At 47.6% G+C, this 69,112-nt stretch overlaps 4 protein-coding genes and 1 pseudogene across 7 annotated transcripts; 4 read left to right on the top strand and 1 right to left on the bottom strand.

Moving 5' to 3' along the window:
- Positions 1-9,000: 9,000 nt before the first annotated feature.
- On the top strand, positions 9,001-9,936 carry LOC120394527 (olfactory receptor 51G2-like). Its single transcript, XM_039518743.1, has one exon. The coding sequence runs from the start codon at positions 9,001-9,003 to the stop codon at positions 9,934-9,936; it is 936 nt and encodes a 311-aa protein (XP_039374677.1).
- Positions 9,937-15,234: 5,298 nt separating this feature from the next.
- LOC120394525 (olfactory receptor 51G2-like) lies at positions 15,235-24,004 on the top strand. 4 transcript variants are annotated; one of them, XR_005592322.1, is made up of 4 exons: positions 15,235-15,753; positions 19,256-19,397; positions 19,575-19,669; positions 21,377-21,461. XR_005592322.1 is itself a non-coding variant. In XM_039518741.1 (3 exons), the coding sequence occupies exon 3, from the start codon at positions 23,069-23,071 to the stop codon at positions 24,002-24,004; it is 936 nt and encodes a 311-aa protein (XP_039374675.1). In that variant the 5' UTR covers positions 15,720-15,753; positions 19,624-19,669; positions 23,029-23,068. The 4 variants fall into 4 exon arrangements, 1 of the variants encoding a protein (XP_039374675.1); XR_005592323.1 differs by lacking the exon at positions 21,377-21,461 and adding an exon at positions 21,250-21,374 and having other exon boundaries at positions 19,624-19,669; XR_005592324.1 differs by lacking the exon at positions 21,377-21,461 and adding an exon at positions 21,250-21,374.
- Positions 24,005-32,817: 8,813 nt separating this feature from the next.
- LOC120394526 lies at positions 32,818-33,755 on the bottom strand (annotated as a pseudogene).
- Positions 33,756-44,136: 10,381 nt separating this feature from the next.
- LOC120394523 (olfactory receptor 51G2-like) lies at positions 44,137-53,254 on the top strand. The gene is made up of 3 exons (XM_039518739.1): positions 44,137-44,256; positions 44,431-44,525; positions 52,243-53,254. The coding sequence occupies exons 2-3, from the start codon at positions 44,461-44,463 to the stop codon at positions 53,252-53,254; spliced, it is 1,077 nt and encodes a 358-aa protein (XP_039374673.1). The 5' UTR covers positions 44,137-44,256; positions 44,431-44,460.
- An 11,237-nt stretch (positions 53,255-64,491) lies between these two features.
- LOC120394539 (olfactory receptor 51G2-like) lies at positions 64,492-65,427 on the top strand. Its single transcript, XM_039518755.1, has one exon. The coding sequence runs from the start codon at positions 64,492-64,494 to the stop codon at positions 65,425-65,427; it is 936 nt and encodes a 311-aa protein (XP_039374689.1).
- Positions 65,428-69,112: the final 3,685 nt, after the last annotated feature.

Here is a 69,112-nt window from a genome sequence, read left to right as displayed (position 1 = left end):
CAGCCAGCCCAAGGTTGTAGCTCACAGCTGGTATTTGGCTGTGAGCTAAGAAAGACGGGGGCTTGAAAGTTGCCTGAGCAGCCATGAGAAAAAATCCCACTGCACAGACGTGCACCTGCAAGACAGCAAGGCCAGCAAAGAAGAAAACAAAGCCCAGGGCTGCAGAATCTGAAAACACAGATGGGACGACAAGAGAGGGAGCGGTGCCAAGCCGGGGTGTTTGGGAAAAGGGAAAGAGACCACAGAAAGCGGCTTGGACTGGCACAAAGAGCACCAGGAACAGAGGTCGTGAAATGGAACACCCCCAAAGAAGCCCAGGACTTAAAACCCTCCTGAGAGCTAGAGCAATTCGGAGAGCACAGTGGATCCTTGGACGGCCTGGGCCCAGGACAGCCCCCTCGTCCACCCTTCCTCCCCCTTCTTCTGATATTGCACCCAAACTTGGCCAGTCTGGGCCGTGTGTGTGCGAGTATGAAAGTGGGTTAGGGCTTGGGGCACTAACACTTTCCTTCTACCCCTGAGTGATGTGGGAGTGTTCCCAGCACTCTGTGTCGTGATTTTATTATTTTATTAATAAAGCATTAAAATTTAGACACTTGGTGTGTTATGTCATCTCCTCCCCAAACGATCCTGAGGCATCAGCCTGATCAACTGATGCCACTGGCAGACTGGTAACAGAAATCTGTCACAGGATCACTCGATAACTGCCCTGTTCTGTTAATTCCCTCTGAAATACCTGCACTGGCCACTGTCAGAAGACAGGACACTGGACTGGATGGAAAATTGATCTGATCCAATATGTCCGTTCTTCGGCTTTTAAATTATTCCACTCATGTATGGTCTGCTAAAGACAAGCCTTTTCCAGGGGCTTCCTGTGTTATAGAAATGGCATAGCCACCCTAACAGAGGTCAGGGTTGCTCTCTTTGGGAGCCTGATGGGGGGGCTACTGCTGCCACCTAGGGGTGTAGTCCTGCAATACGAGAGATAGAGGCTCATTGTTTGAGCCAGAGCTGGGCTGAAAAACAGAGAGTTTCCCCCCACCATGACAAATTATGACCTAAACTAAAATGTTTTATTTTTATTCATTATTTTTTTTGGATGACTTTTCATAGAAAATGGATCACTTTTCTCTGAAAGCTCAGCTGCCATGATGCTGCCCAGCTGCAGCTGCCTGGATCCCCAAGAGAAATTGGAGGCTTTTGATCTGCCTCTCCCTCATAGCATAAATAATGGTTGCACTGACGGAGTCTATGGCTGCACTCTCGGCATGAAACCTCGTGACCAGTCTATGGCTGAGGTATTGTGCCCGTCAGCTACTCTAACCAGCCCTCTAACCTAACCATCTCTGTGCAGCCCCCTCCACCCTGTTCAATGCCCCTTCAGCAGATCATGCAGGCAGTGGTGTGATGTTATTGACAGAAACTGTGACCGTATAGGTCATTGTTGCTACCACTGTTATACATTTGCAGCAAATATTGTACAAAGGTTGCCATGTGAAGTGTCTATGAAAAGGTTGTGATTTGCTGGTTATGATTATGCTCTCTGCATGCACGTATCATTTTGCATTTAAAGTTATAAGTATTAGCTCTGTACTGTCTGTATTTCAAACTTGTGCTGTGCTTCTGGGTGATACCCCAGACAATCTGGCATCAGCACTGCCTAGCCTGCTGGATGGCCCATTAAGGACCATCAGCTGTACAACTGACCCATTGAGACAAGGCAGATAGACCCTGTGACTCAGCAAGACATGCAGGGACAAGCCTATGGACAGAACTCTAAGGTTTTTCCATTCCATGTGCTGGGTAGCTTGTCTTTGGAACAAAGAAAGCAGAGGCCACATGGCAAGAGACTATAAAATGCTGCTGCATCTCCGCCATCTTGTCTTCAATCCTGCTTCTTACTTCTGGAGGAAACTTGTTGCAAACTGAAGCTCTGAACAAAGGACTGAATGATCCATCCCAGCTGGGGATGTTCCAGAGACTTGATTTGAACCTGCAGTTTATTCCATCACTGATACAACCCTGAACCAAGAACTTTGCCATTACTGAATGTAATTAATTCCATTTGACCCATTTTAACTCTCATTTATATTTCTTTCTTTCTATAAATAAACCTGTAGATTTTAGATTCTAAAGGATTGGCAACAGCATGATTTGTGGGTAAGATCTGACTTGTATATTGGCTTGGTTTGGTTCTTTGGGATTGGGAGAAGCTTTTTTTTTTTTTTTTTTTACTGGGGTATTGGTTTTCATAACCATTCATCCCCACAAGGAGTGGTGCTGGTGGTGATACAGGGAAGCTGGAGTGTCTGAAGGAATTGCTTTTATGACTTCTGGTTAGCCAGTGGGATGAGTCCGAAGCCCTCTCTGTTTGGCTGGTTTGGTGCCTTAGTAATAAAGGACTCCCAGCCTTGGGCTGTGACTGCCCTGCTCTAAGCAATTTGTCCTGAATTGACACTCTCAGTCGTGTCCCATAAAAGGCATCATCATTACAAATTGCTATTGTGACAGGCCCTGGGAGCACATCTCTGATGAACTTGTGCTAGCAGGGAGCTGGAGAGGTTCCTAGACCAGTTGTGAAGGCCCAGAGATTGTGGGTGGGGGGGGTCTAGCTACCAGTGGATCACTGAGATCTGTGCCTAACTAAGGGGATCCCTGGATCCTCAGTCCCCCTTTTCATTGTTCAAGGAAAAGGGAAGGGACCACCCCTCCTGGAATAATCAAAGGAAATTTCCATCTATGGAGTCTTGTGGAATCGCCCTTCTCTGGCCTGCACCCTGGGTTTGTAATACAGGAAAGAAGGCTGCCGGGGGGAGAAATGTGGTTCTATATTCTTATTCTTCTTATTAATTTATTTCAGCAAGATCTAAATTAGCTGTTACCACTCAATAAAGAGATCTTGGAGTCATTGTGGATAGTTCTCTGAAAACATCCACTCACTGTGCAGCAGCAGTCAAAAAAGCAAACAGAATGCTGGGAATAATTAAGAAAGGGATAGATAATAGGACAGAAAATATCATGTTGCCTCTATATAAATCAATGGTCCCCCCACATCTTGAATATTGTGTGCAAATGTGGTCTCCCCATCTCAAAAAAGATATATTGGAATTGGAAAAGGTTCAGAAAAGGGCAACAAGAATGATTAGGATATGGAACAGCCTCCGTATGAGGAGAGTTTAGTAAGAGGAGGCCCTGAAACATAAACCCTTATCAGAGGCCCGGTATGAGGCCTGAGGCCTGAACTAAAGTAATGGTCAGGACTTTGCTAACATAACGCAAAGTGAAGCTGTGAGCCAGAGGCAGGCCCTGCTCACAGAAGCTGGCAAGGAAAGGGCTGATGCTGCAAAAAGAGACATACCTAAAAGGTGCTGGACACCAGATATCAGAACATTCGCATACTTGTACACTCCACACACATAACAAGGAACAGGCTGACCCATCCCAATGACAGGGCCAAAAGGGTAATATGATGGAGAGAGTTGTTTTGTTCAAACCAACATGTACAAGGTGAGAGGCGGCACCTTACTACGTAGAGGGCTTGTACCTTGCTGCGTAGAGGGGTTGCACCTCAATACGTCAGGAGTGATGTGTAACTTGTTTGTATCTGTGTATAATAATGCATCCCTGAGTGGACGTCTTTGTCCAGACTAGGGGGCAGTGGAGAGTCCTGCCACTGACTGAGCTGAGTCCATTGCCAGGGGGCACATATTTGTAGCATGTCCTGTAGAGTAGAGTCTACGGGAAACTATTACTGTGCTTCGTTTGACAATAAACCTGGCCCGGGTGACTTCGTACCTTACTAGAGTCTGTGGTCATTGGGGTTTCTCTCGAGGTCTGCTGTGCCAGAGATCTGCAGAGCCAGGGCAGCACACAGAGGGAACACACACATGCAGCCGATTGATATCAACATTGAACAGAGCAGAGCACCACACCGGGAGCATTGACGACAGAGAGATTAATAAGCCTGGGACTTTTCAGCTTGGAAAAGAGTCGGCTAAGGGGAGAAATGATTGAGGTCTATAAAATCATGACTGGTGTAAAGAAAGTAGATAAGGAAGTATTGTTTACTATTTCTCGTAACACAAGAACTAGGGGTCACCAAATGAAATTAATAGGCAGCAGGTTTAAAACAAATAAAAGAAGTATTTCTTCACACAATGCACAGTCAGCCTGTGGAAATCCTTGCCAGAGGATGTTGTGAAGGCCAAGACTATAACAGGGTTCAAAAAAGAACTAGATAAACTCATGGAGGATAGGTCCATCTATGGCTATTAGCCAGGATGGGCAGGGACAGTGTCCCTAGCCTCTGTTTTCCAGAAGCTGGGAATGAGCGACAGGGGATGAATCACATGATGATTACGTGTTCTGTTCATTCCCTCTGGGGCACCTGGCACTGGCCACTGTTGTAAGACAGGTTACTGGGCTAGGTGGACCTTTGGTCTGACCCAGTAGGGCCATTCTTATTTTCTTATGTTCTCAGGATCACAGCTGTGGCAGTAGCATCATTACCACATGGCTGTCCTCAAGGTAGCCATGTTGCTAATCAGAAGCATATGAACAATGATGACAAGCATGAGTTTCAGGAGCAGAGCTTGCAGCTGGGCTTGCGCTGCAGTCCAGGTGGGTAAGATCACCAGGCATCCCCTGTGATTCGACTTCCTTCAGTTTGCCATTAGCCGTGACGGGGGTTACAGCTGGTGCACACTAAGCGAAGCAGCTGAGGTTCCCTCATGGCCAAGTCCCCCCAAGGGAATGTGCAGACATGCTCCATAAAGACAGTTTCCTCCCTGTCTGAACAGATACTGCCTGCTACCCATGCAGCCTCTCCGATGACTCCTTGTCCTTTAAGGTGAAGACCTCTGGTGACAGTGGCTCCCCTTCTAGCAGGAATTGGGTAAGTTGGCAGGTTTCACTATCTTTAAAATGCAAAGTGAAGGATAAAGGCTGCAAGCTGTTTCCATTTGCAGATGTTCTGTGCAGCGACAGAGGAGTCATCTGTTGGGATGACTCAGTGACGGGCTGGATGGCAGGCAGAAATAGGTAGCTTGGGAACTCCTCCCCTACATCTGCCCATGGTCCACGGTGGGTTGTGAAAGCTCCACAGTAATATGACATTCAAAGTGAGCTCAGAGTTTTTAAACCCTGATCCCCGAGTAAGTATTTCTCCAGGGGTCCCATTTCTAGAGGTGCTGTGTGCTCTGGGACTGATCCTGTCAGGGGTTGAGGGAGAGAAGACCCCACAAAAAGTCAGTGACTAGTTCCCAAATCCCCTCGGGCTTATTTGCTCCTGGAAATCACATCGGCAAATGCATTCTCAAAAAGGTTTTATTTTCTGGCTTGATTGTGAATGCAGGAATTCAGAGCTGCGTTGCTCTGTGGTAAAAGGTCTGATAGGGCGTATTACTATATCCTGACTGGCTGAGGGTTTCAGCATTTCTGCCCCATAGATAACTCTCAGAATTACAGGGCTACCTGCATCTCTAGCCTTCAAGTGCCAGATGATAGGACTCGTACCCTTTCATGTCATGGGTGGAATCCTGTGATCCTCCCTGGGCTACAGCACATTGTGGGTTGACTGTGCTTGCTAAGCAAGTCTGATTGGGTTCGACACCTATGGTTCTTCCCTCTGGGAGTCTGTGACTAGTGGTGAGATGAGAGACCAGCCAGCCTTCTTGAACCAAAGTACAGTTTAATCTGAACAATAGGAATAAAGTGTAACATGGGAGAATAAGAGGGTTTTCAAACAAAGAACAATCTGTACACATCTGACCCCAAGCCCTCCCTCTCTGATGGGCACCTAGGGAAGCCTAGGGCCTTCAGACTTCCCCAGTGGTGACTGTGCCTGTCAGTCTGAAAATTTTCTCAGCAACAGCTGACCCACCTCTGCACAGACTCCCAGCGCTGGCAAAACACTAACCTGGCTGGAGCCTTGATATAGGCTTTTCTCAGCTTGTAGTTCCGGTGTTGTCTCTCAACCTCCCTGAAGTCCTTACTGAGAGATGGCTTATCTTCAGCTATTTCTTCCCTTCCTCTTGTTTTCCAGCAGCCTGCTGTTAAAATAAGAAGATCCATACTGATTTAATACAATACAGCCAAAACATAAATGTCCCAATAGTTAACCCAATATAGTTACACAGCAAACATTCCAAGAACTGGGTTTAATATACACATTCATTTAGGCAGCTCAGCTCCATGTCTGTCCCAATGCTGGTCCCAGGTGCTACGGATTTTATGAATACAGGACATAGACAGTCAGAGCGAGAGAGAGCAATAAACTACTTTCATGTGGGAAATGAAGTTCCACATGCATTTGACCTTGAAATCCACTTTCTGCAAACCCTCATTGTGTCTGAATAACAGGTGCTGGGGTCACTATGTACTAGAGAGTGAGAGCTCAGAGAAGGATTATTTTCTATACTGATCCCAATGGCTGTTACCACTCCGGATACAGGCTGCAGACTGACTGACCAGAACCTGAGCTGAATGAGGGCTGAGACACTGGGATCTTTTCAGGTTCTGAGGAAATCCTGATGACAGACGCTACATTTTAACAGGTTTCAGAGTAGCAGCCGTGTTAGTCTGTATCCACAAAAAGAACAGGAGTACTTGTGCCACCTTAGAGACTAACAAATTTATTTCAGCATGAGCTTTCGTGGGCTACAGCTCACTTCTTCGGATGAACAGAATGGAACACACAGACAGGAGATATTTACACATATAGAGAACATGAAAAGGTGGAAGTACGCATACCAATAGGAGGAGTCTAATTGAGATGACTCATAGAAGGTGTGAGGAGAACTTAACATAGGGAAATAGATTCAATTAGTGTAATGACCCAACCATTCCCAGTCTCTGTTTAAACCTAAGTTAATTGTATCTAATTTGCATATTAATTTGAGTTCAGCAGTCTCTCTTTGGAGTCTGTTTTTGAAGCAACCGCACACCATACAACATAAACACTAACCCAGGAACCTATCCTTGCAACAAAGCCCGATGCCAGCTCTGTCCACATATCTATTCAAATGACACCATCATAGGGCCTAATCACATCAGCCACGCCATCAGGGGCTCGTTCACTTGCACATCTACCAATGTGATATATGCCATCATGTGCCAGCAATGCCCCTCTGCCATGTGCATTGGCCAAACCAGACAGTCTCTATGCAAAAGAATAAATGGACACAAATCTGACATCAGGAAGCATAACATTCAAAAACCAGTGGGAGAACACTTCAACCTCTCTAACTACTTAGTGACAGACTTGAAGGTGGCAATTTTGCAACAAAAAAACTTCAAAAACAGGCTCGAATTAAGTATGCATATTTCCACCTTTTCATGTTCTCTGTATGTATAAATATCTCCTGTCTGTGTGTTCCATTCTATGCATCCGAAGAAGTGAGCTGTAGCCCACGAAAGCTTATGCTGAAATAAATTTGTTAGTCTCTAAGGTGCCACAAGTACTCCTGTTCTTTTTACTACATTTTAAGTCCCATTCTAACCTGAGAAATCAGCTCTGAAAGCAGATCAAAGGGGAAAGAATGTACAGATATGTAAAAGTTATGCCAAAACTTTTCCTTGTAATACAAATATTACAAATCAAACTTTCATGATGTTCATGTATACAGAAAACCAGCAGCAGAGTTGGTGGAATCTCTGCAGGACAGCGTGGTGGTAATGTTACTGCTTAATGGCTTTTGCTTTAGTAATTATTTCAGAAGTGCTCCACTTTCTCTTAGCAATGGATTTGTGCTATTAACTCTTAATTCAGTGAACAGTTGTATGATACTGTCTCCTGGTAACTGACCAGAAGCTGTGTCTAAAACTGACATTCAGGACCATGAACAGAATCCCTCTGAAATACCTGTGCAATACCTTCATAAAAGTCATGCGAGAACCGAACCACTGGTTTCTCTTGCAGCAGAGTAGAGCTGAGGTGCGGGGAAGGGTAGTGTAATAGAGGTTGTACATAATTTACACCTATTTAAACCCATTCACCCATTTGTGATGCCAAACCCTCACTCAACCCGCTGAATTAACTGTCTGTGTTAGCTTGTAACTTGCCATGTAGCTACAGACCCTTACCTGGGGATAAGATGTGGGTCCTGTGCGGATGAAGAGAAGCCTGTAGGATGATCGAAATCTCTGGATTCAGTCAACATTGGCCAGGCACTTCATCTCCTCTTGGTGGGATTCTTGGGGATCAGAATGTATCAGGGTCAGCATTTGTTAAGGGAAAGTTAATATATCCAGGTTCTGATCGAATATACCATGTAAATCTGGAGTGATGCAGTTGAAGTCAATGTTATTGAATTAAGAACCTATCCCTAAGAATTTATTCCATGCGCTGGAAAGAGGTAGTGGCAGAACAGATAAATACAATGACCATTTTCTCCAAGCACTTTCCATGTACTTATACATGTCATAATACAATGTGCAACACTCAGAAGTAGAGAGCCAGAAAAGGTGTCTTTGGTGAAGTCACAGCTGTAAAATCGCACAGTGTTCAAATGTGCTGCGGCACTGCCAACCAGAAGATATCAATGGGGCCAAGAGCTTAGGACTGGATATTAGTTTGGGTAACCATAAAATTCAATTACAGTTGTCAGGGTAGTTTTCAAATCTCTTGGAAGGTCTCTAAACCTTCCTGATTTCCATCACAAAATTTGTCTGATTAATAGGTGTAAGGGGGAAGCATTCCCTGGGAGCAGATATCTCATACCTGCCTATTGCAGGGCTTCTTCCACCTTCTTCTGAAGCTTCTGGAAGTGGCCACTGGATACTGAGCTATGGACTACAGGTCCAATCCAGAGTGGCAGTACCTATCTTACAATTTGTGGTGTAAATCCAAGACTATGTTTTTGCTGATATTCCTTGATATCCTGGGAGTCTCTAGACTTGCACTGAGAACAGCAAGGTGTCTTGTTAAATATCATTGAGTCTCCTGTTCTTTTATGTTTCAGAAAATAAAGTTTAAAACTCCTCAGACCTATCCAGTACATTATGTCAGCTGTCAATGATACCAAATACAACTCTGCAGTGTTCCTTCTCACCGGGATACCTGGGCGGGAAGACGTCCATCCCTGGATCTCTGTCCCCTTCTGCTTAATGTATTTTATTTCTATAGTAGGAAATTCAGTCATTCTATTCATTATAAAAACAGATCCAAGCCTCCATGAGCCCATGTACATTTTCCTTTCCATGTTGGCCACCACAGACCTTGGCATATCGATAGTCACAATACCTACAACACTGGGCATATTCTGGTTTAATTCTAGGGAGATCAGCCTTGATGCCTGTTTAGCCCAGCTGTTCTTCATCCACTCACTTCAATGCATTGAATCCTCCATGCTCTTGTTGATGGCCTTTGACCGTTTTGTTGCAATCCGTGACCCGCTGAGATATGTCTCTATCTTAACCCTGCCAAGAATAGCCAAGATGGGACTGGTGTTTGTGCTAAGAGGGGTGGCCATAATTATCCCACTCCCTCTTCTCCTGAAACGGTTCAGATACTGTCGAGCCAATGTCCTGTCCCATTCCTACTGTGTGCACCAGGACGTCATGAAGATGGCTTGTTCGGATATCTCAATCAACAGCATCTATGGCTTGTTTACTACACTCTTAACAGTGGGGTTGGACTCACTGGTTATAGTCTTCTCTTATGTGATGATCCTCAAAACAGTGCTGAGCGTCGCATCCACTGCAGAGTGCCTCAGGGCCCTGAACACCTGCGTCTCCCACCTCTGTGCTGTCCTGCTCTTCTACACACCAATGATTGGCCTGTCTGTGATACACAGATTCGGGAAGGGCTCTTCTCCCTTGCTTCAGATTCTCTTGGGCTACATCTACCTGCTGGTTCCACCCCTGATGAACCCAATTGTGTACAGCGTGAAAAGCAAACACCTTCGTGCGAGGATAATCAGATTGTTTGTCAAGTGAAGAGTCAGTTCATCACCCAGCTTCAATACTGGTGACATGGTAGCCGAAAAACACGGGCCATCTATTCCATCCTGGACCTGACATCCAAGACGACATGAGCTACTCATCTGCACTGTGTAGAGAGAGGTTCAGTTGGGGTCTAAGGCCTGGAGGACTGGGAGAGGGGCTGGTAAGAGAGGACAGTGCATTGCGGGAAGTAGACCAAAGCAGGTAGCAGCATTTACAGAGTGACTGTGTTCGTGGAGAGCTGGGATACCGGTGGAATGTTGGCCCGTAAATTGCCACACTGGTAGAAGCGCCAACCTCAGGATTCCTTTTGATACACTCAATAAAGTAAACGGTTTTAGAGTGGTAGCTGCATTAGTCTGTATCAGGAAAAACAACTTTTGACACTAATAAATTTATCTGGGCATAAGCTTTAGTGGGCTAAACCCCACTTCATCAGATGCATACATAAAATGAAGGGGGTTGGATGATGTTTCCCATTACACCTGGCCTGTCACTGTCCCGTTTCTGGCTAAACATCCACAGGCCATGAAGAAAGCTGTTCTGCAGTCACACCCCTGGCCTTTTCTGAGCACTCTGGGTGCTGTATGATATATGAGAACTGCACCAGCTGCGGACAGGGGTATTCAATCGGCACGGACACCCACCCTTCCCCCATGCCCTCAGCCACATACTTGTGACAGAGTCGTGTCAGAGACATGATTAACATAGGATCCCTTGGAGAAGCCATTCAGGGAGCCCCATCAATGGCTGTGCACACCACATACCTGCTGAGCCCACTGCCCACCAAAGCATAGGAATGCTGAGTGTCTGAGTGAGGGTCTGACACACCAGAGAACTGGCAAGAGATTCTCTCCTCCTCTCCTCCATTTGTGCTGCCCCAGATGCTTGAAAAAAGAGTGGAGACGGTCTTCAACTCCCCCACAGAGGCACAGCGAGCTCCTTTTCCAGCCCAGCCCATTCAGTGTAGGGTGACCGCTTTTCAAAAAGCAAAAGTGTGACATGTGTAGGATCCCTGTCCTCTCTGTGACCCCACCCCTGCTCCTCTTCTTCCCCCTTGAGGGTCCACACTCTGCTCCTCCTCTTCCTCTGAGTCTGCACCCTCTGCCCCATCTCTTCCCCCAATACCACACCCCTACGCCTCCTCGTTACCCAAAGCTCCACCCTCTCTCCAGGCCAGAAGCTAGAGCCGCAAGGTGGTAAGAGCTGCCCAGGGAGCAAGAGACACTGTGAGGAGCCCCAGACCTCCACCTGTCCTAGACAGGGGGATGCAGAGTGCAAGAGAAGCCCCCAGCCTGTGTCCCTACCCCAGGATGCATGCCCCAGGGGAAGGTGGAGAGTCTGAGGCTCCCTGCAGCAGCCTGGTATCCCGGGGTAGCTCTTACCACAGCCCAGTTTCAGCCTGTCTGGCGGGCGGAGCCTTGGGGAGAGTGGAGGAGCAGGGGGAAGGGATTAGTGGAAGGAGATGGGTCAGGGGGTGGGGCCTCCGGGGAAAAGGAGGAGAATGTGGTGTGACAAGCCTGTACCAGCAGTGACCCCAGCAAGGAGGTCGGTGGGGGGCTACTGAGTAAAGAAGGAGGATGGGGCCGGAGGATAGGAGAGCCTATGTTTCGGAGGAAACTGAATTAATGTGACCCCATAAAGGGGGATCTTGTTTTTAGTATTCCAGGCTGAGAGTAAGTCATTGCAAGGACCCTAGAAGAAAGCTCAGGGTGCCTACTGGGCTTCCTCAGACCCCCAGGGAACAGTCTGGGTCGGGACCTGTCATCAGGGACTTGGCCAGAGTGTCTGTTACACGGGGTTCTTGCAACCCAAAGCTCTCGGTGACTTTTACTCTGTGTGAGGAGGTGCCAGGAAATAAATCAGGGGAGACACGGCCGTCCGACCGATAGATGGCTGACGCAAACAGGACAACACAAGAGTGCTTTCACTTAAAGCAAAACTTACTTAGTCTCAAGCACTTACACACGTCCACAACAGGTTAGTAACACATCCCCAACCCTCGATAATTACTCAAAGCTGAGTATGGCTCTCAAGTGGCACAGTGGCAGCCCGTCTGCCAGTGGGGAACACAAGATGCATCCAGAGGGAGAGTCCAGTCCCAAAGAGTCCCACTATCTCAAGCTTTCCCCCCTTATTTATACATTAGTAATAGAATGACATGTCCCTTACAGAAAACTTGTTAAGCAGGCAGTTCCAATGGTCAAGCAAGAGGCTCCTTCTGATTATTGATTAACCAGGTGTGGGTTTTTCCAGAGTTTGCAGCCTGGAGACCCCAATAGGCATTTCAGGGGCACATCCTGCTCTTCTAAAGTGTATCAGCAACTTCAACACAATTCTTATCAGGAAGGCTGCGGGGTCAAGCTGCCCTTTCTGTGGCAGCCAAAACTCCCTCCCCTCCTGCCTTGGTCAAGCTGAGTTTGCTACATGGCCACTTTTAGCAATAAGCCATAGTGGTTTCAGGCACTTTACTGGTTTGCCAAAATCTCCCCGTACATGTGATGTGCTCTTGGAAGCCGTTACCAATGGGCGGAGGTCAGCCCATCCCCTAGGCAGCTCTAAACTCCACTGAGGCACTTGGAGAACAGGCCAGCAAATCAAACCACTATAACAGGCTCCTTGCCATCCACACTCTCTGCAGCGCAGAAGGGAGCTCTGCTGGCACAGCTGAGAATCCAGCCAGGCCTGTCGCCGCTCAGATGGCTGGAAGGCTGGTCCTGTGGTCTGGGCACTGTTCTGCGACTCAAGACAGCTCGGTTTGATTCCCTTGTGGTGCATGACCATGGACAAGCCATTGGCTGTCTCTGAGCTTCTGCACAGGTGGATAAAAGCCCTGCCCTGCCTCACAGTGGTGCCGGGAGGATAAATACATTCCAGGTGCTCAGATACCCTGAGACCCTAAGATCCGGGCTGTGTCAGGGTTCCACAGAGCAACACCTCTGACATTGGTCTATAAAAGGCCTCTGACCACAGCCTCTTATGACAGCTGGCTTGTGGGAAGCCCCATGAGTCCAGCCCCTTGGTCTCTGTGGCAGATGTGGGGGCACTCAGAGGTGACAGTGAAGGGTAGGTAGTGGATTTTTGAGAAGAGTGTTGGAGTCTCATTGGGACGCCGAGCGTTTCAGCACAGTCACGTGACCAGTGTTTTCAGCCATTGAGGCTGAATGGGTCTAACTGAGATGCAATGGAGCAATGGCCATGGAGGTCTCATCTTAGACAGCAACAAAGAATCCTGTGGCACCTTATAGACTAACAGACGACAGACTTGCATCCGAAGAAGTGGGTATTCACCCCGAAAGCTCATGCTGCAAAACGTCTGTTAGTCTATAAGGTGCCACAGGATTCTTTGTTGCTTTTACAGATCCAGACTAACACGGCTACCCCTCTGATACTCATCTTAGACAGTCTCCCTCATCTGGGAGAAAGTAGTCTGAGGGCACTGTGACCACGTAACATGAACACAGCTGTGCACTATGGTAACTAGGCCCAGGCTCACACAGGGTTCAGTTCCCAGAGGCTGCTTCCAGAAGAAAGGGGCTGTGACGGGCTGGGCCACAGAAACCCCCCTGGGAGCTGCCACCTGATGTGCCCAGACTACTTCTATCCCTGTTTTCCCTGCCAGCCCAGGACAAAGACCCAGGGTCTGAATTCACTCACACCCCCTGTAGTTACTGTTCTTTGTTCCAGTTTCCTTCAAGTATCCTGGGGGGTGGAGAGGCACCTTCCTTAGCCAGCTGAAGACAAAATGGAGGGGTCTCCCATGGGTTTAAATAGACTTTCTCTTGTGGGTGGAGACCCCCTTCCTCACTCCTATGCAAAGTTCAGCTCCAAGATGGAGTTCTGGAGTCACCTGGACAAGTCACATGTCCATGCATGACTCACAGTCTTTACAGGCAGAAGCCATTGTCCACATGGTATCTTGTATGTCTCCAGGAAGACTTCTTATCTGGATTGGAGCATTCCAAGATGCATTGTTCCCCAAGCTAAAGGACTGTGTTGGCACAAGAATAAATTAGGACAAACTGGCCAGAAATAAACTGAGTCTGGAAAGGAGAAGGAGATTTCTGACCATCAGAGGAGGGAAGTTCTGGAACAGCCTCCCAACAGGACCAGTGCGGGGCAACGAACCCAGCTTTTTTTTAAGATGGAGTTTGGCAAGTTTATGGACCAGATGATATGCCGGGGTCTCCTGCCATAGCAGGGGCATGGACTCATTGACCCAGGAGGTCCCTTCCATTCTTATGTCTCTATGGGTCACATTCGCCCATTTTGCATCACACTGGGAGTTCATGTGGAGTTGCTTGTCCACTATGACCCTGCTCCGTGCCCTGGCCAATGGATTTGTCCCTCAATAGATTCAGGAGAAAGCATGACTCAGTGTTATCATCTGGAAAAGGAATTGTGCTTTGGTTCCAATTCAGTGAAATCACAGGAGTTTAATTTCCTTAGTTTCTGGTAATCTCACCATGCTGAGTTGCCAGCTGCTCCCTCCCCAGCCACTAGCCCCAGAGAGGCTGGGGAGGGAGCAGCTGGCAACTCAGCTTGTTCAGTGGTTAAAGTGCTGGCCTGGAACGAAGAAGAACTGGCTTCCGTTTCAGGCTCTTCCACAGACTTCTGCTGTGACCTTGGACAACTCACTTAATCCCATTGTGCCTCAGCAATATGTGTTTTAATATGGCTCATTGGAAATGTTTACATTTAGGAACAAGGGACACAGGCCATCCTTACCAGATGGGGGACTCTGTCCTGGGAAGCAGCAACTCTGAAATTGACTTGGTGGCATTGTGGATAATCAGCTGAACATGAGCTCCCAATGCAAGGCAACGGCCAAGAAAGTTAGCACAATCCGTGATGTACAACCAGGGGAATCTCGAGTAGGAGAAAAAAGCTTATTTTATCTCTGTATTTGGCACTGGTGTGACCTCTGCAGGGGTCCTGTGTCCTCTTCAGGTGTTGAAATTGATAAAAAGGAGAGGGGTCAGTGAAGAGCCATGAGAATGACTAAAGGATTAGAAACCTGCCTTATAGTGATAGACACTACAGTGTTTGATAACACTTAGAAATTATATGGACGAAGCCTAAAGAGAATATTAGGCACACCTCCTCCACATCAGTCAGTGACTAACCCTCCAGCAGAAAACTAAGGGGGGAGGTGTGATACTTCACCTCATATTCTTCATAGTGGTATGATTATGAGCTGATTATGACATAATTCTGATGCGTATGGTACAAGATATGTCTTGTGAGGTGCCATTGGGAAAATTATGATTTGTTCAATATGGTTATCTTATTTCTATGCATGTATCATTTTTGTACCTGGAGTTATGAATATTGACTATGTAGCTGTATTTCATATGTGTTTATTCTGGGTAACACCCACAACTAGCATTTCAGGTACAGCAATGAAGAAGCTAGACAATGCTCCTCACTCATCAGCAAACACAATGGATCATGGAAGAACTTCACCTTCCCGTGAACCTTTCAGCCAGCCTATAAGTAATGACTGCTATGACTCAGCAGTGTATGCAAGAGTATGGGACCAGACCACATGACACTGGACTCCATTTTACTACCTATATTTTTCCACAAACTGGACTGAGGAGTTGGCTTGAAACAAAGGGTCCCCGCCCTATGGAAAAACTATATAAGGCGGGGAGTGACATCATACCTTGGCTTCACTCCCCACACAAGAGACCTCCTTGAAACACCTGAGGAACAAAGACTGAACTGGGGGAAGTGCTGGATCCCAGCCTAAAGGGATTTCTAGCCTGTGTATGGAAACTTGGTGGACTGCTTGTATCATCAGTCAGGGTGAGAAACTGGCAATTCATATCCAGTCTATCTAGAACATTAGGCTTAATTTGCATTTTAGTTTATTTTCTAGGTGATCTGTTTGCTATCACTTATAACAGAGGTTCTCAAACTGTGGTCTGTGGACCCCCAGTGGTCCAAGAGCTCCATTCAGGTAGTCTGCGGATAGTTCCCTCTAAGGTGCGCACCTGGGTAGCCACAAACAAGAAAATGAAGGGCCACCCACCTAATTAGTGGAGCTGTGCAGATGTGGCTCCACTAATTAGGTGCCTGGACTCTGGAGAAGACACACATGTAAGGTGAGGTGGTGGCTTTGTGGGGAGTAGGGGGTAGGTGAGAGGGGGCAGTGGGGTGAGAAGAAGGGGTGGGGGAATTTGGGATGTTCAGGGCTATGTTGGCCAGAGAAAGAGGCGACTTTCCCCAGCTCCAGAGCTGCAGCTGTTGGGGAGAAATGGCCCTCCTTCCCAGCCCCAGCTCGGGGGCTGCTGCAGTGCAGGAGCGAGGGCACATCCACTGCATTAGAAAGGTAACACTACTGATATTAAAATATGAGTTGTGTGCTTTTATTTGTAGAACAAAAACCCGTTAATTATTTTTTTATGTAGCACATTTATTCAAAGTGCTTTACAATACTTAGCGAACGGTACAAACAACATTTGGAAAGATAATTAAGTGGTCCACGGAGACCTGACTTATTCGCTTAAAATCCATCTTTTTGTAGTTAATAAACTTGTTTTATGCTTTATCTTTACCATCACGTTTTGAGTAAGGTGTCTGGGGAAAATCTCAGCTCTGTGTACAAAGGCTGTTGAATATCTTTCCCACATCAAGGATAAAGTGACCTATATTAATGAGCTTATGCTGTACAGACGGTATAATTCTGGGTTTATACTCCAACAAGCTTGCAAGGTTGGGGAGCTCGGAAATTGGCTGTTGTCTCCTGCCTGTCTTTGAGTGGCTTAGGTAAAGCACTCAGGTAGCTCCAATGGGTGTGTGGCACCACCTGCTGTCATATTGGGTGATAACACAGTTTTCAGGGGCTCACTGAGTCACCAAAAAAGCAGTGTTTGATTGGCCAGACCAGCTGGAGGGTTTAGGGGCACAACAGTCCCCACAGCTCCCAGACTGCACTCTGGGGGTGACAACCTGGCACAGTGGTATGTGCTATTTAGCTTCCTGGGTTCATCAGTAATCAACATGGAGCCCAGGGAGATCACTGATGAACACACGAAGCTCAGTACCTAACATTGCCTCCTCAGCCACCCTAGAACCTGCAGGCGCATAATAATAACCAAAAATTCCCTGTGCAAACCCCTCAACTGGTGTCTGGCGTCTGCAGCTGCATCGGGGTGCTCAGCCTGTCCTGGCCTATTACATCTGCCACCCCTGGTTCCCAACATTCGGTTCACTTGTTTGACTGCCGCTGCACATTGAGAGGATGTTTTCTGAGAACTAGCCACAATGACTCCAAGATCTCTTTCTTTAGTGGTAACAGCTAATTTGGAACCCTCATTTTATATAGTGGGTATTATCTTTTCCAGTGTGTATTACTTTGCATTTATCAACACTAAATATCATCTGCCTCTTTGTTGCACAGTCACTGATTTTTGTGAGATCCCTATGTAACTCCTGACAGTCTGCTCTGGTCTTAAGTATACTGAATAATTTTATACCCTCTGCAAATTTTGCCACCTCACTGCTCACCCATTTTCCAGATCATTTATGAATATGTGGAACAGCACTGGTCCCAGTATAGACCCCTGTCGGACACAACTAGTTAACTGTCACCATTCTGAAAACTGACCATTTATTCCTACCCTTTGTTTCCTATCTTGTAACCAGTTACTGCTCCAGGAGAGAAGCTTCCTTCTTCTCCCATGACTGCTTACTTTTCTTAAGAGCCTTTAGTGAGGGATCTTGTCAAAGGCTTTCTGGAAGTTCAAGTACATTATTGTTAGAATATACATATTCAAGCCTGTCTGGCCTATACTTTATGAATTTAGGTGTATTCTTATCACTTAGCTAGTTATAGAGGTATAAAAGAAAGAATCAAAAATCTCTGTCTGTGTAATGGCCTTCTCTTACTGTGACAGTCTGAGGCCCTGTTTAGTCATATTGAAATCAGGCAATCTGGGGCTGTTAGGAAGGGGATCCGATCTATCACCTCCAGAGAAAGGGTAGAGCCTAGAAGATGTAAAAGGAAACTTAGTTTGATAGCATCCTGTCTGGTAAGAACTCACTTATCAATAAACACAGCTGGAAAACCCTTATGTCTGTATAGATGTAGTTGTGAAATCCTCACTTCTGTATTGTTTTGTAAGTTTATTTGCATGGTCTCTGTCTGGTTCTGTGATTGTTTCTGTCTACTGTATAATTAATTTTGTTGGGTGTAAACCAATTAAGGTGGTGGGATATAATTGGTTAGATAATCTTGTTACAATATGTGAAGATTGGTTAGTTGAATTTCAGTAAAACGATTGGTTAAGGTATAGCTAAGCAGAATTCAAGTTTTACTATATAGTCTGCAGTCAATCAAGAAGTGAGGGGGCAGGGTTGGGAACAGGGACTGGGGATGGGGGTGGGGGAATTGGTATCATGTTTTGCTAAAGGGGGAAATGGGAACAGGAACAGGGACACAGGCAAGGCTCTGTGGTGTCAGAGCTAGGAAGGGGGACACTAAGGAAGGAAACTGGAATTGTGCTGGCTGGAAGTTCACCCCAATAAACATTGAATTTTTTGCGCCTTTGGACTTCGGGTATGGTTGCTCTCTGTTCATGCGAGAAGGACCAGGGAAGTGAGAGGGTGAAGAAATAAGCCCCTTAACAACTATATCTTCTGGATCAACCTTGCCCACATTTGTGTTGACCCATTCAAATAATTCTTATAGATTAGTAAGGTATGATTTCCCTTTACAAAAGCAATGCTGACTCTTCCCCAACAAGTCATGTTCCTGTATGTGTCTGTTCTTTATTTTACTTTCAAACAATTTGCGAGGTACTGACATTAGGATTAGTGGCCTGTAATTTCTGGGATCACCTCTGAAGCCTTTTTTAAAAAAAATCAGTATCACATTAGCTATTTGCGTCATCCAGCAGAGAGGCCAATTTAAATTACAGGTTTCATACCACATTTAGTAGTTCTGCAATTTGATATATGAGTTCCTTCTGGTCCTGGTGACTTTTCCTGTTTAATTTATCAGTTTGTACTAAAATCTCTGTGGCCAGTTATGACCGGGGTGCAGCCTGGGAGCCGGTGACACTGCTAAGCTCCCAACAATTCAGGAGGGCTGGCCTCTCTCACGGTGCTCTGGGGTGGGGGTGGGGGGGGATGGACACAGCCAGGCTCTCCAGGCACTGTTATCACCCAGCACGACAGCAGGTGGCACCACCCACCTACCTGCACCCTGGGTTTGTAATGCAGAAAAGAGGTTGCTGAGAGAAATATGGTCCTATATTATTATTATTACTATTATTTATTATTCTATTATTCTATTTTATTTTAGCAAGATGACAGCTTTGACATCATGACTGTTAGCACTTGGCCACCTCAAGGTAGCCATGTGACTAATCAGAACCACACAAACATTGATGACATGCCTGGATTCCAGGAATAGATCCTGCAGTAAGGCTTGCACAGCAGTCCAGGTGGGTAGGATCACCATCCATCCCCTGTTAATTGGCCTCCTAAAGTTTGCATTGGCCATGATGGGGTTAAAGCTGCTGCACAGGAAGCCAAGCAGCTGAAGTTCCCTGATGGCCAAGTGGCCCCCAAGGGATGTGCAGACAGGCTTCTTAAAGACACTTCCCTCCGTGTCTGAACAGATGCTGCCTGCTGCTCATGCAGCCTCTCTGATGACTCCTTGTCCTTTAGGGTGAAGACTTGTGGTATCAGCAGCTCCCCTCCTAGCAGGAATTGGGTAAGTTGGCAGGTTTCACTCTCTTTACAATGAATAGAGGAAAAGCTCCAAGCTGTTCACATTTGCGGATGTTCTGTGCAGCAACAGAGGACTCAGCTGGGCTCCCTGAGTGAGTCAGTGATGGGGTTGGAGGGCAGGCAGCACTAGGTAGCTTGCGAACCCCTCCCCTACATCTTCCTAGGGTCAATGGTCGGTTATTCAAGCTACACAGAAATCTGAGATTCAAAGCAAAGTCAGAGTGCAAAAACCCCGATGCTCCAAGTCAGGATTTCTCAAGGGCTGCCATTTCTAGAAATGCTGTAAGTTCTCGGTCCGACCCTGCCAGAGGCTGAGCGATAGGAGACCCCACGGAATATCAGTGACTAGTTCCCAAATTGCCTCAGGTTTATTTGCTTCTGGAAATTTAATCAGCAGATAATTTTCAAAAGTTTTATTCTCTGGTTTGACTGTGAATGCAGGATTTCAGAGCTGCATTGCTCTGTGGTAACAAGTCCGACAGGGCATATTTCTGTTTCCTGACTGGCTGAGGGCTCTATAATTTCTTCCCTGTGGAGATCCCTCAGAGTTACAGGGCAACCAGCATCTCAGCCCCATCTCTGGTCTCTGAATTTCAGATGTCAGGTCTTGTACCCTGCCCTCTCCTGGCATGGAATCCCATGATACTCCCACCCTCCCACCCTGTGCTACAGCCCCCTATGTGTCCGAGAGGCTTTGGTGCCTGTGGTCCTTCTCTCTGGGAGTCTGTGAGCAGTGGTGAGATGAGTGACCAGCCTTCTTGAACCAAAATACGTTTTAATCTGAACAGCAGGAATAAAGTGTAACATGGGAGAATAAGAGGGTTTTCAAACAACAATCTGTACACATCTCTGACTCCAAGCCCTCCCAATCTGACGGGGACCCAGACAGGCTGAGGGCCTTCAGACTTCCCTAGCGGTGTCTGTGTCTGTCCATCTGAAGAGCTTCTCAGCAAGAGCTGCCGCATCTCTGGACAGGCTCCCAGCCCTGGCAAAACAAGCTCTGTAATGTGGCTGTAGCCTGGAAATAGGCTCTTCCCAGCTTGTAGCTCCACTATTGTCTCTCAAAATCCCTGAAGTGCTGACTGAGTGGTGGCTTTTCTTGAGCGGTTGCTTCCCTTCCTGCTTGTTTTCCAGCAGCCTGAGATTAAACTAAGAAGCACCAGACTGGGTTAAACCAATACAGCCATAACATAAACATCCCAATAGTCAACCCAGTATAGCTAGACAGGAAACATCCCAAGAACTGGGTTTAACAGACACATTCATTATGGCAGCTCAGCTCCATGTCTGCCCCAATGCCTTTCCCGGGTGCTATGTATTTTATACATACAGGACATAGGCAGAGAGAGAGAGAGAGAGCAATAGACTAATTTCCTGTGTGAAATGAAGTTCCATTTCCATGAATACTAATGCATTTGACTTTGAAATCCACTTACTTCATTCAAACACTCATAATACCTGAATACCAGGTGTTGGGGTTGCTATGTATTAGAGAGTGAGAGCTCAAGGAATGAATATTGTATATACTTACCCCGCCAATGCTTGTTACCACTCTGTATATAGACTACAGTCCTACAGAACAGAACCTGAGGAGAACTGGACAGCTTTAAACCCAGGGAGAGAGGAGCTACTAGACTTTTGTTTGCTGACAAATGATTGACTGAGGGCTGAGATGCTATGATCTTTTCAGGTTCTGAAGAAATCCAGATGACAGACGCCACATTTTAAGACCCACTGTAACCTGAGAAATCATCTCTGAAAGAAGATCAGAGGAGAAAGAATGCAATGATGTGTATTCTAGAGAACAGATGTATAAAAGCTATGCCCAAACTCTTCATTGTAATTTAAATATTACAGACCAAACTTTCATGATGTGCATGTATATCAAAAGCTAGTAGCAGAGTTGTTGGAATATCTACAGGAAGGAGCAGTGGTAACTTTGCATCTTAATGACATTTGCTTTAGAAAGTATTTCAGAAGTGCTCTACAAACTGTTTGCAATAGTTTCATGATATTTTCTAACATTTACACTTAGGGTCATGCACACAATAACTCTGCAATATTTGTGCAAGACTTTCCAAAAAGTCCTGAGAGACCAGAACTGCTGGTCAATGTTTCAGCAAAGAGTAGAGCTGAGGTGCAGGAAAGGGGAGTGTTATTTATGCCCATCACCTCTTACATGAAAATGGCTGAAGTAATTTGCACACTTAGCTGTATATTAGTGCAACACCAATGTTTGCAGTATTCACCAATTTGAATACCCATTTGTGATGGCAACACCTCCCCTGCCCAGCTGAAGTAACTCTGTTTTAGCTTGTGATTTGCGAGATATCGACAGACCTCTAAATGGGGAGAAGACGCTGGTCCTGTGAGGATGAAGAAAAGCCTGTAGGATGACTGAATTCTCTGGATTCAGTCAACATTGGCCATTCAAAGCAATTCAGCTTCTCTTGGAAGTGTTTTTGTGGGTCAGAGTGTACAACTGGGAGCATTTGGTAAGGGAAAATTAATAGAGTTCGGTTCTGATTGAATTTACACATGTAAATCTGGAGTTATACTTTTGAAGTCAATGTTACTGAATTAAAAACCTGGCCCTAAAATTTTATCCATTGTACTGCAAAGAGGCAGTGGCATAATTTGAACTCTCAGGAGTAGAGAAAATTTTATATATATATATATATATAAAATGAGGTATTGAAATATGTTTATAAATAGCTTCAGTGCAGGACAGATAAATACAATGACAGCATTCACTATGCTCTCACCATGTGTTCACACACATGTCAAGATAAAATAGGCCACACTCAGAAGTGGAAGGCCAGAAGGAGAGTCAGTGTGAAGGTCACAACTGTAAAATCACACAGCGCTCAAGTAGGCTGTGAAATTCAAAGCCACAAGATATCATTGGGGACAAGAATTTAGCAGGATTCAGAGAGGGACTGTAGGCGCATATGGGTTACCAGAATATTTAATTACAGCAGTGAAGATTTTTTTTTTAAAGTCTTGGAAGGGCTCGAAGCCTCCCTGATTTAGAACACAAAATATGTCTAACTATTGTGTCTCGAGGGGGAGGGGAATTTTTCCCTGGAAGCAGGTTATCACATAGCTGCCTATTGCAGGGCGTCTTCCACCTTCCCCTGCAGCATCTGGTACTGGTCACTTGATACTGGGCTACAGGTCTAATCCAGTCTGGCAGTGCCTATCTTTCTCTCGGTGTTGTAAATCCAAGACTATATTCTTGCTGATCTGCCTTGAGCTCTTTGGTGTCTCTAGACTTGCACTGAGAGCAGAAAGATGTCTCATTAAATATCATCTAGTCTCCTCTTCTTTTTTTCTTTTCAGGAAGGAAAGTAAAAAATTCATTGGACCTGCCCAGTATATTATGTCAGCTGTCAATGACACCAAATTCAACTCTGCAGTGTTCCTTCTCACCGGGATACCTGGGCAGGAAGACGTCCATCTCTGGATCTCTATCCCCTTCTGCTTAATGTATGTTATTTCAATAGTAGGAAATTCAGTCATTCTGTTCATTATAAAAACAGATTCAAGGCTCCATGAGCCCATGTACATTTTCCTTTCCATGTTGGCCGTCACAGACCTTGGCTTATCGGTATCCACCATGCCGACGATACTGGGCATATACTTGTTTAACTCTCGGGAGATCAGCTTCGAAGCCTGTTTTGCCCAGCTGTTCTTCATCCACTCACTTCAATTCATTGAATCCTCCGTGCTCTTGTTGATGGCCTTTGACCGCTTCATCGCAATCCGTGACCCACTGAGATATGCTTCCATCTTAACCCTGCCAAGAATAGCCAATATGGGACTGGTGTTTGCGCTAAGAGGTGTAGCTGTAATATTCCCACTCCCCTTTCTACTGAAAAGGTTCCAATACTGTCGAGCCAATGTCCTCTCCCACTCCTACTGCCTGCACCAGGAGGTCATGAAGATGGCTTGTTCAGATATCACAGTCAACAGCATCTATGGCTTGTTTGTTACACTCTTAACGGTGGGATTGGACTCGCTGTTCATATTTCTCTCTTATGTGATGATCTTCAAAACAGTGCTGAGCATCGCGTCCAATGCAGAGTGCCTCAGGGCCCTGAACACCTGCGTCTCCCACCTCTGCGCCGTCCTGCTGTTCTATTCACCAGAGATTGGCTTATCTGTGTTACACAGATTTGGAAAGGGATCATCTCCCTTGCTTCAAATTTTCCTGGGATACATCTCCCTGCTGGTCCCACCCCTGATTAATCCAATCGTGTACAGCGTGAAAAACAGACACCTGCGTGCAGGGATAATCAGGGCATTCGTCAAATGACGGTTCAGTTCATGAACCAGCTGCAGCCCTGCTGACACAGGAGAAGATAACATGGACCACCTATTCCATCCTGGAGCTTTACATCCAAGACTACATGGGCTACTGATCTCTACTCTGTAGAGCAAGGTTCAGATGGGGTCTAATACCTGGAGCAATGGAAGGGGGGCTGGTGAGGGAGGACAGGGCACTGGGGGAAGGAGACCAAGGCAGGCAGCAGCATTTTCAAAGTGACTGTGTTCGTTGGGAGCCAGGGGACCGGTGGGATGTTGGCCCATTAATTGCCACGTTGGTGGCTGCTCCAACCTCAGAATTCCTCTCTATACTCTCAATAAAGAGAAGGGATGTGGATGTTGTTTCCCATAACACCTGGTCTGTCCATAGGCAGCAGGTTTGTATAATTTTTGGTGGTGCCCAAAATGGTGGTCCCCACCCCCCGCTCTCGCCCTGTAAGCCGATATAAAATGAAGCTACAATGTGTCAGCACCACAAGATTACAAGGGTCAATTAAAAGTGGAAAGACAGAAACAGCACTTGCCTGCTTCAATATACGGTACTAAATTTTGTTGTACCGGTTGTGACACATTGGGAATGTTCTTAATGTTTTCTCTGAATACTGTGTGGGTGCCTCAGTTTCCCCTGCAAGGTGCCAACTGAAGGTGTTGGGGACAAAGAGATCAGGTGGCCTCCTTGTCCAGAAGAGACACAGAGGCTAGAGGAGGGAGTGTCAGTTTGGAGCTGGCTGGGGAAATGGGGAGAGGCCCAGAACTTGGATCTAGGCTGCCCACCCTCCAAGATAGACCTGACAGAGGGGTCCTGTTTTCTGTACCTACAAGCTCTGTTTTAGACTGTGATCCTGTCATCTAATAAACCTTCTGTTTTACCGGCTGGCTGAGAGTCACGACTGACTGCAGAGTTGGGGTGCAGGGACCTCTGGTTGCCCCAGGACCTGCCTGGGCACACACGCTGCGGAAAGCGCACAGTGTGGAAGGGCATGCTGAATGCTCTGAGGTCAGACCCTGGAAGGTGTAAGCTTCTTGCCCTGGAGACAGTCTGCTCAGAGAGAGGAGGCTCCCCCGGAGTCCTGACTGGCTTTGTATGGAGTAGTTCCAAAGCATCCCAGCATCCCCTTCCACACCATGCGCTTCCTGGAAGTCTGCACAGGCACTGACACTCCCTCCTCTGGCCTTTGTCTCTTTTCCAGGTATTAGGAGGCCACATGATCTCTTTGTTCTCCAACACCTTTAGTTGGCAGCTTGCAGGAGAGCGGCCCAGGCCATCAGTTGCACAGAAACAAGGTTTCAGCCATTCTCTGTGCAGACGGCATCACACTGGCCCTCTAGGGCTCTACAACAATCACACCCCTGTATCCCACCATCTAGATCCTTGAGAAATGCATAGGGGAAACAGAGGCACCCACACAGTATTCAGAGAAAACATTAAGAACATTCCCACCTTGTAACACCTGTATACGACTAATTATATACTTTAAAGGGGTGTAAAATAATCAAGTATTGCGCTAAACACAATGATACTCCAAACTGACCACCAAATTTAAGTTGCATGTTTTTCCCCTCAGGTGAGGGCTCTGGGGTGGGGCTGGGTATGAGGGGTTCACAGTGCAGGAGGGTGCTCAGGGTTGGGGTGCTGGGAGCGCAGGCTCTGGGGTGGGGCAGGGCTGGGGATAAAGAACTTGGGATGCAGACAGGCTGCCCCAGGGCTAGGGCCAGAGAGGACTCTCCCCCCACCCCGTTACCGGCAGCAGCAAGCTCCAGGGGAGGGATCCCTTCTCTTCCCCCTTCCCCCCGCCCCCCGCACAGCACACTCACTCTGCACCACAGTCACTGCACATGCTCCTAGGGACTCTCTCAGGTCCAGAAAGCCCACTCACCTCCCCTATGGTGGGTTCCGGGTGTCACGGAGTCCCCGGGTGATGCTCTGGAACTGCTCCTCACAAAGCCAGTCAGGACTTTGGGGAGCCTCCTCTCCCTTGGAGCAGACTTTTTCAGGGCAAGAAGCTCATACGGCTTCACCTCCTGGGTCTCTCCTTGGAGCATTCAGCATCCTCTGCCCCTCTGTGCACTTGCCACAGCAAGCCCGCCCCAGCGGGGTCCTGGGGAAGCCAGAGGGTCCTGCACCCCCACTTCACAGTCAGACATGACTCTCAGCCAGCCAGTAAAACAGAGGTTTATTTGATGACAGGAACATGATCTAAAACAGAGCTTGTAGGTACCGCGAACCGGACCCCTCGGCCGGGTCCATTCTGGGGGCAGTGAGCCAGACTCCCCCGTCTGCCCTCACTCCTCGTCCCCAGCCAGCTCCAGAATCCCAAACCCCCTCCAGCCCCTCCTCTCTGCTCAGCCCCTTTCCTGGGCCAGGAGGTCACCTGACCTCTTTGTCTCCAACACCTTCAGTTGGCACCTTTGCAGAGGAAGAGCCCAGGCCATCATTTGCTAGGAATCAGAGTGTCTGGTATTTAGGTGCACTGGCCCTTTGCTCTGCAGCAATCACACCCCCTTATCCCACCACCTAGATACTTAAGAACTGCAGAGGGGACACTGAGGCACCAACACAGTATTCAGAGAAAACACTAAGAACATTCCCAGTTCGTCACACCGGGGCGGGGGGTTGCCATCATGTGTGGCCTCCCCACCCCTGCTGCTGCCCCTGGGTGCCGAGGGGGGAGGCGGGGGAGAGAGCTCCCAAGCACCTGTGTGCCTCCTTCCTCCTCCTCTCTCCCTCTTCCCCTCCCCCGGTGCTCCAAGAGGCTGCTGGCCGCTGATCTCTATAGCCTTAGGCAGAAGCAGCACAAACAAAGGAGAGAGGCACTGGCTGTTTTCTTTCAGGCAGGGAAGCTCCGAGGCGGGGGCAGGGGAGAAACCCAGCTCCAAATATTGGTGGAGCAGAGCCCTCAGCCTTGAATATTCCTGGTGCTTAAGCACCTCGAGCCCATATAAGCTGCCGCCCCTGGGTCTGTCACTGTCCCGTCTCTGGTTAAACATCCAGGGGCCATGAAAAAAGCTGCAGAGCTGTTCTGCAGTCACAGTTCTGGCCCTTCCTGAGTGCTCTGGGTGCTGTGTGATCCTTGGAGGCTGCTCCAGCTCTGGACAGGGGATTTTCATGGGGCACAGTCATGCATCCTTCCCCTACATCCTCAGGAAAGGGCTTGTGACTGAGTCATGCCAGAGACATGATTAACACAGGAACCCCAGGAGAAGCCATTCAGGCAGCCCAGCCCCTCCACGCCCGTTGATGGCTCTGCATTCAGCACACCTACGGAGGGCACCCCCATCTAGCCGCAGTGCCCCAGATGTGGAGCAGAGCTGTGTCTGTGAGTGAGGGTCTGACACACAGGAGTCCTGGCAAGAGATTCTGGCCCATTATCTGGGCCGTCTTTCCCCTCCATCGGTGCTGCCCCAGCAATGCAAAGGGGTGGAAACAGGCCTCAGCACCCTGACAGAGGCACTGCTAGCTCCTCTCCCAGCCCAGCCCGCTCAGTGCAGGATGGCCCCCCTTTCTAAAGGGAAAAGCGGGACACAGGCAGGAGCTCCATCCCCTCTGCGACCCTTCCCCCTCATCTTCCCCCCCAAACCCGTCCACTAGAGAGGCTGGAAGCCAGAGCCAAGCCACGGTAAGTGCCGCCCAGGGAGAAAGGGTCACTCTGGGGAACCCGGACCCTCCAGCTGCCCTGGGGGGGTTGTGGGGACTTGGGGGAAAGAGGAGCAGGGCCTCGTAGTGAGGGGAGCTAGGGCTTTCTCATCCTCCTCCCCACTGAGCAGGGGTGGCTCTAGATATTTTGCCGCCTCAAGCACGGCAGGCAGGCAGCCGCGGGACCAGCGGACCCTCCGCAGGCATGCCGCCGAAGGCAACCTGCCTGCAGTCCTTGTGGAGACCAGCAGAGCGCCCCCCGTGGCTTGCCGCCCCAAGCACACGCTTGGCGTGCTAGTGCCTGGAGCCGCCCCTGCCACTGAGAAGAAGCTCGCGCCACCCATGAGCTTCAGGTATTCACAGAGCGGCACTGCAGGGAATTCAGACTTGGCCGGAATGATCTGTGCTCCTGGAAGCCGTTCTCAATGGGCAGAGGTCAGCCCAGCCCCCAGGCTGCTCTAAACTCCACTGAGGAAGACAGAGAACAGGCCAGAGAATCAAACCACTTTAACTGGCCTTTGCCATCCCCACTCTCTGCAGCGCATGGGGGAGCTCTGCTGGCACAGCAGAGAACCCTGCTGGGCCTGTCAAAACTGAAAGGTGAGATTGCCAAGCAGTGTCTTGATTCCAGAAGTTCGGGCTTTAAGAAAGATGGGAAATGGTGCAAGACTCCTGATGAAATCCCAGGAGCTGGTGCTGCTGGCCGTATCTCAAGCCGAGCACCCACAAACGCAGGCACTGAGGGTTAGTGAGTGGTCACACAGTCCATCAGTTGCAGAGACGCTGTTTCCCTCTGCACTTGGCTGCAGAGCCCCATGTTGTGAGGAACAGGGTTACACCACAGACAGCCAGACATACCAGTGACGGGCTCGCAGAGCCGCTGGGTTCCTGAGGCACAACTCAGAGGGTCTCCTCCCCTAGTCAGGCGTGAGACAGGCACACACTGGGTAAGCAAGGCCATGCACATTCTTAATCGACATGGGAGTGACCCAAGCCAAGCTCCACATGCCTGCTGCTAGCTCTCTATGGGACCCACACAACTCCTCCCCCAATCTAAGTGCCCCCAAACTTGGTGATGTTGGAAATTTGGATGCAGGGTGTGAGGTCTATCTCCAGTGCTACAGAGGTTCTCAGTGCTCATGGAGCAGGTGAGGGTCAGGATCAGACTGAGCGGCAGCCCAGCAGGGCTCTGTTCGGCCAGGCAATGTTCTCCAGATCCTTCGCTCTCTGAAATCACGTCCTGATTCCCCCTCTTACTGCCCAGCTGCAGGAGGCACCCAGAACTCCCTCGTCAAAGGGGGCCATGCTAATGACAGGCCTCATCACCAAGAGGTGTTGGGAAGAGTTCAAGTTCTCCACCCAGTGCCTCAAATTGCCCTTATGAGGCACATAGAACTGAATTCTCTAAGGCACGTAGCTCTGACCCCAATTATTGTAGCGTCCGAGCACCTCGCAATCACTAACATATTTATCAGTACAACCCCCTGTGCGGCAGGGCCGTGCTACTAAAACCAGTGAGCAGATCCCAAGACCAGAAGACACCATTGTGATCACCTAGTCTGACCCCTTGTATAGAACAGGCCAGAGACCTGCCCTGCAATAACCCCTAGAGCAGAGCTGTTAGAACAACATCCAGCCTAGATTTAACAATTGTCAGTGATGGAGAATCTGCCATGGCTATTGCTAAATTGTTCCTATGGTTAATTACCCTCATTGTTAAAAAAAATTACACCTTAGTTCCAGTCTCAATTTGTCTAGCTTCAGCTTCCAGCCATTGGATCCTGTTATAATCTTCTCTCCTTGATTGAAGGGCCCATTGTTAAACATTTGTTCCTCATGCTGGTATTTATGGACTGTGATCAAATCACACCATAACCTTCTCTTTGTTATGCTAAACAGATAGAGCTCGAGTCCATCACTGTAAGGCAGGTTTTCTAATCCGTTAATCATTCCCATAGTTATTCTCTGACACCCCTCCAATTTAGCAACTTCCTTTTTGAACAGTAGACACCAGAACTGGATCCCAACAGTGGTCACACCAGGGCCAAACACAGAGATAAAATTACCTCTCTGCCCCTACTCGAGATTCCCCTGGTTGTACATCACAGATTGCACTCACTTTTTGAGCCCTAGAACCGAACTGGGAGCTCGTGTTCAGCTGATTATAACCCCCAAGTCATTTTCAGAGTCACTGTTTCCCAGGATTGGGTTCCCCATCTGGTATAGATTGCCTGTTTTCCTTGTTCCTAGATTTATACCTCTATATTGAGCCGTATTAAAACACTTATTTTTGCTGCACAAAGGAACTAAGTGAGTTGCCCAAGGTCACGGGAGAAGTCTGTGGGAGAGCCTGGAATTAAGCTAGATCCTCTGTGCCCCAGGGTAGCACTTTATCCACTGAACCATCCTTCCTCTCTGGAGCTAGTGACTGGGGAGGGGACAGCTGGCAGCTCAGCATGCTGAGAGTATCAGAAACTGAGGGAGTTAAACTCCTATGACATCACAAAACAGGAACACAAGAAGAATTCCTTTGCCAGATAATAATGCAGAGTCATGCTTTCTCCTGAATCAAATTCTTTTTTGGACCCAATTAACTTTTGGCCTTTACAACATCCCTTGGCAATGAGTTCTGCAGGCTGGATGCACGTTGTGTGAAGAAATACTTCCTTTTATTTGTTTTAAACCTGCTGCCTATTAATTTCATTTGGTGACCCCAGTTCTTGTGTTATCATAGAATATCAGGGTTGGAAGGGACCTCAGGAGGTATCTAGTCCAACCCCGTGCTCCAAGCTTATGAGGAGGAGCTTAGTCATATCCCCACTAAGTCGTCTCTTTTCCAAGATGAAATGTCCAAGTCTTATGGGTCTGTCAATCTCTCCTCATATGGAAGTTGTTCCAGACCCCTAAACATTTTTGTTGTCCTTCTCTGTAGTTTTACAGTTCAAATGTATCTTTTCTGAGATAGGGCAAATGGAAGTGCATGCGGTATTCAAGATGGGGGCGTGCCATGGCTTTGTACTGATGCAATATGATATTTTCTATTTATTATCTATCCCTTTCCTAATGGTACCTAACATTCTGTTCAGTCTTTGACTGCTGCTTCACCATAAATGGAGGATTTCAGAGAACTATCCCCAGTGACTCCAAGATCTCTTTCCTGAGTGGTAACAGCTAATTTCGATCCCATCATTTTGTATGTCTTGTTGGCATTATGTTTTTCACTGTGCATTACTTTGCACTTATCAACAGTGAATTTCATCTGCCCTTTCCTTGCCCAGTCCCCCAGTTTTGTGACTTTGTAAGCTGAGTTACTGGGTGGACATTTGAATATCTGAGTTCTCATGTATTGACAGAAACCACTGTCCTTGGGGCTCTAAAGCATTCCTGCCTGATCTGCGGTTTCTGCCTTAGCTGTTAGCTAAACTTTAACTCTTGCTTGACATACACTAGACAATAAAAATCAGGATTGTCACAGTAGAATCACAGAAGATGAGGGTTGGAAGAGAATCCCAGACTCTTACCTTCCCTGGGGGGTGCCTCCTGGGAGGCAGGGGAACGGGATTGGGGCTGCTCTTGGGCCCTCCATCCCCCTGCCCAGCGCAGGTGGAAGGTCTGGGGCTCCTCACCGTGGCTCACTGTGCAGCAGTTATGGTCCTCGGGCTCTAGCTTCCAGCCTGGCCTGTGAGCAGAGCCTTGGGGGAAGCGGATGAGCAGGGGGCAGAGCCATGGGGAGAAAAGATGGGGCAGGAGCCTCAGGAGAAGAGGGGGTGAAGGGAGGAGCCTCAGGAGAAGTGGGGGAGCAGGAGTGGAGCCTTAGGAGACGAGGGGGAGCAGGGGGGAGCCTCAGGAGAAGAGGGGGAGCAGAGGTGGGGTTCACAGAGGGGGCTCCTGCCTCTGACTCGCTTCTGCCTTGTGAAATGGTGGTCACCTAACACTGCATGGGCTGGGTGGGGCTAGGAACTAGCTGTGCCTCTGTGAGGGAGCTGAGGCCTGTTTCCACCCCTTTGCGAGCAACTGGGGCCAGGGAGGGAACCTGCCAGGACTCCTGTGTGTCAGACCCTCGTTCACACGTCCAGCTCTGCTCTGCCTTGGGGGCATTGCAGTTGGCTGGGGGTGGGCTCAATAGGTGTGTGGTGTACAGAGCCATCAACGGGGGAGGGGCTGCCTGAGTGGATTCTCCTGGGGCTCCTGTCTCTGATACGACTCGGTCACAAGCACTTGGCTGAGGGGGTAGGGAAAGGGTGGGTGGTCCGTGCCCCTCGAATAGCCCCTGTCCACAGCTGGTGCTAGGAGCTATTCAAGGCACCAACGCACCAAGCGCGTGCCTGGGGTGGAAAGCTGCAGGGAGGCAGCCTGCTGGTCGCCGTGAGGGCGCCAGTCAGGCTGCCTTCAGCGGCATGCCTGCGGGAGGTCCACCGGTCCCGTGGCTTCGGCAGCATTTCAGCAGCGGGTACGCTGAATCCGCGTTATCAGCGGACCTCCCGCAGGCAAGCTGCTGAAAGCCGCCTGACAGCCGTGCTTGGGGTGGCAAAATACACAGAGCCGCCCCTGGCTGGTGCAGCCCCCAGGGGTCACTGAGAACCCAGAGCCCTCAGGAAGGGCCAGGACTCTGACTGCAGAACAGCTCTGAAGCTTTTTCATACTCCTGGGATATTTCACCACAAACGGGACAGAGACAGGCCAGGTGTATTGGTAAACAACATCCACGTCCCTTCTCTTTATTGACTGTATCAACAGGAATTCTAAGGTCAGAGCAAACACCGACATGGATCATTATGGGCGAACATCCCACCAGTCCCCTGGCTTTCCACAACCACAGTCACTCTGTAAATGCTGCTGCCTGATTTGGCCTCCTTCCCCGAATGCACTGTCCTCGCTCACCATCCCCTCTCATTCCACCAGGCCTTAGACCCCTTCTGAATCTGTCTCTACAGAGTGAAAATCAGTAGCTCATGTTGTCTCAGATGTAAGCGTCCAGGATGGAATATGACAGGTTTCAGAGTAGCAGCCGTGTTAGTCTGTATCTGCAAAAAGAACAGGAGTACGTGTGGCACCTTAGAAACTAAGGTGCCACACGTACTCCTGTTCTTTTTTCAGGATGGAATAGGTGGTCTGTGTTTTTCATCTCCCATGTCAACAGTACTAGAGCTGGATGACGAAGTTACACTTCACTTGATGAACACCCTGATTATCCTCGCACGAAGGTGTTTGCTTTTCACGCTGTACACTATTGGGTTCATCAGAGGTGGGACCAGCAGGTAGACATAGCCCAGGAGAATCTGAAGCAAGGGAGGAGAGCTCTTCCCAAGTCTGTGTAACACAGAAAGACCGATCATTGGTGTGTAGAAGAGCAGGACAGCACAAACGTGGGAGACACATGTGTTCAGGGCTCTGACACGCTCCACGTGAGATACAATGCTCAGCACTGTTTTGAGTATCATCACATAAGATAGGAGGATGAGCAGCGAGTCCAACCCCACCGTGGAGACTATTATGAACAAGCCATAGATGCTGTTGACTGTGATGTCAGAACAAGCCATCTTCATGACCTCTTGGTGCAGGCAGTAGCAATGGGAGAGGACATTGGCTCGACAGTATCGGAACCGTTTCAGGAGAAAGGGGAGTGGGAATATTAAGGCCACCCTCTTAGCACACACACCAGTCCCATCTTGGCTGTTCTTGGCAGGGTTAAAGTGGAAGTATATCTCAGTGGGTCACGGATCGCAACAAAGCGGTCAAAGGCCATCAACAAAAGCACAGAGGATTCAATGAACGAAAGTGAGTGGATGAAGAACAGCTGGGCAAAACAGGCATCCAGGCTGATCTCTCTAGAGTTAAACAAGTATATGCCCAGTATCGTTGGCATGGTGGCTATCGATAAGCCAAGGTCTGTGATGGCCAACATGGAAAGGAAAATGTACATGGGCTCATGGAGGGTTGGATCTGTTTTTACAATGAACAGAATGACTGAATTTCCTACTATCGAAATAACGTACATTAAGCAGAAGGGGATAGAGATCCAGAGATGGACGTCTTCTAGCCCAGGTATCCCCGTGAAAAGAAACACTGCAGAGTTGAATTTGGTGTCATTGACAGCTGACATAATGTACTGGGCAGGTGCCGAGAGTTTAGAACTTTCCTTCCTGAAAGAAAAAAGAACAGGAGACTACATGGTATAGAATCATAGAAGTTTACGGTTGGAAGAGACCTCAGGAGGTCATCTAGTCCAACCCCTGCTCAAAGCAGGACCAACACCAACTAAATCATTCCAGCCAGGGCTTTGTCAAGCCTGACCTTAAAAACCTCTAAAGATGGAGATTCCACCACCTCCCTCGGTAACCCATTCCAGTGCTTCACCACTCTCCTAGTGAAATAGTGTTTCCTAATATCCAACCTAGACCTCTCTCACTGCAACTTGAGACCATTAGTCCTTGTTCTGTCATCTGCCAGCACTGAGAACAGCCAAGCTCCATCCTCTTTGGAACCCCACTTCAGGTAGTTGAAGGCTGATATCAAATCCCCCCTCATTCCTCTCTTCTGCAGATTAAACAAGCCCAATTCACTCAGCGTCTCTTCGTAAGTCATGTGCCCCAGCCCCCTGATCATTTTCGTTGCACTCCACAGGACTCTCTCCAATTTGTCCACATCCTTTCTCCAGCGGGGGTCAAAAACTGGATGCAATACTCCAGGTGTGGCCTCACCAGCACCGAATACAAGGGAATAATCAGTTCCCTTGATCTGCAAACAATGCTCCTACTAATGCACCCCAGTATGCCGTTAGCCTTCTTGACAACAAGGGCCTGCTGCTGACTCATAAAGAGCTTTTCATCCACTCTAATCCGCAGGTCCTTTTCTGCAGTACTGCTGCTTAGCCAGTCGGTCCCCAGCCTGTAACAGTGCATGGGATTCTTCCTTCTTAAGAGCAGGATTCTGCACTTGTCCTTGTTGAATCTCATCATATTAGTTTTGGCCCAATCCTCCAATTTGTCTAGGTCACTCTGGACCCTATTCCTACCCTGCTGCGTATCTACCTCTCCCCCCAGCTTAGTGTCATCCGTTAACTTGCTGAGGGTGCAATCTATCCCATCGTCCAGATCATTAATAAATATTTAACTAGACATCTTTCTGCTCTCAGTGCAAGTCTAGAAAGTCCCAGGGGCTCAAGGTACATCAGCAAAAATATAGTCTTGGATTAACAGTACTGATAGGAAGATGAGCACTGCCAGAATGGATCAGACCTGTACTCCATCTATCGCAGTATCCAGTGGCAAGTTCCTAATGCTTCAGTGGAAAGTAAAAGATGCCCTGCAATTGGCAGCTATGAGATAAGCTTCTCCCAGGGAAAGTTTCCCCCTGACACCCACTAGTTGGACATATTCTGTGGTATAAAACAGGAAGGTTTATAGCACTTCCAAAACTTTTTTAAAGTAATCCTCAGTACTGTAGTTTCTGATTACTCATATAAACAACCAGTTCCTCTTTGAATCCAGTTGTAGCAGATGACAGAACAAGGAGCAATGGTCTCAAGTTGCAGTGGGGGAGGTTTAGGTTGGATATTAGGAAAAACTTTTTCACTCAGAGAGTGGTGAAGCACTGGAATGGGTTCCCTAAGGAGGTGGTGGAATCTCCTTCCTTAGAGGTTTTTAAGGTCAGGCTTGACAAAGCCCTGGCTGGGATGATTTAGTTGGGAATTGGTCCTGCTTTGAGCAGGGGGTTGGACTAGATACCTCCTGAGGTCCCTTCCAACCCTGATATTCTATGATTCTATGAAACTGTTGGCCCCACAGACAGCTTGTGGCTGTGAGTTCCACAGCCTACTTAAGCACTGTGTGATTTTACAATTATGGCCTTCACACAGACTCCCTTTCTGGCCCTGCACTTCTATGCATGGCAAGTGCATAGTGGAAACAGTCATATTAATCTTTGCAGCACATAGGATACATTCTTAGTAGCAGGTTCTGAATTCAATTACAGTGACTTCAAAGGTGTCACTCCAGCATTACATGTGTAAATTCAGTGAGAACCTGTCTCTGTTAATTTACCCTTAACAAATGCTCCCGGTGTTACACTCTTACCCCAAGAATCCCTCCAAGAGAAGCTGAAGTGGTTTACCTGCGCAGCGTTGGCTGAATCCAGAGAATTTGATCATCCTATAGGTGTCTCTTCATCCTCACAGGACCTGTATCCTCTCCCCATGCAAGGGTCTATAGGTATCTGGTAAGATACAAGCCCACACAGACAGTTGCTTCAGCTGGGCAGGGGAAGGGTTGGCGTCACAAAAGGGTGAATAGTGCAAACACTAGTTTTGCACTTATATACAGTTGAGTGTGCAAGTTACTTCAGCCATGTTTGTGTAACAGGTGTTTGGATTAAATTATTTATAATCATTATTACACTCCCCTTTCCTGCACTTCAGCTCTATTCTTTCCCGAAACACAGACCACTGGTTCTGTTCTTGCAGGAGCAAATAAACCTGAGGTGATTTGGGAAGTATTTACTGATATTCTGTGGGGTCTTGTCTCCCTCAGCCCCTGGCAAGCTCGGGCTCAGAGCACATTGCATCTCTAGAAATGGGACCCCTGTGAAATCCTGCCTCGGGGCATCGGGGTTTTAACACTCCAACCTGACTTTAAATCTTAGATTTCTGTGTTGCTTGAGTAATACAAGGACAATGGGGACATGTAGCGGAGGGTTTCCCAAGCTACCTAATGCTGCCTGACCTCTACCCCCGTCACTCCGACAGCCCAGATCTGTCACGACGCAAAACATCTGCAAATGTAAACAGCTTTCAGCTTTACCCTTCACTTTGCATTTAAAATATAGTGAAACCTGCCAACGTACCCAATGCCTGCTAGAAGGGGAGCCGCTGACACAAGAGGTCTTCAACCTAAAGGACAAGGAGTCATTGGAGAGGTTTCTCGGGCAGCAGGCAGTATCTGTTCAGATAGGGAGGGAACTGTCTTTGTGAAGCCTGTCCGCACATTCCCTTGGGGGCCACTTGGCCATCAGGGAACCTCAGCTGCTTCTTTTAGTATGCACCATGTTTAATGCCCCTCACAGCCAATGGCAAACTGCAGATGGCCAAATCACAGGGGATGCCTGCTGATTCTTCCCAACTGGAGTGCAATGCCAGCCCTGCTGCAGGGTCTATTCCTGGAGTCCAGGCTGTCATCACTGTTCCTATGGTTCCGATTAGTCACATGGCTACCTCGGGGGCAGCTGAGTGGTAACAATGATCACAACTGTGATGTTGTTGAAATAAAATAAAATAGAATAATAATAATAATAATATAGGATGAGGTTGCTCCCTGGCATCCCCCTTTCCTGCATTACAAACCCAGGGTGCAAGCCATTGAAGGGAGATTCTTCAAGGCTCCGTACATTGAAATTTCCCTCTTTTCAGTAGGGGAAGTCCCTTCCCTTCTCCCTGAGGAATAAATAGATGGCCACAGGTTCCCCGGGGAGATTTTTTTGGAGATTTTTAAGAGCAGGTTAGACAAACGCCTGTCAGGGATGGTCTAGATAATACATAATCCTGCCATGAGTGCAGGGGTCTGGACTAGAGGACCACTTGAGTTACTGTCAAGTCCTACAATTCTCCCATAGGAATAACAGGGAGCCCCAGGATCCAGGGGGGCCCCAAAGTTATGCACAGATCTCCGTGAACCAATGAGAGCTAAGCCCACCAATGCACAATCTCTGGGCCTCCACAACCAGGGCCGCCCAGAGGATTCCGGGGGCCTGGGGTCTTCGGCGGCGGGGGGCCCTTCCGTTCCGGGACCAGCCGCGAAGTGCCCGAAGACCAGCGGCGGGGCCCCCGCCACCGAATTACCGCGGCGGGACCCGCTGCGAAGTGCAGCCCGGTCTTGGCGGCGGAGCCGCCGTGGGTCTTGGGCGCCGGGCGGCGGGTCCCAGAACGGAAGGGCCCCGCTGCGAAATACCGCCGAAGACCGAGCTGAACCGGCAGCGGGTCCCACTCCGTCTTCGGTGGTAATTCGCCAGCAGAAGTCGTTCCGCCCGGGCGGAAGGACACCCCGCCGGCGAAGACCGGGAGCGAAGAAGCTCCTGCGCCCGGCCCCGCAAGAGTTTTCCGGGCCCCCCCCCGGAGCGAGTGAGGGACCCCGCTCCAGGGGCCCCGAAAAACTCTCGTGGGGGCCCCGTGGGGCTTGCCCCTCTTGCCCCCCCCTCTGGGCGGCCCTGTCCACAACTATTCTAGGACCCTCTCCAATTACCGGGCTAGCACAGGTTCATCAGAGATGTGTTACCAGGGCCTGTCACAGAAGCCACTGCCTACAGGATCTGCTGAAGGGGGCGTTAGAGTGTCTGATGGTCATAATACCCCAGCCATAGACTGGGCAGGAGGTCCCAACCTTTCCATTGCCAGAGTGCAGCCTTAGACTCAGTCAGTGTAACCTTTTTTTGTTACGAGGGAGAGGCAGAAGAAAAGCCTTCAATTTATTTTGGGGAGGCAGGCAGCTGTAGCTGGGCAGCATCATGGCAACTGAGCTTTCAGAGAAAAGTAATCCATTTTCTATCAAAACTCACCACAAAAATAATGGATGAAAAAGGAAACATTTTAGTTTGGGTCAAAATTTGTATGAGGGGGAAAAAAACAATGTTTTCCAGCCCAGCTCTAGCTCAAACCATGAGGTGGCAGCACTAGCCCCCCATTAGCCTCCCACATTGAGCAGCTCCTGGAAGTCTGCTAGGGTGGGGCTACGCCAGCTCTGAAACAGAGGGAGCTTCTAGCCGACAGAGCTTTAGAGACACCCAGAGCATAGGGCTGCATCCCTGACCATCTCGTCTTGGCTAATAGCTATTGATGGACCTATCCTCCATGAACTTATCTAGTTCTTTTTTTGATCAGTAATACTTCTGAATTTCACAACATCCATTGACAATGAGTTCCACAGGTTGACTGTGTGTCGTGTGAAAAAGTGCTTTCTTTTTTTTTTTAAACCTGCTACCTGTTGACTTCATTGGGTGACCCCTGGTTCTTGTTATGGGGTAAATAACACTTCCTTGTTTACTTCCTCCACATCACTCATGACTTTATAGACCTCTATCATATCCCCCATTTGTCTTGTCTTTTCCCAGCTGAACAGTCCCAGTCTTTTTAAGCATTCTTCACCTAGAAGCTGTTCCATATCCCTTAAACATTTTTGTCGCCCTTCTCTGAATGTTTTCTAATTCAAATATATATTTTTTGAGATGGGGCAACCAAACTGCACAAAGTATTCAAGGTGTGGATATACCATGGGTTTATACAGAGGCAATATATTTTCTGTCTTTTTATCTATGCCTTTCTTAATGGTTCCCAACATTCTGTTGGCTTTTTTGACCGCTGTGGCACACTGAGTTGATATTTTCAGAGAACTATCCACAATGACTCCAAGATCTTTCTTGAGTGATAACAGCTGATTTAGATCTCATCATTTTTTTCTGTATAGTTGGGATTATGTTTTCCAATGTGCATTACTTTGCACTTATCAACACTGAATTTAATCAGCAATTTAATTGCCCAGTCACCCAGCTTTGTGAGATCCCTTTGTAACGCTTAATAATCAGCTTTGGACTTAACGATCTTGAACAGGTTTTTTTTTATCATCTGGATATTTTGCCACCTCACTGTTTACCCACTTTTGCAGATCATTTATGACTATGTTGAACAGCACTAGTCCCAGTACAGATCTCTGTGGGACATCACTATTTACCTCTCTCCATTCTGAAAACTGACCATTTATTCCTACCCTTTGTTTACTATCTCTTAACCAGTTACTGATCTAGGAGAGGACCTTCCTTTTAACCCCCTGACTGCTTACTTTTCTGAAGAGCCTTTGGTGAGGACCATGTCTAAGACTTTCTGAAAGTCCATTGCACTATATGCCCTGGATAACCCTTGCTCATATGTCTGTTGACCCGCCCAAAGAATTCTAATAGATTGTTCAGGCATGATTTCCCTTTGCAAAAGCCGTGCTGATTCTTCCCCAACAAAGTGTGTTCATCTATGAGTCTGATAATTCTATTCTTTACTATAGTTTCAACCAATTTGCCTGGTACTGAAGTTAAGCTTACTGGTCTGTATTGCCAGGATCACCTCTGGAACCTTTCTTTAAAAATCAGCCAATCACTCACTCCCTTCCTCTTCAGCGGCCCTTCGGGGGAGCTGAATCATTTTTTCCCCCTTTTTTTTCGCCACTTGGGATGGCAAAAAAGCTGGAGCCAGCCCTCAGCACAGCACCATTTGACAAGGGAGATCTGGGTCCCTCCTGCAGCTCGGCAGTAAGAACGAGCATTAGGATGTGCTTTCAGAGAGTGAAGGATCTGAAGAGCACTGCCTGAACGGACAGAGCCCTGCTGCGATGCCTCTCTGTCAGCTCTTGCCCCCCACTCTCTCCATGAGCAATGAGAGCCGCTTTGGCGCTGCAGATAGACCTCAAATCCTGCATCCCAATTTCCATCACCACCGAGTTTGGGTTCACTGGATCTGGGTAGGGGGTTGTTTGGGTCCAATAGAGTGAGCCGCAGGCACTTGGAGGTGGGTTTGGGTCACTCCCCTTTCTATTAAGAGTGTGCACGGCCTTGATTACTGGTAATGTGCATATCTCATGCCTCAACAATGGGAGAGAACATATGAGCTGTACCACAGATTCCAGTGACTCTTCAAGACCATCACTGTTATGTCCAGCTGCCTGTGGCATAACTCTTTTCCTTACCCCAGAGGACTCAGTACCCCGTACAGAGGAAAAATCATCTCTGTCAGTTTGTGACGAGAAATATCCACTAACTAAACCTCAGTGCCATCCTTTTGTGGGTGCTCTGCTTGAGATACGGCTATCAGTGCCAGCAACTAGGATTTTATTGGGATTCTCACACTATTTCCTCTCTTTCTTAGAGCCCCAACTTCTGGAATCTAGACACTGTGCAGGCATCTCAGCCTTCAGTTTTCCAAATATTTTTTAAAAAATGAGTTGCAGAAAAGCTAGAAATCCTGAATCAATTGCACCCCAAAAGGCTGAGAAATCAAAGACACATGAAAACAAACCCACATGGGGCATGGCGATACTGCGTACCTAGTTCAAAAGATCTGAACAGCAAACAGCAAAACACACAAAAATCAACAGGATATTTTTATAAAGTACATCAGAAGCAGTAAGCCTGCCAAGCAATCAATGGGGCCACTGGACGACTGAGGTGGTAAAGGAGCAGTCAGGGAAGATGAGGCTGTTGCCAAGGGCTAAATGAATTCTTTGCATTGGTCCTCACTTTAGAGAATGTCAGGGAGATTCCCACACCTGAGCCATTCTTTTTAGGTGATACATCAGGGCCTAAGATGTATGGAGAAGATGCACATGTAAGGTGAGGTGGTGGCCTTGGGGGCAATAGGTGGTAAGTGGGAGGAGGCAGTGGGGTGAAAGAGGGGTGGAGGGAATTTGGGATGTTCAGGACTGTGGTGGCCAGAGAAAGAGGCGACTTTCCCCAGCTCCAGAGCTGCAGCTGCTGGGGAAAGATGGCCCTCCTTCCCAGCCTCAGCTGGGTGGAGAAGTGAGGGCACATCCGCTGCATTAGAAAGGTAACACTACTGATATTAAAATATGAGTTGCGTGCTCTTATTTGCAGAACAAAAAATCATTAATTATTTTTTTATATAGCGCTTCTATCCAAGTAATGGTCTCAAGTGGCAGTGGGGGAGGTTTGGGTTTATATTAGGAAAAACTTTTTCACTAGGAGGGTGGTGAAGCACTGGAATGGGTTCCCTAGGGAGGCGGTGGAATCTCCTTCCTTAGAGGTTTTTTAGACCCGGCTTGACAAAGCCCTGGCTGGGATGATTTAGTTGGGGATTGGTCCTGCTTTGAGCAGGGAGTTGGACTAGATACCTCCTGAGGTCCGTTCCAACCCCGTGTTCTATGATTGTATGATTCTAAGATTATCTATTTATGTCATATGGTAGAGAGGCATTTTACTGTTTAATTTATCAGTTTGGACTAAAACCTCTGTGGCTGGTTATGACCGCGGTGCAGTCTGGGGGCCAGTTTAACTGATGAGCCCCCAACAATTCAGCTGGGTAGGCCTCTCTCACATTGCTCTGGGGACAGGGCCGGCTTTAGGAAGTCCTGCAAGCGAAGGACCCGCTGCCAAAGTGCTGCTGAAGACCCGGAGCGCGGCCAGGTGAGTAAAAATTAAAAAGGTGCCTCTAGCCAGGGAAGGGATTCTCACTGGGTGTGGGGCCGTCTTAAGCGCAGGGCCCGATTTGAGGGAATTGGTGGAATAGGCCTAAAGCCGGCCCTGCCTGGGGGTGACACAGCCAGGCTCTCCAGGCCCTGTTATCACCCAGCACGACAGCAGGTGGTGCCACCCACCCAACTGAGCTAACTGAGTGCTTTACCTAAGCCACTCACGCACAAATAGGAGACAACAGCCAATTTACCAGCTCTCCTGCCTTGCACACTTGCTGCAGAATAATCCCAGATTTATACAATCTTGCACTGCACAGGTATCTGTACAATGCAAACTCGTTAATAGAGGTCACTTTTCCCTCAATGAATCATAGAATCATAGTGGATAAGAGTTGGAGGAGACCTCAGGAGGTCATCTAGTCCAATCCCCTGCTCAAAGCAGGACCAACCCCAACTAAATCATCCCAGCCAGGGTTTTGTCAAGGTGGGCATTATAAACCTTTAAGGAAGGAGATTCTACCACCTCCCTAGGTAGCTCATTCCTGTGCTTCACAACCCTCTTAGTGAAATAATGTTTCCTAATATCCAACCTAGACCTCCCCCACTGCAACTTGAGACCATTGCTTTTTGTTCTGTCATCTGCCACCACCCGTGAGAACAGCCGAGCTCCATCCTCTTTGGAACCCCCCTTCAGGTAGTTGAATGCTGCTCTCAAATCCCCCCTCACTCTTCTTTTCTGCAAACTAAATAAGCTCAGTTCCCTCAGCCTCTCCTCATATGTCATGTGCCACAGACTCCTAATCATTTTATTTGTCCTACACTAGACTCTCTCCAATTTTTCCACATTCTTTCTCTAGTGGGGAGCCCCAAACTGGATGCAATAGTCTAGATGAGGCCTTACCAATGATCACTTCCCTCAATCTGCTGGCAATGCCCCTACTTATACAGCCCAAAATGCCATTTGCCTTCTTGGCAACAAGGGGGCACTGTTGACTCATATCCAGCTTCTCGGCAATTGTAATCCCCAGGTCCTTGTCTACAGAACTGTCACTTAGCCAGTTGGTCTGCAGACTGTAGTGGTGCATGGGATTCTTCCATCATAAATGCAGGACTCTGCACTTCTCCTTGTTGACCCTCATCAGATTTCTTTTGGCCCAATCCTCCAATTTGTCTAGGTCACTCTGGACCCTATCCCGACCCTTCAGTGCATCTACCTATCCCCCCAGCTTAGTATCATCCGCAAACTTGCTGAGGGTGCAGTACACCCCAATGTGGGATAGATAGGCAGAAGCTTTGGTTTACAGAGCTGACACTTTGGATCCCCAAGAGAAACTGGAGGCTTTTCATCCAGGGCCGCCCAGAGGATTCAGGGGGCCTGGGGCAAAGCAGGAGAGTGGACATAAAAAAAGGCACCACCTGCTGCGGCTCTCCGAGTCTGCAGCGGCGGGTCCTTCACTTGCTCTGCGTCTTCAGCAGCACTGAAGGACCCACCGCCGGCTGAAGTGCTGCCGAAAACCCAGAGCGAGTGAAGGGCCTGCTGCTGAAGTGCCGCTGAAGACCCAGACTGCCGCCGAGTGAGTAAAAATTAAAACGGCGCCTCTAGCCAGGGAAGAGATTCTCGGCCAGGGCTCGCGGGGCCCCTGCGGGGCCTGGGGCAAATTGCCCCACTTCCCCCCCACCCGCTTTGTGCGGCCCTGTTTTCATCTTCCTCTTCCTTGGAAGGTTGCACTGACTGAGTTTATGGCTTCACTCTGTATATGGAAAGGTAGAAACCTCCCGCCCAGTCTATGGCTAAGATATTGTGCAGATATTGTGTAGATCCTCTACCCAGCCTTCTCATCTCTGTACAGCCCCCTCCGCCTTGTAAAACATCCCTTCACCAGATCCTCTAGGCAGTTCCTACTGTAACAGGCCCTGGTAGCACATCTCTGATGAACCTGTGCTAGCAGGGAGCTGGGGAGTATCCTATTGCAGTTGTAGAGGCACAGAGACTGGGGGGGTGGGTGGGCCTAGCTAGCAGTGGATCACTGAGATCTGTGCATAACTTTGGGGATCCCAGGATCCTGGGTCCCCCTTTTCATTCCTCAGGGAGAAGGGAAGGGACCTCCCCTCCTGGAATGATCTAAGAGAAATTTCCTTGTATGGAGCCTTGTGGAATCTCCCTTCCCTGGCTGTTCCCTGGGTTTGTAATGCAGAAAAGTGGCTGCCTAGAAAAGTCTGGTCCTATATAATTATTTATTATTATAACTACTACTATTATTATTATTATTTATTTTATTTCAGCAAGATCAAAGCTGTGACATCATGACCATTACCACTAGGCCACTCTCGAGGTAGCCCTGTGACTAATCAGAACCACATGAACAGTGAAGACAAGCCTGGATTCCAGGAATAGAGCCTGCAGCAGGGCTGGCGCTGCAGTCCACTTGGGTAGGATCACCACACATCCCTTGTTAATTGGCCTTCTGAAGTTTGTATTGGCTGTCACAGGGTTAAAGCTGATGCACACTAAGCCAATCAGCTGAGGTTCCCTGATGGCCAAGTGGCCCCCAAGGGAATGTGCAGACATGCTTCATAAAGACACCTGCCTCCCTGTCTGAACAGATACTGCCTGCTGCCTGTGCAACATCACCGATGACTCCTTGTCCTTTGCGGCGAAGACTTGTACTGTCAGCGGCTCCCCTTCTAGCAGGATTTGGGTAAGTTGGCAGATTCCACTTTAAAATGCAATATGAAGGGGAGAAGCTGAAAGCTGTTTCATTTGCAGAGATTCTGTGCAGCAGCAGAGGACTCAGCTGGGCTTTCTGAGTCACTCAGTGACAGGGCTGGAGGACAGGCAACACTAGGTAGCTTGGGACCCCCTCCCCTACATCTGCACATGCTCCACGGTGGGTTATTCAAGCTACACAGAAATCTGACATTCAAAGCAAGGTCAGAGTGCTACAACCCCGATGCCCCAAGTCAGGATTTCTCAAGGGGTCCTATTTCTAGAGGTGCCATGTGCTCTGGTCCCGATCCTGCCCAGGGCTGAGCAAGAGGAAACCTCGAGGAATATCATTGACTACTTCCCCAATGGCCTCAGGTTTATTTGCTCCTGGAAATATAATCAGCAAATAATTTTCAAAGGTTTTATTTTCTGGCTCGATTGTGAATACAGGAATTCAGAGATGTGTTGCTCTGTGGCAACAGGTCTGATGAGGCATATTTCTATTTCCTGACTTGCTGAAGGCTCCAACACTTCTACACAGTAGATACCCTTTACAGTTACCTGCATTTCTGCTCCCTCTCTGGTCTCTGAGTGAAAGACATCAGGCCTCGTACCCTGCCTGTTACCCGGGGTTCTTTCAACCCAAAGCTCTTGGTAACTTTACTCTGTGCGAGGAGGTGTCAGGAAATAAATCAGGGAGACACGGCCATCTGACCGATAAAGGGCTGGCACAAACAGGACAACGCAAGAGTGCTTTCACTTATAGCTAAACTTTACTTAGTCTCAAGCACTTACACACGTCTGCAACAAGTTAATAAAACACCCCCAACCCTTGAAAATTACCAAAGCTGAGTGTGGCTTTCGAGTGATACAACGGCAGCCCATCTGCTGCTGGGGAACAGAAGATGCATCCAGAGGGAGAGGCCAGTCCCGAAACGAGACCCACCTGTCTCAAGCTTTTTCCCCTTATTTATACATTAGTAGTTAAAGAAACCTTGTTAAGTAATCAGTTTTAATGATTGAGAAAGAGGTTCCTTCTGCTTATTGATTAACCAGATGTGGGTTTTTCCAGAGCCTGCAGCCTTGAGACCCCAATAGACATTCCTGGGGCACATCCTACTCTTTGAAAATGCATGTATCAGCAGTTTTAACACAAAATTCTTATCAGGGAGGATGTGGGGTCAAGCGGCCCTTTCGGTGACACCCAAAACCCCGCTCCCCTCCTGCCTTGGACAAGCTGAGACTTGCTTTTAACAGCTTGCTGACTAGGCTGTCTTTAGCAATAAGCCATAGTGGTTTCAGGCACTTTACTGGTTTGCCAAAGTCAGGGCCGTCCTTAGGATTTCTGGTGCCCTAGGTGAGATTATTAAACTGGTGCCCCTGTGCCTGATCTGCTCTTAGCAACACAAATATAGGCATACAGTATTGGAAAACTTGCCACATTCACGTTATTAAAACCAGTTTAACTTAATTAAGCACACTGTAATGCTGATGCACTAGCACTAAAGAAGTAGCCCTATAGAAAAAATTCTGATTTGACAGAATGATGCAAATAATATAATTTTGTTAATTTGTCAACATTTTATTGGAAATTTATATGAAGAGTTATTGAAACAAAGATTTGTTTTTAATTAAAAGCAATCTTTCTGGCTTTTTTGGCTGCAAAATCAGTTTAACAAGCTGGGTTTCCAAACAGTGGGAAAATATAACCCTAGTTTTACTGCTAGGTAAAGCACAAAGTGACCAAAATGAAGTCAGCCCAGAATCATCTCATCTAGATTAAGGTAGCACAGAAATGTTACAGAAGTCCTATTGTACCTTATTTTTGTTTGGAAAGACATTAGCAATAGCAGCACATTCACATGATAAAATACATGATAAATCACTGCCTCTAAAGTTCCATCAAAAACTGACATTTTCACAGCTCTAGCATGATCTGCTGTACAGATTCTTCACAAGGAAGTGTCCCTGGCCTTTTTAACTCATATTAACTATGTATTTACTTTATGAAAGTTGGAGAAAACATTGTGAAAACGTAAAACATTGGCTGCCCAACTTCTGGGCTGGCAAAAGCTATACTGACTCACAGGAAAAAAAAATGCAGGAGAATCTTAGTACAACATATGGTCAGTCTATACCAGGGGTCGGCAACCTTTCAGAAGTGGTGTGCCAAGTTCACTGTAATTTAAGGTTTCTCGTGCCAGTAATACATTTTAACGTTTGTAGAAGGTCTCTCTCTATGTCTATATTATATAAATAAACTATTGTTATTATCTGAGGTCCTGGCCACCGGTCCTGCTCAGGCCACTGCCAGCTGAGTAAATGAAACCCCAGACCGGCAGCGGGCTGAGTGGGACTGGTGGCTGGAACCCTAGACAAGGATCCCAGGCTCTGCTCAGCCCACTGCTGGTCTGGGGTTCTGACCACCAACTCCTGCCAGCCAGGATCCCGCCGCCAACCCCTCAGCCCGCTACCAGCCTGGGATTCTGCTCACCCAGGCTGGCAGGAGGCAGAGTGGGGCTGGCGGCTGGGCTCCTGACTGGCAAGGGGCTGGCAGCCGGAACCCCAGAGTAGCAGCAGGCTGAGTGCTGCTGGCACCCCAGACTGGCAGCAGACTGAGCCACTCAACCCTCCACCGGCCCTGCTCAGCCCGCCACCAGCCCTGCTCAGCCCGCTGCTGGCTGAATGAATGGAACCCCAGGCTGACAGCAGGTTGAGTGGTTCAGCCGGCCTGCTCAGCCCGCTGCCAGCCTGGGGTTCCTTGGGGTTCCCAGGCCAGCAGCAGGTGCTGAGTGGGGCTGACGGCCGGTATCCCAGCTGGCAATAGGGCAGCAGTCGGAACCCCAGAGCAGTGATGGGCTGAGCCGCTCAGCCTGCCGCTGCGTACCATCAAAAATCAGCTCACCTGCCACCTTTGGCGCATGTGCCATAGGTTGCCGACCCCTGCTTTATACACTAGTAAGGAAATGAGCATATTACAGTTGTTGGAGGCTCTTATCAGGAGTAACAGGCTATAGGAAAGTCAGTCAACATTTTTTGTTTCTCTGATGAAAACTGGCCCACTCCCTGCCTCAAACCAAACCTGTCACTAATAATTGTCAACCAGGGCCGCCCAGAGGATTCCGGGGGCCCGGGGTCTTCGGCGGCGGGGGGCCCTTCCGTTCCGGGACCCGCCGCCAAAGTGCCCTGAAGACCCGCGGGAGCCCCCCGCCGCCGAATTACCGCCGAAGCGGACCCGCCGCCGGCGCAGCCCGGTCTTGGCGATAATTCGTGGCGGGGGTCCCGCCGCGGGCCTCGGGCACGGCGGCGGGTCCCGGAACAGAAGGGCCCCGCCGCCGAAGACCGGGCTGCGCAGCGGCGGCGGGTCCCGTCCGCTCCCCCGCCGCCTCTTACCCGAGCGTCTCGGCGGGGCCTGAGCTCCGCCCCGCTCAGAGCCGCGTGGAGAGGGGGCGGGGCTGTGAGCTCCACGCCGAGCGGAGGCAGCTGCCCCGCCCCCTCCCCATGGCGCTCTGAGCGGGACGGGGCTCAGGCCCCGTTGGAGCTCCCAGCCCCGCCCCCTCACCACGCGGCTCGGATCGGGGCGGGACTCAGGGGCTCGGCCGGAGACTCGGCGCTTGATGTGCTGAGGCTCCAGGAGAGGGGCGGAGGCGGGAGCCTCCGCTCTTCTCTTGGGGGCCCCTGCGGAACCCGGGACCCGGGCCAAATTGCCCCCTTTGCCCCCCCCCTCTGGGCGGCCCTGTTGTCAACAACTTAATTTTCTGTTTTTGGCTAAGATTGATTAAAAAAAAATATTGAAATTGGATTCAGGATTGTTAGCAAGAATTTTTGGCAAACAAAGTTGTTAAATCACAATCTAAATGGCAACACAGTACTGCTTTCATGCTTGGCTCACCCCCCAGCCTGCTGGTCCAACAGCTGCAGTAGACCCCAAAATCCACCTCTTGGGGTGCAGAGTGGCAACAGCAGCAGCAAACCCTCAGGTCCAATCACACGCCAATGGGCACCACCACCAGCCTTACGGACCATGGTGAAGTTAGCACAGCATCTGATCCCAGGGACAGGTCACCCATGGAGCCACAGCAGCTAATCCTGCCCAGTGCAGCTCCCCCCGGATGAGATGGATCGCTGGCAGCTGCCAGCCCAGGAGAGAGGCGCTCCCCAGATAGGGTGCCCAGATCCAGATGTCCTGATTTTATAGGGCCAGTCCCGATATTTGGGGCTTTGTCTTATATAGGCACCAATTACCCCCACCTAGAGTGACCAGACAGCAAGTGTGAAAAATCAGGACGGGGTGGGGGTAAAAGGAGCCTATATAAGAAAAAGACCCCAAAATTGGGACTGGCCCTATAAAATAGGGATATCTGCTCACCCTACCCCAACCCCCTGTCCTGATTTTTCACACATCTGGCTAACCCCAGCCCAGCCCTGTGTGATATTCCAATCCTGGCTCACTGCCAGGAAGTGAGTTACTTTCACTTTCATTCCTCAGCAGGCAGGCAGCCAGCCTCCTCCCCCCACCTAGCCCCCAGCACCTCACCCAACCCAGCCCTGACGGAGGGGAGGGAGGAGAGAGAGAGGGATGCTCCTGGGGAGGAGGGAGGAGGGAGGGGGTGCTCCATGGGGAAGGGGGGGAGAAGAATGGATGTTATGGGGGATAACAAAGGATACTGGTTCCAGAGCCGCAGAGCCTGCCTCAGCCGGGCGGGGTGTGGAAGAGTCACACTCACAGGTGAGCTCCTTCCCCAACCCCTACCTCCCCACCCTTCCCAGAGACCCCAGCAGCCCATCACCTCCCTTAGCCTGTGCTGCATTCGGCTCTCTCTAGGACCCAGCAGCCTGCTCTTACATGCTCCACTGCTTCCCATCTGTCCGGGCTCGGCAGAGCAGTGCCCCCAGACCTAGTGGTGCCCTAGGCGGCTGCCTATTCTGCCTATGCCTAAGGACGGCCCTGGCCAAAGTCTCCCCGTACATGCCCATTCATGGGGTGGAATCGTGCCATTCTCCCACCCTCAGACTGAGCTCTGGGCTGCAGCCCACTGTGGTTCAACTGTGCTTATCCAGCAGGTCAGAGTGGGTTTGGCACCTGCGGTTCTTCCCTTTGGGAGGCTGTGAGCAGTGGTGAGACCAGTGACCAGCCTGCCATGAACCAAAATTCAAAATAATCTGAACAGTAGGAATAAAGCATAAAATGGAGATATAAGAAGGTTTTCCAACAACAGTCAGTATTTGTCTGTGACCCCAAGCCCCCCCACTCTGACAGGGGCACAGGCAGTCAGAGAGGCTTCATATTTCCCCAGCAGTGTCTGTGCATGTCAGTCTGAACAGCCTCTCAGCAACAGCTGCCCCACATCTGGACAGACTCCCAGCACTGGCAATACACGCTGTGTAATGTGGCTGGGGCCCGGAAGTAGGCTATTCCCAGCATGTAGTTCCAGTGTGGTCTCTCAACTTCCCTGAAGTACTTATTGAGAGATGTTTTTTTCTTGAGCTGTTGCTTTGTTTCCTGCTTGTTTTCCAGTAGTCTATTAAACTAAGAAAAGCCATACTCATTTCACCAAATATAGCCATCATGTAAACATATCACTAGTTAAATCGATATAGTTATACAGCAAACATCCCAAGAACTGGCCTTAATATGCACATTCTTTATGGCAGCTCCGCTCCATGTCTGTCCCAATATGGTTCCTGGGTGCTACAGATTTTATGAATACAGGACAGAGACAGTCAGAGAGAGAGAGAGAGAGCAATAGACGACTTTACTGTGTGAAATGAAGGTCCATTTCCATGAATACTCATGCATTTGACTTTGAAATCCACTTCCTGAAAACCTTCCTCATGCCTAAATAACAGGTGCTGTAGTTACTATGTACTAGAGAGTGAGATATATACTGATCCCAGTGCCTGTTACCACTCCGGATACAGGCTACACTGCAGACTGACAGAACAGAACCTGACGAGAACCAGTCAGCTATTAACTCAGGGACAGAGGAGCTATTAGACTTTTGTTTGCTGAGAAGTGACTGAATGAGGGTGGAGACACTGCAATCTTTTCAGGTTGTGAAGAAATCCAGATCAGAGTTTTAAGTCCCACTCTAACCTGAGAAATCATCTCTGAGAGAAGATCAGAGAGGAAAGATGTGTGTACGAAAGTACAGATGTATAGATGTTATGCCAAAACTTTTCATTGTAATACAAATATTAGAAACCAAACATCCATGACATGCCGGTATATTGAAAGCCAGCAGCAGAGTTGTTGGAATCCCTACAGGAAGGACCAATGGTAACTTTATTACTTAATGGCTTTCACTTTAGAAAGTATTTCAGAAGTGCTCCACATACTGTTTGCAATGGGTTTGTGCTATTAACCCTTTTTTCAGTGAACAGCTGTATGATTTCGTCACCTGGTAACTGACCAGGAGTTGTTTATAACACTTACATTCAGGGTCAAGAACACAATCCCTCAGCAATATCTAGGCAAAACTTTCCAAAAAGTCATGAGAGAACAGAATCGTTGGTCCGTGTTTCAGCAGAGTGGAGCTGAGGTGCAGGAAAGGAGAGTGAAATAGTGGTTGTATGTAATTTATGCCCATCACTGCTTACACGAGCATGGCTGAAGTAACTTGCACACTCAATCGGTTATTAGTGTTATCACTATTCACCCATATGTCACGCTAACCCCACATCCTCTCAACTGAAGTAACTATCTGTGTTAGCTTTTAACTTGCCAAAAGCTACAGATCATTGCATGGGGAGAGGATGCAGGTCCTGTGAGGATGAAGAGAAGGCTGTAGGATGATTGAACTCTCTGGATTCAGTCTACATAGCCCAGAAAAAGCACTTCAGCTCCCCTTGGATGGATTTTTGGGAGTCAGAGTGTATTACCAGGAGCATTTGGTAAGAGACAGTTAACAGACTCCTGTTCTGATTGAATTTATACATGTAAACCTGGAGTGATGCCATTCAAGTCAATTCTATTGAATTCAGAACTTATGCCTAAGAATGTATCTCATGTACTGCAAAGAGGCAGTGACTTAATTTGGACTCTCAGAAGCGGAGAAAAAAAAAAAAAAAAGATATACAATGAGGCAATGAAACATGTTTATAAATAGCTTCAGTGCAGCACAAATAAATACAATTACAATTTTCCCCATGCACTTGCCAAGTATTTACACACGTGTCATGATGCAATGGGCCACACTCAGAAGTGGAGGGCCAGAAAGAGCGTCTGTGGGAAATTCACAATTGTAAAATCACACAGCGCTCAAGTAGACGATGGAACTCCCAGCTACAAGATGTCAATGGGCCAAGAGTTTGGCAGGATTCAAAGAGGGACGGGATGTTTATATAGGTAACCTGAAAATCCAATTAGAATAGTAAGAATTGTTACAAAAACTCTTTCATGAATTCTAAATCTTCCTGTTTTGCACCACAACATTTGTCTAACTAGTGGGTGCAGGATATTTCAAAGCTCCATATTGCAGGGTGTCTTCCACTTCCTCTGAAACATCTGAAACTGGTCACTGGATACTAGGCTAGATAGACTATGGGCCTGATCCACTCTGGCAATGCCTATCTTTCTATTAGTTGTGTAAATCCAAGACTATGTTTTTGCTGATCTTCCTTGAACTCCTGGGAGTCTCTAGACTTGAACTGAGAACAGAAAGAAGTGTCATTAATTATCATCTAGTCTCCTGTCCTTTTCCTTTTAGGAAGGAAAGTTCTGAACTCCTCGGACCTGCCCAGTACATGATGTCAGCTGTCAATGACACCAAATTCAACTCTGCAGTGTTCCTTCTCACCGGGATACCTGGGCAGGAAGACGTCCATCTCTGGATCTCTGTCCCCTTCTGCTTAATGTATGTTCTTTCTGTAGTAGGAAATTCAGTCATTCTGTTCATTATAAAAACAGATCCAAGCCTCCATGAGCCCATGTACATTTTCCTTTCCATGTTGGCCATCACAGACCTAGGCTTATTGATAGCCACCATGCCGACGATACTGGGTATATTCTTGTTTAACTCTAAGGAGATCAGCCACGATGCCTGTTTTGCCCAACTATTCTTCATCCACTTGCTTAAATGCACTGAATCCTCCGTGCTCTTGTTAATGGCCTTTGACCGCTTCATCGCGATCCATGACCCACTGAGATATGCTTCCATCTTAACTCTGCCAAGAATAAGCAAAATGGGACTGGCATTTGCACTAAGAGGGGTGGCTGTGATACTCCCACTCCCTTTTCTCCTTCAACGGTTACGATACTGTCGATCCAATGTCCTCTCCCATTGCTATTGCATAAACCAGGACGTCATGAAGATGGCTTGTTCAGATATCAGAGTAAACAGCATCTATGGCTTGTCTCTTTCACTCTTGACTGTGGGACTGGACTCGCTGCTCATCTTTCTTTCGTATGTGATGATCCTCAAAACAGTGCTGAGGATCACGTCCCACGCGGAGTGCCTCAGGGCCCTGAATACCTGCATCTCCCACCTCTGCGCCGTCCTGCTCTTCTACACGCCAATGACCGGGCTGTCTGTGATACACAGATTGGGGGAGGACTCTTCTCCCTTGCTTAAGATTCTCCTTGGTTATATCTATATGCTCGTCCCGCCCCTGATGAACCCAATTGTGTACAGCATGAAAAGCAAACACCTTCGTGCAAGGATAATCAGAGCGTACTGTGACAGGTTAGATAACAGAAACCCCCTTGGGGTTGCCAACTGATCTGCCAAGAGTACTTCTGCCCCTGCTTACTCTGCCAGCTTGGGACTCCAGCACCCTGTCTTGCTGAGACAGACACACCAGTCTGCTCCAACACAGTCCCAGGGTCTGGACCATGTGCTCCAAAGCTGCAGACTTAACTTAAAGCTGCTTAAGAAGTGTTCTTGTCTTTAACACTCAGATACCCAACTCCCAATGGGGTCTAAACCCAAATAAATCTGTTTTACCCTGTATAAAGCTTATGCAGGGTAAACTCATAAATTGTTCGCCCTCTATAACACTGATAGAGAGATATGCACAGCTGTACCTCTCCCAGGTATTAATACACACTCTGGGTTAATTAATAAGTAAAAAGTGATTTTATTAAATACAGAAAGTAGGATTTAAGTGGTTCCAATTAGTGACAGACAGAGCAAAGTGAATTACCAAGTAAAATAAAATAAAACCTGCAAGTCTAAGCCTAATACAGTAATAAAACTGAATACAGATAAAATCTCACCCTCAGAGAAGTTTCAATAAGTTTCTTTCACAGACTGGATGCCTTCCTAGTCTGAGCACACAGTCTGGGTCTCCCCACAGCAGCCTGGGCTCCTGTGGTACTTCTTACCATGGCCCAACCGGGGGGGCAGAGGCTCAGCGGAAGTGGAGAAGTAGGGGGAAGGGCCTAGTGGAAGAGATGGGACAGAGGGGGGGCCCTGGGGAAAATGAGCAGGAGTTGTGGCAAGACTGCACCAATACTCACCCCAAAAAGGAGTTTGGTCGGGGGCTCCTGAGTAAAGGAGGAGGATGGGGTCGTAAGGTAGGAGTCCTTGTGTTTTAGAGAAGACTGAATTAATGTGAATCCTCAAAGGGGGCTCTTGTTTTAAGTACTCCAGGTGAGAGTAAGTCGTTGCAGTTCATTTGCAAGTTCATTTTTTTACAGTTCATTTGCAGGAGTTATACATCCTCGCTGAATTCACATGAGCATTCAGAGGAGCAACTTGTTCAAGTTGCAGCCAAGATGATTATCCATTAAAGACAATGACTCACAGAGTCACAGAATTTAAGGCCAGGAGGAGCCATTAGAACATATAGTCCAGAGCTTCTCAAACTGAGGGGCAGGCCACCCTGGTGGTGCAGAATGTATTCGGGGTGTGTGTGGGTGGGTGAGGGTGAGAGAGAGAGAGAAGCTTTAGGAAAATAAAACTTTCAGTACAAATTTTACCCCCAGCAATGAATAACTAGCAAAGCTGATTCCTCCAGACAGATCAGGTTCTCAGACCGTGCTGTTCATTTCACTCTATGTAGCATGGTGCATTTTGATGGATTTCTGTTAAGCTTGAATAGAATTATACAAAGTCATTGACATCTGCACAAGAATCCGTTTGCAAAGACATTTTGTTGTAAGCAGGGACCACAATTTTGTTTTTGCTCTTATTCCAATGGACCATTGGCTCATTCATGCAACAACAACAAAAATCAAGTGAAAAACAAAAAAGCCAAAGTAATTTTTGAAGCCCTGCCCCACATATATCAGTATATGTATTTGTGTGGCAGGGGCGTAAACTATTACTGACACAAGGAGGGGGGCAGGGGGAGGGCATGATCAAATACGTTGAGAGCCATTGGTCTAGTTCGACCTCCTGTATAGCACAGGTATATACTTTCAACCAGTTACCCCTGTATTGAGCCCAATGACTTGTGTTTGACTAAGACATCACTTTTGTTCCTCTAAAGCATCTCTTCCAGGAAGGCAGCCAGTCTTTGTTTGGAGGTATCAGGAGAATCCCACACCTCCCTTAGGAGTTTGTTCCATTGGTTAAGCACCCTTGCTGTTAAAAATGTGTGCCTCATTTCCAAATTGTTTTTGTCTGGCTTCAGTTTCCTGTCATTCATTCAAGTTATACATTTGCCTGTAAGATTAAAGAACCCGTTAGTAGCTGGTATTTCGTCTGTGTGAACGTTCTTGCACACTGTCATCAAGTCAGCTCTCAATCTGCCCTGCATCTACGCACTACGCCCCTGTTTATACAGCCGAGGGTAAGTTGGAAATAACAGAGGAGGAGAAAGACCTGGACCTATTAGTCAGTCCCAGGATGACTGTGAGCCACTGATGTGATGCGGCTGTGAACAAAGCAAAGGAGATCCTAGAATGTGTCAGGTGAGACTGGGAGGTATTAGCATCCTTACACAAGCCACTGTTGAGACCGGCTGTGACAAACTATGTGAAATTCTGGTAACTTGTATTCAAGAAAGATGAAACTGGAATAGTGTGGAGAAGGACTCCTAGGATGGTGAGGGAAATGGAGAAGCTGTCTTATATAGAGACTGAAAAAGCTTGGCTGGTTTAGTCTAAGAAAATGCAGGCTGAGCAGGGATCAGATTGCTCTATAAAGACATCGTGGGAGCAGGGGTGGAAACACCAAGGAGGGAGCAGAAGTAAAGGACAGTGTTGGCACAAGAACAAACTGGCCTGGAGCAAAGTGAGGCTGGGAAGGAGAAGGAGGTTTCTGACCATTAGAACAGGGAGGTTCTGGAACAGCCTCTCAACAGCAGCAGTGAGGGGCAAACAACCCAGCTCATTTGCACATGGAGCTAGAAAGATTTATGCAGTGGGTGATATGCCGGGGTCACTTTTGATAGCAGGGGCCTGGGCTCTGGAAACCAGGAGGTCCCTTCCAGACCTGTGGGCGGGCAGGGGGTTGTTTGGACCCAATAGAGAGCTAGGAGCAGGCAACTGGAGCTGGGCTTTGGTCACACTCCTTTCTATTAAGACTGTGCATGGCCTTGCTTACCCAGCATGTGCCTGTCTCATGTCTGAACGAGAGGAAGAGACCCTCTGAGCTGTGCCGCAGGAACCAGTGATTCTCCAAGACAGCCACTGCTATATCCAGCTGGTATAACCCCGTTTCTTACAACTGGAGGCTTTGTAGCCCACTGCAGAGGAACACAGCGTCTCTGCCACTGAAGGACTATGTGACCAGAAATATCGACTAACTAACCCTCAGTACTTTTGTTTGTGGGTGTGCCGCTTGAGAAACGGCCAGCAATGACAGCTCCTGGGATTTCATTGGGAGTCTTGCACTGTTGCCTGTATTTCTTAATGCCCCAAGTTCTGGAACCAAGCCACTGCGTGGAGAATCTCAGCTTTCAATTTTCTTTAAAAAACGTTTCTTTTTCAAAGTGAATTGCAGAAAAGCTAGAAAACTAGGGCTGTTGATTAATCACAGTCAACACAAACGATTAACTCAAAAAATTAATTGGGTATAAAAAATAATCACAATTAATCACAGTTTTAATTGTACTGTTAAACAATAGAACACCAAATGAAATTTAGCAAATATTTTGGATGTTTTTCTACTTTTTACATATATTGTATTGTGTGTTGTAATTGAAATCAAAGTGAGTGTTATTTTTGATTGCCAACATTTGCACTGTAAAAATAATAAACAAAAAAACCTGTAGTTTTCAATTCACCTCATACAAGTGCTGTAGTATAATCTCTTTGTTGTGAAAGTGCAATTTACAAATGTAGATTTTATTTGTTAAATAACTGCTTTCAAAAACAAAACAACATAAAACTTCAGAGCCTACAAGTTCACTCAGTCGCAGTTCTTGTTCAAGTTTCTTTACATTTACAGGCAATAATGCTGCCTGCTTCTCAATTACAATGTCACCAGAAAGTGAGAAGAGGAATTTGCATGGCACTTTTGTAGCTCGCATTGCAAGGTACTTATATGCCAGATGGGCTAAACATTCGTATACCCCTTGATGCTGCAGCCACCATTGCGGAGGACGTGCTTCTATGCTGATGACACTAGTGAAAAAAAATGTGTTAACTAAATTTGTGACTGACCTCCCTGGGGGAGAATTGTAAGTCCCCTGCTCTGTTTTACCCGCATTCTGCCATATATTTCATGTTATAGCTGTCTTGGATGATGACCCAGAACATGTGGTTCATTTTAAGAACACTTTCACTGCTGATTTCAAAAAACACAAAGAAGGTGCTAATATGAGATTTCTAAAGATAACTACAGCATGTAACCCAAGGTTTAAGAATCAGAAGTTCCTTCTGAAATCTGAGAGGGAAGAGGTGAGGAGCATGCTTTCACAAGTCTTAAAAGAGCAACACTCCAATGTGGAACCTACAGAACCCGAACCACCAAAAAAGAAAATCAACCTTCTGCTGGTGGCATCTGACTCAGATAATGGAAATGAACATGCGTTCGTCTGCAATGCTTTGGATTATTATTGAGCAGAACACATCATCAGCATGGACGCATGTCCCCTGGAATGGTCGTTGAAGGATGAAGGGATATAAGAAACTTTATCGCATCTGGCATGTAAATATATTGTGATGCCAGCTATAACAGTGGCATGTGAACACCTCTTCTCACTTGCAGGTGACATTGTAAACAAGGAGCGGGCAGCTTTATCCCCTGCAAATGTAAACAAACTTGTTTGTCTGAGCTATTGGCAGAACAAGAAGTAGGACTGAGTAGACTCACAGGCTATAAAATTTTACATTGTTCTATTTTTGAATTAAAGTTTTTACATATAATTCTACATTTGTAAGTTCAACTTTCATGATAAAGAGATTGTACTTAAGTACCAGTATTAGGTGAATTTAAAAATATTATTTCTTTTGTTCTTTTATGGTGCAGTACTTGTAATCAAAAATACATATAAAGTGACCACTGTACACTTTGTATTCTGTGTCGTAATTCAAATCAATACATTTGAAAATGTAGAAAACATGCAAAATATTTAAATAAATGATAGTGTATTATTAACAGTGCAATTAACTGTGTGATTAATCACAATTATTTTTAATTGCATGATTAAATCACGATTATTTTTTTTATCACTTGACATCCCTTTAGAAAATCTAAAGCAGCTGACCCCAAAGGCTTGTACACCAAAGGCAAATAAAAATGAACTCCACATTAATGTATCTCATTACTTCTAAACCAATCTCATGGTTTTGGGGGAGTGACTTATACTTGTTGAATGAGGCTTCGCGATACTGCGTAATGAGTTCAAATGATCTGAAAAACAACTAGCAAATGAAACAAAAAATAACAGCAATTTTTTTTCAAAGTACGTGAGAAGCAGTAAGACTGTCAAACAATCAATGGGACCACTGGACGATGAGGTCATAAAGGAGCTGTCAAGGAAGATTAGGCTGTTACAGAGAGGTTAAATGAAGCCTTTGAATTGGTCGTCACTGCAGAGGATGTGAGGAAGATTCCCAAAACTGAGCCATTCTTTTTAGGTGACACATATGAGGAACTGTTCCACATTCAGGTGTCAATAGAGGACGTTATGATGCCGCATCCATATTCATCATAGGGGTATAAATATGACATAATTATGAAGCATCTGGTACAATATATGGCTTGCGAGGTATCATTTGAAAAGTTATGATTTCCTGAATATGATTATCCTATGTGTGTGCATGTATCATTTTTGTACCCGAAGTTAGAGATATATTAGGACCAGATCACATGACACTGAACTCCATTTTGGTACACATATTTTTCCACAGACTGGGCTGGGAACTTGGCTTGAGACAAAGGGTTCCTCTTATATGGAAAAACAATATGAGGCAGGGAGTGACATCCTCTCTTGGCCTCACTCCCCACACAAAATAACTCCTGGATACACCTGAGTAACAAAGATTAAACTGGGCGAAGTGTTGGACCCAGGCTAAAGGGATTTCTAGCCTGTGTATTAAAACTTTGTGGACTGCTTGTATCATCAATCAGGGTGACAAACTGACAATTCATATCCTATCTATATAATTTATTAGGCTCAGTCCACGGCTCTGTTTATTTTTCCACACTCTGGGCTGGGAAATTGTCTCAAAACAAAAGGTCCTCACCCTATGGAAAAACTATATAAGGTTGGGAGTGACATCATTTCTTGGACTCACTCCCTACACAAGAGATCTCCTCAAAACACCTGAGTCAGAAAGACTGGCCTGCTGGAAGTGATGGTCTCAGGCTATCACTTATAATCACTTCAAATCCATGTTTTTTGTAGTTAATAAATGTGTTTTATGCTTTATCTTTACCAGTACGTCTCTGGCAAAAATCTCAGTTCTGTGTACAAATGCTGTTGCGTATTTTTCCCACATCAGTGGGAAAAGTGACTTTAATTAATGAGCTTACATGGTACAAAATCCTTTGCAGTGCAAGATAGTATAATTTTGGGTTGTACTCCAGCAAGGGTGCAAGGCAGGGGAGCTTGGAAATTGGCTGTTCTCTCCTGCCTGTCTTGGAGTGGCTTAGGTAAAGCACTCAGGCAGCTCAGTTGGGTGTGTGGCACCACTTGCTGTCATGCTGGGTGATAACAGAGATTGCACAGGCTGGCTGTGTTACCACAAAAGTAGTGTAAGATTGGCCAGCCCAGCTGGAGGGATAAGGGGCACATCGGTTCCCATGGCTCCCAGACTACACTCCTGGGGTGACAATCTGTCACAGTGGTCTGTGTTATTAAGCTTCCTGAATTCATAAGTAATCTACATGGACTCCAGCGAGTTACTGATGAACCCAGGAAGATGAGTACCACATACTGCCTCCTCAGCCACACTGGAAAATGCATGGCGCATAATAATAAGGAAAAACTTCCCTGGGAAAACCCCACAACTGGTGGAATACCTGGATCCTGGGTCCCTTTTCATTCCTCAGGAAGAAGAGAAGGGACCTTTCCTATTGGAATGATCCAAGGGATATTTCCATGTAGGGATCCTTGTGGAATCTCCCTTCCCTGGCCTGCACCCTGGGTTTGTAATGCAGGACAGGGGGCTGCTGGGGACAAATCTGGTCCTATATTCTATTCTTATTATTTTATTATATCATTATAATTTATTTTATCTCATTTCAGCAAGAGCAGAGTTTTGATAGCATCATTGTTACCACTCAGCCACCCCCAAGGTATCTATGTGACAAATCAGAACTATAGAAACAGTGATGACAAGCCTGTATTCCAGAAATAGATTCTCTAGCAGGGCTGGCGCTGCAGTCCCGGCGGGTAGCATCACCAGGCATCCCCTGTGATTTGGCCTCCTGCAGTTTGCTATTGGCTGTGACGGGGGTTAGTGCTAGTGGACGCGAAGCCAAGCAGCTGAGTTTCCCTCATGGCCAAGTGGCCCCCAAGGGAATGTGCAGGCATGCTTTATAAAGACGGCTTCCCACTTATCTGAACAGATACTGCCTGCTGCCCATGCAACCTCCTCCATGAATCCTTGTCCTTTTGGGTGAAGACCTCTGGTGTCAGTGGCTCCCCTTCTAGCAGTATTAGGTACGTTGGAAGGTTTCATTATCTTTGAAATGTGCAGTGAAGGGGAAAGGCTGCAGGTTGTTTCCATTTGCAGATGTTCTGTGCAGCGGCAGAGGACTCAGCTGGGCTATTAGGGTGACTCAGTAACAGGGGCTGGAGGACAGGCAGCACTAGGTAGCTTGGGAACCCCTCCCCTACATCTACCCATTGTCCTTGGTGAGTTGTTCAAGCTACACAGAAATCTGAGATTCAGAATGAGCTCGGAGCGTTAAAACCCCAAAGCACTGAGTCAGGATTTCTCACGGGGTCTCATTTCTAGAGGTACCATGTGCTCTGTCCTGATCCTGCCAGGGGCTGAGAGAGAGGAGACCGCACAGAATCTCAGTGACTTGTTCCCCAATACCCTCAGGTTTATTTGCTCCTTGAAATTTAAACAGCAAATGCATTTTCAAAGGTTTTATTCTCCTTGTTAATTGTGAATGCAGGAATTCAGAGCTGATTTTCTCGCAGTAAAAGGTCCGATGGAGCATATTTCTGTTTCCTGACTGGCTGAGGGCTCTAGAATCTCTGTCTTGTAGATGTCCCTTAGAGTTCCTGGGCTTCTGGCATCTCTTCTCATTCTCTGCTCTCCGAGTGCCACATGTCAGGCCTCGTACCCTTCCCTCTCATGGGATGACATCCCATGATGCTCCCACCCTCAGATAGGCCCCAGGGGTACAGCACATCGTGGCTTGACTGTGCTTACCCTGCAGGTCTGGGTGGGTTCGGCACCCATGGTTCTTCCCTGTGGGAGGCTGTGAGTAGTGGTGAGATGAGTGACCAGCCAGTCTTCTGCAACCAAAGTGGTGTATAATGTGAACTGTAAGAATAAAACGTAACATGGGAGAATAAGAGGGTTTTCAAAAATCAGTCTGAACCCGTCTGACTCCAAACCCAACTACTCTAACGGGGACCTAGACAGGCTGGGGGCCTTCAGATTTCCCCAGTGGTGTCTGTGCCTGTCAGTCTGAAGAATTTCTCAGCAACAGCAGCCCCACCTCTCTACAGACTCCTAGAACTGGCAAAACAAGCTGTGTAACGTGGCTAGAGCCTGGAAATAGGCTCTTCCCAGCTTGTAGCTCTGGTGTCGTCTCTCATCCTTCCTGAAGTACTTACTGAGAGAAGTTTTTTCTTCAGCTGTTCCTTCCCAGCCTTCTTGTTTTCCAGCAGCATGATATTAAATTCAGAAGAGCCATACTGGTTTCACCCAATATAGCCATAAGACAAACATCCCAGTAGTTAACCCAATGTTGCTCTACAGCAAACATCCCAAGAACTGGGTTTAACCAACACATACATTATGGCATCTCAGCTCCATGTCTGTCCCAATACCATTTTAGAGTGCTACGTATTTTAGGAATATAGGACAGAGATAGTCAGAGAATGAGAGAGAGAGAGAGAAATAGACGACTTTCCTGTGTGAAATAAAGTTCCATTTCCATGAATATTCATGCATTTGACTTTGAAATCCACTTCCTGCAAACCTCTTTGTGCCTGAATAACAGGTGTTGAGGGTACTACGTACCAGAGACTGACAGCTCAGGGAATGAAAATTTTCTATACTAATCCCAAGGCCTGTTACCACTCCGGATACAGGCTGCAGACTGACAGAACAGAACCTGAGGAGAACCAGTCACCTATTAACCCAGGGACAGAGGGGCTACAATACTTTTGTTTGCCGACAAGTGACTGAATGAGGGCTGAGACATTCAATCTTTTCAGATTCTGAAGAAATCCAGGTGACGGATGCTACATTTTAAGTCCCATTGTAACCTGAGAAATCATCTCTGAAAGCAGATCAGAGAGGAAATAAATGGTGGACATGTGTTTACTAAAATACAGATGTGTAAATGTTATGACAAAACTTTTAATTGTAATACAAATATTACAAACCAAACTTTCGTGACATGCCTGTATATCAAAAGCCAGCAGGAGAGTTGTTGGAATATTTCCAGGAAGGAGCAGTGGTAACTTTACTCCTTAATTCGTTTTGCTTTAGAAAGTGTTTCAGAAGTGCTCCACATACTGTTTGCAATGGCTTTGTGCTATTAACCCTTTGTTCAGCGAAGAGTTATATGATTCTACCACCTCATAACTGCCCAGTAGCTGTTTCTAACACTTACATTCAGGGTCATGAACACAATCCCTTTGCAATAAATGTGCAAGACTTTCCAAAAAGACATAAGAGAACAGAACCACTGGTCTGTGTTTCAGGAGAGTAGAGCTGAGGTGCAGGAAAGGGGAGTGTAATAGTGATTGTATATAATTTGCAGCCACTACTGCTTACATGAGAATGGCTGAAGCAACTTGCACACTCAAGTTACTTCCTTACTTACGGATAATAGTGCAAACCTAGTGTTTTCACTATTTATCCATATGTGTCATTATCCCCACATCCACCCAACTGAAGTAACTGTCTGTGTCAGCTTGTCACTTGCCAAATATCTACAGACCATGGCATGGGGAGAGATCAGAGAGTGAGAAGAGATGCCGGTAGCCCGGGAACTCTAAGGGATATCTACAGCAGAGAGATTTTAGAGACCTCAGCAAGGTCCTGTGAGGATGAAGAGAAGGCTGAAGGACAGGGGTAGGCAACCTATGGCACGTGTGCCAAAGGTGGCACTCAAGCTGATTTTCAGTGGCACTCACACTGCCCGGGTCCTGGCCACCTGTCTGGGGAGATCTGCATTTTAATTTAATTTTAAATGAAGCTTCTTAAACATTTGAAAAAACTTATTTACTTTACATACAACAAGAGTTTAGTTATATATTATAGACATAAAAAGAGACCTTCTAAAAATGTTAAAATGCATTACTGGCACGCGAAACCTTAAATTACAGTGAATAAATGAAGACTCGGCACACCACTTCTGAAAGGTTGCCGACCACTGCTGTAGGATGATTGAACTCTCTGGATTCAGTCAACATAAGCCAGGCAAAGCACTTCAGTTCCTCTTGGAGGGATTTTTGAGGGTCAGAGTGTATCACCAGGAGCAGTTGATAAGGGAAAGTTAAAAGAGTCCTGTTCTGATTGAATTTATACATTTAAATCTGGAAAAGCATCAAAGAGTCCTGTGGCACCTTATAGACTAACAGACGTTTTGGAGCATGAGCTTTTGTGGGTGAATACCCACTTCATCGGATGCATTTAAATCTGGGTGATGCCATTCAAGGCAATGTTATTGAATTAAGAACTTGTGCCTAAGAATATATCCCATGTACTGCAAATAGGCAGTGGCTTAATTTGGACTCTCAGGAGTAGAGAAATTTAAAAATTATATACAATGAGATAATGGAACACATTTATAAATAGCTTCAGTGCAGGACAGATAACTACAATTACAAGTTTTCACATGCAATTGCCAGGTGTTTACACACATCTCATGATACAATGGCCCACATTAAGAGGTGGAGGGCCAGAAAGAGTGTCTGTGGGAAAGTCACAATTGTAAAATCACACAGCGCTGAAATAGATTGTGGAACTCTCAGCCACAAGGCATCAATGGGGCCAAGAGTTTAGCAGCATTCAACGAGGTACTGGATATTTATATAGATAACCTGAAAATACAATTAGAGTAGAGAGGATTGTTTCAAAAACTCTTCAATCAGATCTAAACTTTCCTGATTTGCACCACAAAATTTGTGGGTGCAGATTATTTCAAAGCACTCTATTGCAGGGTGTCTTCCACTTCCTCTGAAGGATCTAGAACTGGCCACTGGATACTAGGCTCCATGGACTATGGGTCTGATCCACTCTGGCAATGCCTATCTGCCATGTAAATCTAAGACTATGTTTTTGCTGATCTTCCTTGAGCTCCTTGGAGTCTCTAGACTTGCACTGAGAGCAGAAAGGTGTCTCAAGAAATGTCATCCAGTCTCCTGTCATTTTTCCTTTTAGGAAGGAAAGTTCAGAACTCCTCGGACCTGCCCAGTACATTATGTCAGCTGTCAATAACACCAAATTGAACTCTGCAGTGTTCCTTCTCACCGGGTTCCCAGGGGAGGAAGACGTCCATATCTGGATCTCTATCCCCTTCTGCTTAATGTATGTTATTTCGATAGTAGGAAATTCAATCATTCTGTTCATTATAAAAACAGATCCAAGCCTCCATGAGCCCATGTACATTTTCCTTTCCATGTTGGCTGTCACGGATCTTGGCTTATCGATATCCACCATGCCGACGACACTGGGTATATTCTTGTTTAACTCTAGAGAGATCAGCCTGGATGCCTGTTTTGCCCAGCTCTTCTTCATCCACATGTTTGAATGCATTGAATCCTCTGTGCTCTTGTTGATGGCCTTTGACCGTTTAATCGCTATCCATGACCCGCTGAGATATGCTTCCATCTTAACCCTGCCAAGAATAGGTAAGATGGGACTGGTGTGTGTTCTCAGAGGGGTAACTGTAATGCTTCCATTCCCTATTCTCCTTCAACAGTTCCAATATTGTCGATCCAATGTCCTCTCCCATTGCTACTGCATAAACCAGGACGTCATAAGGATGGCTTGTTCAGATATCAGAGTAAACAGCATCTATGGCTTGTCTGTTGCTCTCTTGACGGAGGGGTTGGACTCACTGCTCATCTTCCTCTCTTATGTGATGATCCTCAAAACAGTGTTGAGCATCACGTCCCAGGCGGAGAGTCTCAGGGCTCTGAACACCTGCGTGTCCCATCTCTGCGCTGTCCTTCTCTTTTACACACCAATGATTGGCTTGTCTCTGTTACACAGATTTGGGGAGGGCTCTTCTCCCATGCTTCAGATTCTCCTGGGATACATTTCCCTGCTTGTCCCTCCCTTGATTAACCCCCTTGTGTACAGCGTGAAAAGCAAACACCTTCGTGCGAGGATACTCAGGGTGTTCGTCAAGTGAAGAGTCAGTTCATCATCCAGCTCCAGCACTGATGACATGGGAGACGAAAAATACTGGCCACCTATTCCATCCTGGAATCTTAAATCCAAGACAACATGCGCTCCTGATCTCCACTATGTCGAGACATGTTCAGACGGGGTCTAAGGCCTGGAGCAATTGTAGATGGGCTGGTGAGGGAGGAGAGGGCACTGGGGGAAGGAGACCAAGACAAGCAGCAGCATTTACAAAGTGACTTTGTTCGTTGAGAGCCAGGGGACTAGTTGGATGTTTGTTCATAAAGAACCCTATCAGTGCCTGCTCAGACCTCAGAATTCCTCTCAAGACAGTCGATAAAGAGAAGGCACGTGGATTTTGTTTCCCATTGTCCTGGCTCGACACTGTCCCGTCTGTGTTAAACATTTGCGGGGCATGAAAAAAAGTGCAGAGCTGTTCTGCTGTCACAGTCCTGGCCCTTCCTGAGCGCTCTGTGTGCTGCAAGATCCATGGGGGCTGCACCAGCTATGGCCAGGGGCTATTCAAGGGGCACAGACACCCACCCTTCCCCTAACCCCTCAGCCAGATGTTTGTGACTGAGTCCTGTCAGAGACATGATTAATGCAGGCGCCTCAGGAGAAGCAGAGCAGAGCTGCATGTGTGAGTGAGGGTATGACACACATCAGTCCTGTCAGGAAACTCAGGCGCAGGTTCCCTCCTCCTCCCCTCCATTTGTGCTGACCCAACAATGAAAAGGGATGGAAACGGACCTCAGCTCCCCAACAGAGGCACAGCCAGCTCCAGTCCCAGCCCAGCCCGTTCACTGCAGGGTGACCACCTTTTCAAAATCAGAAAAGGGATAGAGGCAGGAGCCCCACCCCCTATGTGACACTGCCCCGCCCCTCTTCTTCCCCCGTGAGGCCCCACCCTCTGCTCCCCTTCTTCCCTCAAGGCTCCACCCCCTCTCCAGGCCAGAAGCTATAGGTGGGCCATGATGAAATGTATCCGGGGAGCTAGAGCCACTGTGAGGAGCACCAGATCCTCCACCTGCCCTGGGCAGGAGGCTGGGGGGGGGGGGGCAAGAGAAGCCTCCAGCCTGTGTCCCTACCCCCCAGGACACACCCCAGGAAAGGTGGAGAGTCTTGGGCTCCTCACAGAAGCCTGGGCTCCTGGGGTAGCTCTTTCCCTGGCCCGGCTGGTGCCCAGGCTGGGGGGGAATGGAGCATCAGGAGAAGTGGAGGTGTAGGGGGAAGGGCCTAGTGGGAAGAGATGGGATGGGGGCGGGGCCTCCATGGAAAAGCAGCAGGGGTTGCGGCAAGCCTGAACCAATGCTGACCCCAAAATGTAGTTTGGTGAGGGGATGAGTAAAGGAGGAGGATGGGGCCATGGGGTAGGAGCCCTTGTGTTTTAGAGAAGAATGAATGAATGCAAAGTCATACATGGGGCTCTTTTTTTAAGTACTCCAGGCTGAGAGTAAGTCATTGCAAGGACCTTGGAGGGAAGGGCAGGTTTCCTGCAGGGCTACCTCAGGCCACAAGGGGGCACTCTGGCATGGCCCCCATCCACAGGGACTTGGCCAGAGTGAGCTCTGCACTCAGAAGCTGTCATCACTGGGCGGAGTTTAGCTCAGCCCCCAGGCTGCTCTAAACTCTGCTGTGGCAGGGGGAGAACAGGCCAGCGAATCAAACCCCTGTAACTGGCTCCCTGCCATCCCTGCTCTCTGCAGCAAAGGTGGGAGCTCTGCTGGTGCAGCAGTGAATCCAGCTGTACTTCTGTTAGGCCTGAATAGGGATGTAGCACAAAACCAGTTATGCCAACCTGACTGAAGTCAGGCTAACCGGGGGTTTCTGGGTAATCCCTGAGTGGAAAAATACAGAGGAGCAGCATGTCTCACAAAGTGCTGGGAAAAAGTGAGGTAAGTGAGGGGCTGCATTCCTGGCATAGTACCAGCTGTGCTGTGTTAGGAACAGTTCGTTTGAAGAACTGATAAGAAACCCCAGCCTCCCAGCGGCCTTACTCTCACTCCCTGGTTTAGTTGTCGGTTTGTTTTTAACTCCCTTACATTCCTAACTTTTGGTGCTTGTTAAGATATTATTAACAATCTAATGCTGTAAATGTAGGGGACTAGGCATGTGTGTATATTAAAGGTGTCTAGTTTCTAGTTGTTAGAAAAGGGGTGGGTGGGTTGCTCAAGTGAATGATCTATGATGTGATGGAACTGTCTATATAGGCTGATACTAAGATGTAAAGAGCCAGCTGGTTCTCTCTGGAGACGAGCTGCTCTCTATTGATGCGTGCACTTGTCAATAAGGAGCTTTTGATCGGACCTTGCTGGTGTTGCCTGTCTCTCTGCGGTCAGACAACGAACCTGTCCCTGACACTTCTCACCACCCAGATGGCTGGAAGCCTGGCCATGAGGTCTGGGCACTGCGCTGCGACTTAAGACAGCTGGGTTTGATTCCTTCGCCATGTGTGACCATGGGCAAGCCATGGGCTGTCTCTGAGCCTCTGCACAGGTGGATAATAGCCCTGCCCTGCCTCACAGTGGAGACTGGAGGATAAATACATACAAGGTGCTCAGATGCTCTGAGACCGTAAGATCAGGGCTATGTGAGGGGCTAAACAGAGCAACACCTCTGACATTTGTTTATAAAAGGCGTCTTACCAAAGTCTGCTGTGACAGTTGTCTTCTGGGAAACCCCATAACTCCAGCCTGTTGGTGCCTGTGGCAGATGTGGGGGTGCTCGGGGGTGAGAGTGAAGGGTAAGAATTGGATTTCTGAGAGGAGTTTTAGACCGTTACTGGGATGCCGAGTGGCTCCGCACAGCACTGGACCCATGCTTGTGATCCATTGAGGCAGAATGGGTCTAACTGCCAAACAAAGGGAACAACAGACACAGGGGCCTTATCTTAGACGTCTGCCTGGGCGAAAGCAGTGTGGCAAAGGCCAGCTTCACACCTTGGACCTTCAACATGGACACAGCTGAGCACTACGGTGACTGGCCCAGGCTCACACAGGTTTCAGCAAAGTCTGATTCCAAAAGAAAATGGCAAACAGATGGGAAGGTGCTTTCAGAGACACAGGGAATCTAGGCTGGGTCCCAAGAGCTCCTTGGCTTCCCAAAAGAATGTAAGTGGGCCAGTTTTGTTTGTCCATCTCCACAGTAAAGCCTGTCTAGCTTAGCTTGCAGTGATACGTGAGATAGATGAGTGTAGATGTGTGACAGCTGCCTGGTATTTTAAAAGAATTTTCCCTAATGCATTTTGCTCTTTGCCAACAAACCTACTAGTTTTAAGGAGGCTGGGGGTGACTCTATAGCCCTGGTCACAAGCACCCAAAGGGAGGGGAGTGAGGTGTCCAACTGGACCATCTCAGTGATAAGCATTTAGAATAGATGGGGTGTTCTCAGGTCAAAGAATGGGACAATTGTGAGATTCCCCCCAAAACAGGAAAGGACCTGGTTTAGAAACCATATATCCTGGTGTAACTGTGACAATCCTGATACTTTTTCACCAGCAGGTATAATTGTTTAGTGCCTATAAGCATTCAGGGTAGTGGCTTCTTCAAGTGGCATCCAAGATAATGATCATCTCAAAATAATGATTCATAGAGTCATAGAATTTAAGGCCAGATGGAGCCATTAGATCATCTAGTTCAGCTGCCCTGCCCCGCTCCCTCCCCCAGTCACTAGCCCCAGAAAGGAAGGATGGA

The sequence above is a fragment of the Mauremys reevesii genome, unplaced genomic scaffold (assembly GCF_016161935.1).
Source record: "Mauremys reevesii isolate NIE-2019 unplaced genomic scaffold, ASM1616193v1 Contig63, whole genome shotgun sequence".
Taxonomy (NCBI): Eukaryota; Metazoa; Chordata; order Testudines; family Geoemydidae; genus Mauremys; species Mauremys reevesii.
The sequence above is the reverse complement of the archived record's forward strand: the minus strand, read 5'-3'. Positions and strand labels throughout refer to the sequence as shown.

Bases quoted from the DNA above. Each gene is read 5' to 3' on its own strand.
- LOC120394539 (XM_039518755.1), top strand. From the start codon at position 64,492: ATGTCAGCTGTCAATAACACCAAATTGAACTCTGCAGTGTTCCTTCTC.
- LOC120394527 (XM_039518743.1), top strand. From the start codon at position 9,001: ATGTCAGCTGTCAATGATACCAAATACAACTCTGCAGTGTTCCTTCTC.
- LOC120394523 (XM_039518739.1), top strand. From the start codon at position 44,461: ATGACTCCTTGTCCTTTGCGGCGAAGACTTGTACTGTCAGCGGCTCCC. The intron at 44,526-52,242 runs GTAAGTTGGCAG...TTTTCCTTTTAG, and splicing joins CCCCTTCTAGCAGGATTTGG to GAAGGAAAGTTCTGAACTCC.
- LOC120394525 (XM_039518741.1), top strand. From the start codon at position 23,069: ATGTCAGCTGTCAATGACACCAAATTCAACTCTGCAGTGTTCCTTCTC.